Here is a 71,659-nt window from a genome sequence, read left to right as displayed (position 1 = left end):
ATTCCAAGCAAGGGCCAAGGTGGCAATAGCGGCTGGAAAGTGCTTTACACCGTTGATGCTGGTCTCAAGCATTGGGTGGACATCGTTCCGCTCAACTGGTGGTCGGGGACACACCCGGAAAGCACTCTGCGACGTCATTTGGTCGTCGGCCGTATGATGGAAAACGGTTCGTGGCTGCGTGTAAACGACAACAAACTGCGCCGGTGGTCGCGAGACGGTTGCCTTGAATCTGAAAAATTGTTGGAAGATGAATACGAGATTGTAAGAATTCTGAAGCGGGAGTTCGGCCTCAGTCTGAGCATTGAAGACGACGTGGAACGTTTGCTTTTGCGTATACGAGGAATTATAACCTCTTCTACGCACTGAACCTTATGCACGATGTACTTACAAACAACGTCTTACATTGCATTTATAATCGCTAACGTCTCAAACGTTTCAGTGTGACACATGTATCCTTCCCTTTATTCAGTGAGTTGATTGCAGTTACTACGTTAGAACGGTGGTTTGGGCTAGTTGGTGGTGCATACTGAAATTCGAAACAGCGCAAAAAAAAAAAAAAAAAACGGGACAAGGAAACGACGACACATCGTCGTTGTGTCGTCGTTTCCTTGTCCCGTTTTTCCGCGCTGTTTCGAATTTCGGTATGCAGTTACTATACCCGTACTGTTTTGTTGTTAATGCTGTTTCGTTGTTGTTGTTGGTGGTGGTTCTGCTACGTGTTTTTGGCTTCATCATTGTGCCCGTATTACTTTGAGACAATCTTTCTGCATCGATCAAGCTATACAACTAAGGTACCTACTAGAAATTCATACGAGCATTCTAACAGGAATGAGTCAGTGAAAAATTTACAACCCTATTGTATGTCCGACCGGTTAGACTAACGGTGCTTTCCATTTTAAGGATACTGATACTTTCGTATATTGTGTTGGTGTGGAAGGTCGCCGTCAGTTGGGTATCGGGAGTGTACGGATTGTCTATAGCTCGCCTGACGCCAATCTGGCAGCGTGTTATGCCTTGGACATTGGCAGTAAAAGGAACAAAATTTAAAATTCCCCCAAAGGGTCTACAAAAGAGCAAAATTCAAACAGACAGAGACTCAATTTTATTTCTCTCGTGCGGTCGTGCCTTCGTCCGGCGATGTCTGGGGCTTCGATTATACTCTATATTAGATGTTAGCTGCATGCCGTGATTTTCAATAGCTCCAAGTTAGAGGGACGACCACACAGCTTGACAAGAAATGGGGATGACCTTCTCTCGACAAAACATAACCGACTGTGAGCGGCACAGCACAGATCCAATCCGAATAAACAAATGATCGAAGCAGTCGACGCTGCCAAGCGAAAGAGTGGTCGAAAAAAACTGTGGTTAATCGTTGCAAAACAAAAGTGGTCAATTGTTGCAAAACGAAAGAATGATTGTTTGAGTGGGTACTCTAAGCCCTATTGCACAGTAATTTCATGCACACACTTGAATATTTAGTCTCTATTTCTAGCCTGCGTCAGGGGTACATTAAATATTTCACTAGTCTACGCTAAGGTTTAGATATTCTATCTATTCGTTATCCTCTACAGCGTGAAATGGCGAGTTGTTTGTTCAAGAAAAAATGTAAAAAATAAAACATATACTCCTTGCTTTTAATACCTCGGGTTCACAACGCTAATAGACCAGAAATTTTATTCGCATTTAATGACAGGTTGCTTTTTAAATCTTATGTTTCAAGGTGTTTTAGTACATATAATTCTCGTCTCTTTTCTATACCTTTCTAAATGTGTATCGGCGTTATTTTTAAACCTTTCTCGCTAACCCTGCTGTTATCTGACCCTGCTATGCATTTTTTTTTTCTGTTGGCCTGCTGTTACTTCACAATAAAGAAGGAATTCTCTAAACCTATGCTCTGATGAACTTTACAACACCAAGGGGTAGTTGGTCGAAGACAACATATCGAATTCTAGGGAAAGGCCGGAAGCCACCGAAGTGGGATGAGCCGTCCTCCTCCGCATGGAGCTCTCCGCCTCACTGCAACAATCACCTCCCGGTCTAAAAAGCACTCAACACAAAATCTGTCAACGTCCACTATTCCCCTCCTACCACGAAACATGTACTCCGTACACAACGGGCTGTGGCGAAAAACCAGAGCCATAGGGATTTACAAGATACACAGCCATTTGCAAAAGTTTACGGACCACGAAAATGGCTTTTTTGGGGTATTTCTCTTCACGCGTAACAGTCCACAAAATGTGATGTGCATGTGAGCTGTCGTATAATCACTAAAGTATTGCAAAAATACCGCTCATATTACCCTGGGCTGCCATGCCACATAGAAAGAATTTAAAATTGCTGCTTTTTACTCTTGACGGTACAAAAACGATCTGGACACTGCCTACGAGGATCCCGACAGAAGTCCCGACACACTGGCTGTGACGTATGGCAGTCATGATAAAATTAAAACCGTTCCATTTAATGTAAAAGCTGTCGGAAGTGCAGATCCCGGGCTACTACTGGCCGTGACCACCGTCCTAGGTGTAAAAATTTATAGCGCACCTGTAAGGATTTCTGTTAATGTTGCGAACGCTAAAGCATTAGCGTTTATTTGACAAACGCATATGCCGGTGCCATGTTGTATAGGGCTTGCCGTCCCCATGTTGTACGCTCCCATGTTGTATAGGGCATGCCGTCGTAAAATATTCAAGTCGCCTTTTACTGCTTGCGCGCCACCTGTTAATGCAGCGTCCTACGAGTGCAGCTATTTCGGAGGCCCTTTGACATCAAACATCTAGAGCGCTGGGAAACCCGCTGCACAGCTCCGATCCCCCTGATGCAGCTACGGCTTGTCGAGATGGCCGAACAACCGCCAGGAACGAAGATCTCCTGGCTGACTAACCCGGGAGCCCAAGCTCTCTACTAATGGGGGAATAAAGCTCTCTCTCTCTCTCTCTCTCTCTCTCTCTCTCTCTCTCTCTCTCTCTCTCTCTCTCTCTCTCTCTCTCTCTCCCTACCTCCTGGCTCTGCCTTGATGCCAACTTTGCTGCCCTGCTCTCGGTTGTTTTCGAGGAGGGGAAGGGGATGACCCATGGCCTGCAGAATTGCCTGTTGGTTTGGCTCTTCACCGCGTTCGCCGGTCCTCTTAATCGCTGTCTTACTGTGGGCTAGTGCAGTGAAAGACCGTTAGTTCGAGTTTCAATAATTCGAATTTATGTCTAATTCGGACTGCACCGTTTATTCCAGCCAGGCTCCGTAGAAGTCTGATGTTAACAATACATATTTACAAATATGCACACAACTCAACTTTCGCTTTCATCCATCAACATAAACGTTCTTCTTCAAACTGCATACCGAACCTCCGCCTGTTAAGACGTGGCTGGCATAATGGGAGCATTTTTATATCTTCTGTAAGTGGTCTCCTACGCAATGTACCAGAAAGAACTGCGCTATCACCGCAATCGGGGCGGTCAGCATTTCCTTCGGTTTCGTAGCGCGGGCGTTAGCTTTGGACGTTCGCTTGGAGAAAGGCTCGTCCGCGATTGGCTGTACCAAGTGATGACGTATGCTCTGTCATCAGGTGTTCTCCTAGTTAAGAGAAACGGCGCGCGGTTGGCGGTATTCAGTGTCCGAAATACCGATAAGATGGACAAACCCAAGAAAAGCCAAATTAAAGCGAGTGAAGACCACCAGCCTCGCGGTTTCCTCAGTCTAATCATTTCAGTTGCGAAGGTGGCCGAATTTTTTGTATTCGTAAGAGAAATCCACGCAAGCTTGGCACTCCGTGGAAGGATCCTGCAGATCGTCGACTACAGACCGAGCGCAGACGGACATGATCTTCAGCTTATAGAAGAAATTGACAAGAAATAAGAAAGATCCTATGTCCGCCGTATTTTGATAAGACAGGTTTTATTGTCTCACGAAAATGTCTTCCACACATGCTTTTATGTTAACAGGTGAAGCCGACTTTAAGGAGATCAATGTAAGCTGACTTTCCAATATTGTGCGTTGCTTAGTGAAGCGTGGCTATCTACGGAGTGAGTATAGTCCCATACCCACACCATACTCCTCTCCCCCGTCGTCCTTTCTTTTCGTGTCGAGCACACTCGTCGCCACGGACGACGTCTCCGTCTACCCTGACGCAGCGCAATGCCGCGAGCTCATCGGCGGTCAGCTGTGCGGCGCACTAGAAGTGTCATTGGGTCTACACACCAATCGTGTGTGTCCTTTGTCTGTGACGTAGATATCACGCCATTCTCCTTATACTTCAACATAGCAAATCACCAATACAGCTAAACCCCAACAGAGCAAATCTGACCAAAGCACCAGGTCAGTATTTTCCTTCTTCACAAGGTGGAAGGACTCTGTTTTTAAGGGCGATAGTCTTTCTCGGGCTACTCAAAGGGACACTGAAGTGATTTGTAATCATTGCGGGATTAGTAACGCAAGTTGTAGTCTGGAGCCTATGGCCATGTTTCGACCACTCTCGCTGCGTTTACGCGAATTTATTCGGTATAAAATCTATTCGAAAATGCTTTCCTCCTCTCTGCATTCTCCTTGCCGATTTCCTATGACATTTCGTATGGCGTCAAAACAAGGTGGCTTGGCTTGACTGTGCTACTGCACAGTTCGCCGACCCTCCGATAGAAACAGTCGCCCCAGCGATTGAGCAGTGGGAGGAAGTGCTGGCCAGCTCTAGCCTCGAAGAGCAGCTTCGGCTGATCCACCGAGCTGAGGCGGCTGGACGCTCCAACGGGGTCCTGAACTGAGGAAACCGCCCGCTTGACTCGTCTCATTAAATAAAGTTTATTCTCTCTCTCTCTCCAGCGTTTAGTCAGCCGGCCACCGGCGGGTTGCCGCAATTCGTTCGCTCAGTTGAAACTAAGCCACGGTTTATTAAGGCCTGGAAAAATGTGCCTTTAGTTTGTTAGTTTGTAGATTCTACCAAGCTCTAAGTCCAAGTCACTTCACACAAGCGGACATGCGAAGCTTCGCTGACTGGTACGCTATTAGAAAACTGTAAAGCCAATTGAAGACGGGAGAAGACTCAGCGAGGTTAATATACACTCTAAGAAAAAAGGGTAGAAAAAGGGAGGAAATCGGGGGTTTTCTCCCCCGGACCAGCGGGATTCTCCCTTTAGCTCGTTACACGTAGCGCCACCTGACGGCCTCTACGAAACACCGAAACGGGGGAGGAAATATTCTCCCCTGTCGTCTGCAATCGGCTGTCGGCGCCGACGGCGAAAACGAAACCGTTCATCGTTGCACTGTGGCTTTCGCCGATCGGGCGCATACGACGACTACGAGCAACACCGCCCCTGCGGTGTGCTGCTTGCTTGTTTTCTCGCCGTCTTATTGTTATTATTACCATCTGCTCGCTGCGCTAACGCACGGCTCGCCAGCTGTGTGTTTGAAGCACATTCTGTGGGCGCCGCTGCATGCTTCCTGTGTGCGACTCTCCTGCGCCCTGTTCAACGTTACCACTGCATTTGTGGACGTTTTATACTGACGCCCAAGGGTAAGAGAGGTCAGCGATGATAGTAAACTGCCACTTTTTTCGTCAACGAGCACGGACCGCAGCATATTGACGCATCAGTTACCAATAACAAGCCCCCATTCATTAACATTTTGGCTGAATGGTTGCCAGACCAGCGGTGCGCTCTACGCTAAAAGAGCGAAGGCGAGGCAATGAGTGTCATAACCCAAACATACCTGCCGTACTGTTTCGTGAAACGTTGTTTCTTCTTTGAGCTATTTTACTGCTTCTTACAAAACCTCAAATTAATACAAGTTTGCAATTGCACGGGTTACATTTGATGAAATAACAAAACCCACCTAAGGCTTACGCACTGCCGTGGGTTATCGAAACAAGCAACGATCTCACTGTTCCTACCTGCATTCTCCGCGATCAGGGTTATAAATACTTTGTCGCCGTTTCTATGTTTAGTTGTGGCTTGTGACCATGCAGACATGTTAGTGGTGGTGTGTACATATACGTGTATTATGCTTGTGATGTTGGGTGTTGCGTGTATTGTGCGTTGGCAGTGCCTTTAATGAAGTGTATGTCGCTGTGTTGTGCTATCTTTCTTCCCAATATATGCCTGCCCACATGCGGCCTCCGTGATGTTGGGTATAATAATATATAAGTTATCCATAAAGGAAACCAAGGAAGCGCCTTGAAGTAAGTGCCCACTGATGGTGATGCTTAGTAGCTGCCCCTCCCCACCCCTACTTTTTTTGCATCATCTATCGGTCATTTTAAAACGTTTACGATTGCTTTACTTCGAGCACGCTAGGGGGCGAGCATTGTCGAGGATGCGACAGCGACGGATACGTTTTTCGTGTCGCCTGCATTGCCTTTTCGCTGAGATTTACGATTGCAGACGATCCGCGTTTTGATGCATCGGTTGTAGCAAGGTAAGACGACTTAAAACAACTGGTTGTTCTCAAACGGCCGCATTGGATGCTTGTGATCTCGTGTGCGGTGAACGGCGGGGTTACGAGCCTTTCGGAAATAAAGGCGGCATTTTGAAAGCAATCGGTATGACTTCTGTGTTTACGGCGGCACGGTCGCTCTGAACGCGTAGGCGGGGCGGGGCGCGCAGCGAGACTAATGCAAGAAGTCGCGCATATACGATTGGCGACATCGCTTGCTAACCGCAGTTCTGGTGCACGGTAGGTAATTTCTTGGTTATTTTAGCGCATTTTAAGCGCACACAACCACAGTAACCTACTTATTTGTACTTCCTCGATCCTCAAACCGATCAGCCCGCAAGGCCTTTATCGCATGACAAGCCTTGCTTGGGTGACGCTGCCAGGGGAGGAACGCTCCTCTCCTCCATAGCTCACGAAAGGGGGAAAGCTTCCTCCACTCCTAGGGGTAGAAACGCGTTCTTCCCTCTTACAGGGAGAACCTTTCCACCTTTTAGGGAGCAATATATGATACATTCCTGTTTCACCCTTAAGGGAGAAACTACCACACCCTTTTTTCTTAGAGTGTTGGACTGTATGTGAGTTGCGCCAGGAGTAGACAAAAACAACGTAGCAGCCGGGAAAACGCAGCACCGAGGAACGTAAGAGCGGTATTCTACTGTAATTTGTTTCGGGATAGTTCGGGTAAAACAACAGTTACAGCTGTTTTTTGTAACCGTACTCTCTCCTTAGATGGCCACGTCTGATGTCCATGTAACAGCAGACTAATTCTGAAACGTTTACAACTTCGCTGTGAACTAACTAGGCAATTAAATGAACCTCGGCATAATGGTGGAATCGTCTTAGCGGCTAATTGTCATGCACTTGTTTTCGGTACACTTTCAAAAACACAATACTTAGAGCCATTTAGAGCCAGGTGGCTATTCTTCACTGTGAAACACACAATGTAGAAAAGCCAGCCTAGAAAGCTTACACCGTAAGCTCACAAAGCTTACATCAAAGCTTACACCGATTTTCTCAAAGTTTGCTTCACCTCTAAACACGAGTGCATTGTTGGGAATACATACTCAGGGGCAAATAAAGCCGTCGTATATCAAAATGCGAAGGTCCTAGGATCTTGTTTTTGTGTTTTTTTTTTTTTATACTGGAAACATGTTTCTTCGCGGCAGAAAAAACTTTCCCCTGAGAGAGCATGACACGACACCAGCAGAGACTGTCCTCAGGGCCAGCCCTAGGACAGATCCGCTGTTAAAGGGGCCCTGAAAGGCATTTTGAGCACACTAAATGAACTAGCGCAATCGCTAGATTGGGTCGCCAACGTCACCTGTGCCAAGTATTACTCTTTTACGCGCAGCGGAAAGCTCACACTTTTGTTGCAAAGTTTGTCGCTTTTTTCTCACCCTTTCCTTCGTGTTTTTGGACGCCGCCATCTTCACATGTCTACATCATCGATTCCCAGATGTTCGTCATGAGCTAGACATCCTGCTATTGGGCGGCTTTTTCACGCACTTCCGGCAAAGAGATGAGTCGTCTGCTCAGCGTCGGCTCGCCGGCTGATCTGCCAGCGGAGTGCCGGAGTGCTTTGACATTTTACGACAAACGAAACAAGTGTAAACAAACGCTTAACCGTTTGTATTGAATGCAACACGGCCATAACACGACGTGGATTTTATCTTACGTGAGTACGTACCATAAAGAAAGTCCCGTGGCACTTCTTTGGTGCAATCGCAGAGAACGCCCTGAGCCGAATGCCCGGGTTTGACGCGTACATTTTATTCAACTTCAAAACAATCCAGAGATGCGTTTCGAACGAACGCAACGTCACAACATGCGTTGCAAGTCTGAACCGCGATTGACAGACGATGAGTTGCCTCCTCCTGCCCGTCGTAAATACGGCACTCACCTCACACCCGGTTTGCGGGGACGAGCAGCAAGTCACAACTCTGGCGCGCAAGCGAGAAGGCTTTTAGCCAGGCACACTGCACATACCCCATGCGAGGTTGAGTGGTACGTCGTTCGAGAAAGATAATCCAGACCATGGGAAGCACTATCCACCCGCAGAAGTACAATGTCGCATTTCATCGCGAAACGAACGCGTCCACAACACACAGGAGGCGATGCACACACACACACACACACACACAGCTTCGGTCGCTGCATTGGCTTAGCTGCAAGCTTCGTTCGGACAATCAGCGATGCTACGACGATACAGAGCTGCGTGAGGACGACGTGCTAACCACTTCACGTATTTAAAAACACAGGGGCAAAGAACTAGGTTCATCGGAAGCAAAAAATCTTTCCTCCGTTATAGTGCCTGATATATACTGGCTAGTGTGCCGAGGGTGGGCTCCAGGCGGGCGCCGGGAGCGATGTACGCGGCCGTCTGCCGCTTGGGGCGCTGCCGTGCGGGAGTGTGCGCGTTCATCCGGCCCGAGCAGATCGCGCGGTTACCTCCGAGCTGCGTAGCAGACGGCAGCGGCAGAACTTTCCATTCCCGCTTGCGACGAAAGCGAGCGAAAGCGACGGGAATTCTGTCGCGCAACCAAAATTTGTCCCGACCATTCGACAAAAACGATCGTCGCGCGACAAAGCGACGGAATTCGAGCCGCTCTCACTCGCTTTCGTCGCAAGTGCGAGCGAGCCTTTATGCGCAATCTCCGCCCCACATAAAACAAGCTCTTGCTTGTCGCCTGAACATACGGTTGATATCTGACTACGTTACACTGTGCTTGCCAGTGTATTTAAACATGATGTCACTAGGTTTGAAACGTACGCGCTAGGCGTGCAGCTTTGTAAACGCAAGCGGTTTCACATACGCACGCTATTTTGCTGCTAATAGAGTTTTAGTACAGCGTTTGTGGCCTTTGCATACGCTAAATTTTTGCGTCCCGCTACGTGACACCGCGATGGGAGTTTTAGTAGAGCGTCTCATCAGTTTTGCGTAGCGACACACTAATGCATACGGCGCCATCTGTCAAATGTTTTCCGAAATGTCTCGCCGGCTGATCTGCTAGCGGAGTGCCGGAGTGTTTGGACATTTTACGACTATCCAAACAAGTGCAAACAAACGCTTTCCCGTCAGTGTTGAATGCAACACATGGGCGCAGCTTGTCAGAACACGGGTTCTCGCTGATCGAGTGCAGCGTTGGTTTGCTCTTCGCCTTCACGTTCATCGCCGCTGCTAAAGCGATCCGATCCGGCGCGTTTTGTGCACGGGTTCTGTGTCGGTTGAAAATGTCTTTTTTCATATGCCGCCGGTAGTAGGAATTACAACCACCGCAAAATAACACCCGGCACCAGCGGGGCCACATCTGAGACCGCGCTTTTTGGATAAACAGTGCGCGGTGCACCAAAGGGAACGAGCGCACGATTCTCCCCACGCGGCTGCGAGTTCGCCGCCGATACCAACTGCAGCCCTGCAGCTACGTACACCGCGAAAGGGCAAGGCCAGGCCGCACACATGCGGCCAGGTCATTCGTTCGCTTTTCCAGCCTGTGTCCATGGTGTCTACAGAGATGAAAAAGCCGAAAGAGCTGGCCCGTAGCAGACGGCAGTCTGTGGGAGCGCAATAGCGGAAGTACGTCACCGCTGAGGAGCGGAGCATCATGGGAGGGGAGGCCAACAGCGAAGAAACAGTTGAAAGGAGGAGGAAATACGGCGCGACGATAATTCGCAGTTTTTGATTTACGATTTCTCAGCTAATACTCATCGCTTTAACAAAATTCTTGCAGGAGGAGATTGCTAATACATTGCTTTATTTGGTTACATGTACATCCATGCATCGGCGGAAGGCATTTCAGGACCCCTTTAAAAGTGTGTACGTGCATATATTCTTAGGACTAACCCTCATCAACGGCCGTGCGCTAAAATGCTTTGCTGGTCATCCACCTTCATAGAGGGGTATGGCTCGGGATTTTTGTTCGCTCACGAATATTTTCTGCATACATATTTAAAAGTTAATATCTAGACGTCATGTTTTACCACTCCTGTCGTCAAGAGAAGAAGCTTTGCACGCCCGTGTCTACCTTTAGAATGACGGCGTCGAGCGGTTGCCCGGTAGAACGCAGTACCTTTCGCGTGTATTTTTTTTTTTAAGCGAAAGCTTTTTTAGCGGGAGCGATGGCGTCCTGTCAAAAAAATAATGCATTTACTCATAGACCAGTTGGTCGACCTAAAAGCTCTGATAATACATCTGGACACACGGCGCGTGAGTGAAACCGGGCTCGTTCCATTTTGTCAAAACGGTCCCCTGAAAATCACGAAAAAGGAACGGTACTAGATAAGACAATACACGCATCGTTCATGAAGAAGTGCAATACTATACCGTTATTTCATAAACCACGCATCGGTATGCATTTACATCGTTCGTAGATGCGTATACTTAGTGCGCGAAAAATCGTCGCATGAGTTCGTTTCTCGAAATTAAAGATGTTCATTCTCTCTCTCTCTCTCTCTCTCTCGTTTGCGATTTGTGTCATTGACGATTTGACGATTCAGTGGACGCTCTCTCAGAGAAGGTGGGATGCCGAGGTATCTCCCAACTTCCTTTCGAAAGGGAAGACAAAACTTTTTTTTTTCTATTACTCTTCGAAAAGACCAGTAACCTTGTTTGCCACCTCCGGTGCATCCTTCCGTTGTGTTCCTTTTTATAATATCCACTTTAGTTACTGTTACAGACGTACCCGTTACGTAACGCAGCTGTTCGCAGGCAATGGCAATCTTACCACCGAGTATGACAGAGACAATTCGCGTTAAGCAGCTAAAACGTGAAAGAACTCCCGATTGGCTCAGGCGATTTTACCACTAACCCAGATTTGAGAACACAACATGTAGTGGCAGGAATCTTTCGTCCCTAACTACCAGTTACGGGAGTACTAGTAAGCTGCAGACGGCAGATGTGTACGGGCCTTCTTGACTCGTGGGTGACGCTGTCTCCGTCTGCGCTTGGAGAGGCGGCAGGGACGCATGAGAGAGAGGAACCGGAACGCAGCGCGGCGACCATGGCACACTTTCGGACGGCTGCTCCGACACCCCGATAGAACAACCTTCACTGTAGTAAACGCCCGTGTCAGAGGCAACACGTGGCCTCGGAAAGCTTGCTTATTCGCGACGAAGGAGAGTCACCGCGCTGCGACACCGCCATCGTCGCCGACTAAACGGTGAGCGCACTACGATGATGAACAAGCTCGGTATTGTCTGCCTGCTTGGAGGCAAAAACGTAAAACCGCTACTTTATTTCTGTGAATTCGGCAGTAGTGCGAAGTAGTGCGAAAGACGATAGTCTTTCTTGGGCTACTTAAACCCAGAAATTTTGGTCTGTCTGTATGTCTGTCTGTCCGTCCGTCTGTCTGTCTGTGGCTCGATTCAGCCACCCGGCCAAAGTAAAACAATGCCTGCGCAATAGTCTTATATAGTCACAGCTAAATGTACCCGTCTCAGCCCGGTGTAATGTTCATACTTGTCAACATTGTTGAAGAAGAACAAGACATTACGCAAATATAAGACAAGAAATTAATACAGAAGGGATATTTGCAGTGTTCCTTTATAAACAAGCATACATGCTTGACTTTTGCGACATTAAATACTTCATCAACTGCAGAAAAAAAATGCACTCCGCCGTCGCCTGCTGTCGCCCGCGCCACTATAGCTTCTGGCGCCATTTTAAGAAATCAACCGGCAACAGTTACGAAAGGTTCCACTAGATTGGTTCCACGTTCTGCATGCAACGCACGTGGAGTAGGGAAACCGTACGGCAGCCTTGGCATCGGGACACCCGGTTTGGAGCAGTAGAACACGGGAAATTTGAAATGATTTAAGCAAACCTTTGGCGTCTTTACCTTGGGAGGAGCGCGACGCAAGCGGAACAACATGAGAGGTGAGCGGGAAAGCGAAGGGAGGCATTTACTTGACAAAAGTCGATAAAGACTTAGACTATCGTCTTTTGCCGACATTTGCAACGAAAGGAGCAGATACGCGGCCATATTTTTTTTCTGAGGGGGAAAATGAATTGAAAGAGCAGCAACTTGATGGTTTCATCTCAGCTCCACCAGCGTTTGTTTATTGAAAGGTCATCATCATCTTCATCAGTATCAGCAACAGCCCACTAAGCCCCCTGCAGAACGAGGGCCTCTCCCATCGACCTCCAACCGCTCCTGTCTCGCGCCACCACTCGAGTCCATTCTTCGCCTGCATGCGAAATTTCTTATTTCGTTTCTCCGTCGAGTAATCGGCCTTCCCCTTCCATACCCGTCCATCTGTAATCACACTGTCACTCACCACCGGTTGTCATTTCATTAACTACGTGGCCAGCCCAAGTACACTTCTTTTTTCTTTATTAGAACTATGATGTCGTCTACGCCAGTTTGTTCTCCGATCCAAGAAGCTCGTTTCGTCTCCCCCAACGTTACTCCTACCATTCAAAATCAATAAAATAACGATATGAGCTCTTCGTATCTTAGGTTGCCCATCGAAGTTGCATATTATTGAATGGAAGGCTTGTATGGGTAACAGAGGATCACCCTATTTTGTTTGTAATAGAGATTGTTCACTAGTCCGACCCTTTACATCCTATGATAGCGGTACTTTTCGTGTCCCGTTTCAAATTTATATTTGTACGTGACATTTTGATCCCAATTATGTAGATACGGGCATTTCCCTGATCTCCCTCAAGCTCAAAATTATTTATCGCCTTTTCGTTTTTATTTAATAGATGCATGAATAACTGGATCCTTAGCCTATTGGCTAGTAATGGATCCATTAAAACATATCACAAAGGAATCAGGGGTATGCTACCTACAATCACATGTTTGAAGGAAATGCAGTATGTAAATTGTCAACAAAAAGCATGGGTAGGAATAGAAAAGACAAGTTCAAGGTTGGTTACAGTGCTAAGAACAAACGCTCGGTTCTGTACAGACAAATGAAACTATGAATAAGACAGCTGTGGCTATCTTGCATTGCAATAACGCACACACAAGAGACTACACGTCAGGAATGAAGTAAATTGTCAGTGGTAAAAAGGTACGGATATGATTTTGTACCCAAGACAGCAGCAGCGAAAATCGTGTACAAAGCTTTCCAAGTCGATACTATTTTCAATTTTTTTTCTCACTTTTTGTTCATTGTTGTGCTGTATATTGTTTGATGCGAAAAAAAGCCTTTCAAAGCACCTTCTGTTTGGTTCAGAGATGCTTCTCTTGTGTCGACCGTTTGCGTCCTATTGTAGTGTTAACTCCCGCTCATGTACCTCTTAGGATTCACAGCTGTGCGTAAATTTTTAATCCCAAAAAGGTTGCATAACAGCACTCAGAAACCATGCCCCGACATCTCTTCATCGTTTTCGACGAAGAGCTCGTCGAAAATTTCACCTCGTCGAATTTTCGCCTCGTCACCTCGTGGGGCCGAGCTCGTCGAAAGAGCTCGGCCCCAATTTCACTTCTTCATATATTTGAAAGGGGGCAATCGCACAAAGCAAACCAATACCTCTTTCGTTGTTTCTCCCCTGATCATTCGTCTCACATGAAATATCCGCGCTTTGGGATGGCGTTAACACAAAACTACGGGGCGTGCTTAGAACTTTGAAAGCTTCAGAAGGCGAAACCCTAGTTGGACTTGCAGCCGCTAAATATGTTTTTCTAGTGGCTCTAGCTGGACCTTCTGTTGAGCTGCTGTTGAACTTCCCGTTGAACTTTGTGGCCGCGCACATCGCCACTTGACCGGCCGCCGGTTCATCACCCTCCAAAGCTCGTTCCGCTCGCTGCAGCCACCGCAGAGAAACCATATGTTCGTCCCCTGCGGTACCTGAATTTGTCAGGGCGGCTCATGTTTCACGCGCGGCAGCGGCCTACCCTCCCCCCCCCCCTTTGATGCAATCGTTTCCCTTTCCCTTTCTCAGAGCGCTCCTCTGACACTCCTCCCGAACTGCCGTTTCCCTTTCCCAGCGCGCAATCCCCGGCTCGCGCTCGCGCCGAACACACGTTGAACTTTCTCGTACCAACGATTTTAAGGCGAAGATTCTATGTCTCACATATGTCGCGTCGAAAACGCACGGCATGAAAGTAAACTTTTCATGTCGATGATGAACGTCATGCATTAGGTCGGTGTCCAATGGCCGGTATCCAACCTGGGTCCAAAGCGTTGTGAAGCCGGCGCCTATCCGACTGCGCCATCCGGCATGGTCGAAGCAGTTTGCACTTGGAAAGGGGTGCATGGATGTACAAAATTAAACGGAGAAATCACGTGGTCCTCCGTCTAACTACAGTCAAACCCGGCTATAACGGACCCGGATAGAGCGAATAATGCTATATATCAAACAAAAATATTTCAGTTACGGAAATACACGGGAAACATATTCCTTATAACGAAGCTCACATCGGATATATGGAATTCTGTGCGCCTAGAATGACCGCCAAAATGCATGGTCTCGAAGCGGCGATTGAGATGTATCGGCCGCGACCTCGGAGCAAGAGCCGCGACTTAGACATTTCGCGTCGCACGGAGCGACGGGACGACCAACACTTTCCGTAACTGTTTCCGACGCGCGGGACTCACGACGGAACCCGCGCAGTCAGCGAGTCCGGACCAAGACAGCAGCATCGGTGAACTGTGGGAAGAGCTCCCCCACATTCCCGATAATGTCGCGAGTGAAAGCCGTCCGACGCTTATAATGAAGCGCTTTCCGGAGTCGATGTGCTCCGCCAATGCTTCTTAGATTTTGGAGGACGCGGACTCGAACTGGTGCAAATAATGTTTCGTGTAGAGAATGCTATGCTAGTTGAAGCCGCCAAAACGAAAATGAAAACAAAAATCACCGCTTTTTTCTTTGCAAAGTAGACAGTTCAGGCGGAAAGTAGCTTTAATACTTGCAATAAATGGATGATTTTGGGTATGGTAACGGCTACTTTACTGTGTTCGTTTTTGCATGCGGGGATGGTGGAGTTGAGGAGGGGGAGGGGAGCTCCCGCGGATTGCGAACTTGTAACGACAAGTTCGTTATTGGCGGGTTCGGCTATATCGAACTATTGGATATATCGAACTAATCGCGGTGCATATTGCAATTCGCTATAAACGGGTTTGACTGTACGACTACGGTTTGAAAGCGAAGCTTTCTTCTGCGAAATAAAAGGGCGAAGGGCCAAAGTCGAAGCCGCTGCGATCAAAAGTCCAAACCGCTCGCGAGTCCAAGGCTAAACTCAGACAACCAAGGGATCCCTCGCGAGAAAGCATCGCGTTCCACCATCGCCATCGTTGGACCGAGGGGAGCATCATTTTCGTTACCTCACAACTCCTGTGCTCGAAACAAAAGAGAGTTATAGCAGAGTCGAAAACCGGTTTCGGTACGGTATACTTGGTAGGCAACCGGTGCCACTGCGCGTGCGCAGAGGCGACACAACTATACTCGGTCACAACTCAAGAACGGCACCACCTCATGTAGTGTATCACTCCGCCAAAGCGCCGGACCCGTGACGTCAGTGCGCGCGCGTTTTGAAAGGGGTTTGCTATGAATGAGTGACATCGTCTGCCTTGTCTCACGCAGTTTGTTTGTCGTCACTGGAGTCGTTTATAAGCATATTAAGTCCAAAAAATCACGGGAACGGCTCACGCCGTGTTCAAAATATTCCCAGTAACGCCCTACCTGCGCCGCGCGGAAAAAACATCCGGCTACGGTGATAAGACACAGCGGTAACTTCCGGTGCCGTTCTTAAGTTGTCACCGAGTGCGCATGCGCAGGTGTACCGGATACGGTACCGTGACCGGCTCTCCACTCTGCTAAAAAGGAGGCGTTCGCCCTAAAAAAAATCGCCATGGCGATTTCATGGCGTGGTATAGGCCTACCCGGAAGCGTATACGGAGAAGCGGAGGCGGATTGCACAGCGCTGTTTCTGGCGAAAATTCTGTTCAACCAGCGGAAAGGCATGATTTATGTAGCCGAAAGCTGTGTTTCCTTTTAATTTGTTAACATTCTTTGCCGAGTGCGCCAGAGCACCAAGCCTGTAACGCGTTGTATCTGCACAAAAATAACAACCGGCGAAGTTGATACATTTAATCGTTATAATAGTGTGAATGTACATTATTCGTAGAATTTAACTTTTAAGAGCCAAAACTAGGAATAACCTAGGTAAAAAATAATAAAAACAAACTAACACTGATGCTTCAATTTAAAACGCCTAGAAAACCAAACCTAAACACGGGGGAAAAAATGCGAAAAAGGCGAAGTTAACAGATTCAATCGTTGTAATTGTGTGAATAATGATTATTTGTCGAAATAAAAACTCAAGTTTAAAAGATGCAGCTTCGGAATGCTTACGCTGTAGCAACAATTCCCAAAATTTCTTTTTCTTTTACTTCTTTTGTGGCTATCCCAGTGTCTGGAAAGGCGCTCGTAATACACTTCGTGAGGGTGGTCTCCGACTGAATGCGGCCGCTTTCTTCCTTCGCACAACTGAAGAGAAAGCAAGTGCATCATCTTGCAAAAGAAGCCGGGGGCGAAATTTAGGAGCGGCTGCTGTAAAACTCCTTCCTGAGACGAATTGAAACTTTGTCTGGTCATAACCGACATAACCGTCATAACCGGCATAACTTCGAAAGAAAGCGGCAGCGCATGCGTAAACAAGCGAGAGTGCTTGTCCACCTGTACCGTCCCGATGAGCTGCCGCTTGCACTGAGCCTCGCCCGAAATACTTTCTCTCTCTCTCTCTCTCTCTCTCTCTCTCTCTCTCTCTCTCTCTCTCTCTCTCTCTCTCTCTCTCTCTCTCGCTCGCTCGCTCGCTCGCTTTCGTTCGATCTCCCTCCTCCTCCTCCTCCTCGGCGCTAGAGAGCCGCTTCGGATGGCGGCCTAGTGTGAATAAGTTCAATGCACTTTTCGAATCAGGCCGCCAGACTGCGTTGTACGACGAGGGCAGTGATAACGGCACTGCAGTCGCGTATATATTTCCCCATCGTGTAGATTCAGACGCTCTTTGCTATGCGCAGCCCTCGTGTTTTTAAGGCTGTTGCGCGACAATCCAGCGTTTCCCGGAAAAGAAAAGCAACGGAGACGAGAAGATTGGCAGAAAGATAACACATTTCTTCGACTGCCGCTCCACTTTCGACGCAACCTGATTGTCGGCCGCCTCTTTGCAGCTGATACTGCCCTGCTCCTTTTGAGGGACCCCTTATCTCACGCCTTGGGCTTCACTGTTCTTAAGGGCGAAAGGGCCATGGGCGAGAGCATTAGGTGCCCCGTTCTGCGAAACACCGTGGCTGTTTCCCGGTCAAGAAAACGGCCGCCGCACTAAAGAAGGATAAAAAAAGTGGCCGCGTATCTGTTTACTTTGCTGCAAATGTCGAAAGGCGATGGTGTTCTGCAGCCCCTGCCACGTAAATGCCTGTGTTTTCTTCCCCCCCCCCCTCCCGTAACTCTCTTCCACTCCATTTCGCTCCTCCCAATACAGACACGGTGGGTGTTTGCTGAAGTCAATTCAATTTTCGCGCGTTCCACAGCTGACGAACCATTTATTCGAACTTTTGGTTATTGTTGGATTTGGAATGCCACCACGTAGAGTAGGCTCGGCCGCCAGTGCCTTTTGTATTTTTAGTAAAAACACTAATTTCCGCGAGTACTTTTTTTTTATTTGCTAGCAAAATATCAAGCACACATGTATGTTTAATTGGAAGAACGCTACCGGTACCAGTTGTGCACTGATGTTTTTCTTCAAATATGCGTAACGTTTTCTTTTTGCTGAACAATGTTGGCAAGTATGAAGTGTGTTTCCAGATTTAGCAGTTAGGAAAGACACAGACAGACGGACAGACAGACAGACAGACAGACAGACAGACAGACAGACAGACAGAGAGGCAGACACAGACAGACAGACGGACAGACAGACAGACGGACGGACAGACGGACAGACGGACACACGGACAGACGGACAGACAGACAGGCAAACAGACAGACAGACAGATGGACAGACAGACAGACAGGCAGACACAGACAGACAGACAGACAGACAGAAGTAGTAGCCCAGGAAAGACTTCATTACAAACCCACATGAGATCCGATGCCGGGTCTGCGCAGCAGCCGCCCAATGGTCTACCATTGCTCTAATTGCGCACATTGATGATTATGATGATGATGATGATTCCTTCAATGTGCGCACGTTGCCCAGCGGTGAGTAACAGTTGTTGGTGTGGTTCTGCCCTTCTTTGAGGCACATACCCACTTGGGGGATTGGCCAGGAATTGGGAGCTTTGAGGGGCATGTGCAGGCTTCACAGAATTCACAAAGCCATAGACTGGAAACGTTAAAGGTGTAGAACAGTGCGTGCCGCCTGACAATTGATACCGGTGTCTTGTGAGTATATAGGGAGGTGGGCACCATGCGCGCAGAGCCCTCCTCCTCTAGAAAAGGTGTGGCGCATGCCACTCCGATTACTGACATAATTCACGTTGTAAGACGAAGAAATAAAAGCGAATAAACGTACGCAAGCACGGTGCAGCAGAAAAGGAGCCGGTGGAAGTTTTTCGCCAAGAGACATAGAAACGAAAACGAAGAAAGAGACGTGAATGCGATCTGTCACTAAAGAAGTTGTTAATAAGTATCACCATGCTCTCGTCTTCAAAGCACATAAGCAGTCTGCAGTGACCGAGGAATTCTTTTAATGTTCGTCATTTTACCAGTGTTAAAATGTCTATGTAGGTATAAGAGTGACGTGAATCGCTAAATCAGGGTTTGTATCGAGCAGTCATATTATCTCCACAAACGTCAGAATAATGGTCTCTCTGCGCGTAAAATCAAAGGGCTTCTGTGCTATGAAGGTTGCAGTTGTTTCGTGTCTGCTTCCTCCAATGATCCGGATCACGTAAAGCGAAGAAATGTATAGAAAGTGTTTTCCGTGAAATTTGCAAAAGTAAAATGTTGGGCATTAGGCCAGGTTCGGACGGCTGCGGACGTCGGCCCCTGTAAGTGGCCCTTCCGCCTTCTTAAACGTTGCCGATAAGCGCGTTTTAACAATTCACTTCATGGCTAGGACCACTGTGAGCACTGAAGTCGCCGCTATCACAGAATTCACTATGGGTTTTGCTCGACTCAGTATAGGAATTTTTTTTATTCAGTGCTTTGCCTTTCGCTGCAATTTCATTTGAAGTGACTGGCGAGTGCTTCAATTGTTGGAGCTGATAAGACGTCGACCAATAACGGCGATATACCTGCATGACGTCACACAAGCACGCCAAGGAATGGCCGGCACTTAAGAACGCCTGAAAAAAATTCAGAAGTTCAGAAGTCCGGGGGGGGGGGGGGGGGTGTATAAAGCGCCAAAGCTACACCTAAGCTGCGGAGTGGAGGGGGCTCCGGATTAATTGTGACAACCTTCAGGGGATCTTTCACGTGTGCCAAAATCTCGACACACAAGCGTTTTAACTTTTCGCCTCCATGTGAAAAGCGGTCACCGCGACCGGGATCGAACCATGACCAAGTAAAGTTGGTCGTGGATCGAACCCGTGACCTCTAGCTGAGCAGCGCAACTCCTCAGCCACTGAGCAACCGCGGAGGGTGAAGGCCAGAAAGCGAGAATACACACTTGAGCACCCCCCGATGTTACCCGATGTGTGCAGAGCAGAAATATTTACCTCGCGCATTTCGGACCCACCCAATTGAAGAAGTGAGCGAACTCTAAATCGCGTTTCAGAAGCTCACTGAAGTTAAAAATCGCCTGGCCTCTAATCGCAAATTTTGTCTGATTTCAGGTTGTGCCGGAGAAGCGTCGTGTTTGGACTGCCACGACCATGCAGCGGCGAGTCCTGTACAAGTACGTAGACGGCTGCTGCGTCAACGCGATTTTCCCCGACGACATCGTTCGGTCAGCTCTCAACTACAAGCCCAGGCCCGACGACGTGTTCATCGCGACATACCCGAAATGCGGAACAACCTGGGTTCAGTTCATCGTCCACGGCATCTTGAACCGGGGTTCCTTCCCCGAAAACTCTCTCGAGTTCATGCTCGCCTCGCCCTTCCTGGAGATGCTGGGAGCCGAAGCCGTCCTCAGAATGCCCCGTCCAGGGACCATTAAGACCCACATGCCGTTCGGCAAGGCTCCCTACTCGAAGGAGGCCAAGTACATCACCGTGACCAGGAACCCTTTCGACGTGTGCGTTTCCTTCTACTACCACACCAAGGAAAGGCCTTCGTACGGCGCCGACCAATTGACGTTCGAGGAGTACTTCGACAACTTTGTGCGTGGACAGGTGTCGTTTGGAGACTACTTCGACCACCTTCTCTCGTGGTACGAACACAGGAGATACCCCAACGTCCTGTTTCTCACGTACGAAGACTTGAAGAAAGACCTCAGGTGAGGTACCTAATGTTGAGCGGCTCTTGGAATTCCATGGTTAGAAAATACAGCCCGAAAAGGGGAAAAAAATTATGGTTGAACGCTAGTAAAGTAAGTTTGCCGAGCGATAGCGCGGTTTTCGCTCCGAGAGCGCGCAGTGAACGCGGACACAACTGCACCGCAACATAGAACAGACACTGCTCGGGGCGGTCGGCGCTGTAGGCGCGAACGCGCAGGGAGCTTGGCGAGAGAGAGAGAGAGAGAGAGAGAGAGAGAGCACATTTTCTTGAGCATTTCCTCAGGCCAGGGGAAACTTGTGCCCACAGGCATGAGCCACGGTACCTCGGGTGATCAGGGTGGTCAGCACGCCAGCGTCCGGGCTATGCAGTGCCTCCTCCCACTGCTCCTCGGATGCGATTAGAATAAAGTTATTTCGAGGGCGAACCCATATTATGTGAGGTAGATTGGCTGGGGTGCCTCATAGCATAGGGGGCAATCAGGGGTGGGGTATACTGACGGGCGAATGGGTGTTCGCCTTGCAGGGTTTAGGAAGGCGTTTGTTTGTAGAAGGCGCCAGGCATGTGCTTGCATGGCCTCGGAGATCAAACGCGCGGGAAGGGGAGGGGGGATCTCGAAAACTATGGTGCTGTCCACCTGAGGGTTGACCTGGCGGGAGAGGTAGTAATATTGTGTGATGTCATTGTAAGACAATAGTCTGTCCCTTGCAGATCTGGCTCCGTGGTTTGGATACAGGCTAGCTCCCGCCCGGATGGTGAGGCCTCGGGCCATGTCGTGAGCTGCCTCGTTTCCGCTGAAGCCAGAGTGCGTCAGTGTGCAGACCAGTTCTATGGTTTACAAAGAAGGATTTCGTTTCAAAATTTTTAGTGTTGCTTTGGAGATTACGCCGGCGGCGAAATTTTGAATTGCGGTTTTAGAATCTGACTTGACTGTGGTTGGGGTTGGTTGCAGTGAAAGTGCTATGGCTATTGCCGCCTCTTCGCTGTCTCAGGACTGAGGGTGTTGATAGTTGCGGTATCTAAAGGGGATCCTCCGGCGTTCACTGCGGTGATAGCGTGTCCCTCGTGACGTCTATATTCAGCTGCATCAACATAGGAAGTTAGCGCCGCCTTGTATCATCTACTGACGGCACGAGCCCTTACTTATTCCCCTCTTGGCAATTCTCCCCTCGGAACGAATGAGCGATTAGCCGTATTTTTCTGCGCAATCGAACGATGCGCTGGCCTGACCTTGTCTCACCTTTACTTAACGGCCTATTCTACGCCCGATTTTTCCTTTGCCCGGATTTGATTTAAATAACTTGTTTAAGCTCTGAGAATCACAATGGCGAGCTTCTAGGCCCGGTACCCTCATAGCACGTTGCGTTGAAATTATCCGCAGCAGAACATGTTTGCACCTCGCGGACTGTCGCCGAAACAAGTTCCGACTGGCCTGTGATGGAGAAGGGGGACTTGTCCCGTGGAGTTCGCGCTTCTACAGCGACTGGCAAGGCGCACTGCCGTGCGCAGGGATGCGTTGTCCGGGTGTTTCTCTGCTACACCGCCGCTCTGTACCGTTTCCGGCATCACATATTTTAAAACTAACCGCATAGGTAGCAGTATCCGCCATTTTAACACGAAGGTGTTTTATGTCGGGATCCACCAAGATCTGACTGACGTCATATCCGTCAAGTAAATGACATCGCCAGAAAAAGTTCCATTGACGCGGCTGCGCCATGATTCGAGCCGGGATCTTTGTCGCCGCAACGGGAGGTGCCAGACGCTTTACCCACTGCGCTATGAGCTGAAGCACTTACGGCTGTATATCCTTCGCGCTATATATCCCTATAACCACCTCCGTTAAGATGGTGCTGCCGTATAGGACAGGTGAAGCGAAGTAGTGCATCACGATGCTAATGTGCGCTGACAGTTGGCGCCCACTGAGCCCGTCGCAACGCAACCGTTTGCCCTATATATACACTCCACGGAGCAGGAACGCAGTGGCCGCACATTTGCCAAAGCGACGCGTCAGCAGGTCGTCGCTCGCCAAGCACACCCACAAGACAGCCCCGCAGATCACGCTCTTTCGCTACAGCGGACCGTGAGTTCACCAAACGATTCGCTGGCAACCCGTTGGGATTCTTTCGCATGGTTTGCAAGCCCTTGTGGTTTCATTCGGGTTTACGCAGTGCTACGGCACGTGCAATGCAGTGTCTAATGTTGATAAGTGTGACGGTGCCATACCGACGAAATATAAATAGCGATGCGCAAGTTCATATCGATGCAGAATGAACCTTCAACTGATCCTGTGAAGGCACATCTCACTTTCGTGTTTTACCAATTCCCATGAAAGAGCGATGAACCAATTTTTCCCAATGCAATAAAGGACGTTAGAAGCCCACAGACTATAGGCGCACTTGCGATGCTTCTGTAGTTAGCAAATATTTTTATTTATAAAATAATATTTTTACTCATAAAACATCGCGAAGCGAACACTTGCTTTCGTTTTATCAATCCTATCGCATCTGTCCAAGAAAAATGATCATTTATGAATCATGTACCACTTGTACTTCCTCGTGCAATATTTGAATTTAGACAAAAATGCAGATTGGCGCAAGTTCTACCGGTAATTGGCATAATAGCGTAAATAGTAATAATTGGCGGAACAGAATTCAGAAAAACCAAAAAGCCGCCCGCATCTTCCCACGGGGGGAACTCGAGTAAATGCGTCGCATCTACTCGAGTCAAGCAAAGCGTCACGTCAAGCGTAAGCCATGCAAAGACGCCCTTGACTGAATTCCGAACGCGCGCTCCGCCGCTTATATACGTTGAGGGGACTGCGTAAGCCGGTCCCAGTCGACGACGTTGGCGTACTTGTAAAGCGGCGTGGACTGTAGGTGTTTGAGCCAACCGCGGATGTTGCTTGGCCGGAGAACGGCACACCGGTTATATGCGCAGCGCGCCCGAAGGAGAGGAAACCGCGGAAGAGAGAGTACTGCACATGCGCCGGCCCAAGCGCGTCTGCCGCGGCTATGACGCAACGTGCCGCGGCTATGACGCAACACAATCCACTTTAATCCAATCCAATCCATTCCAAATCCAATCCAAGCCAAGCCAAGCTGATCCAATCCAATCCAAGCCAATCCAATCGAATCCAATCTAATGCCCCTCGCGAGAGAGTGTTCGAATCCAATCCAATGCCCCTCGCGAGAGATGTGTTCGCTTTCGCCTTGACTCGACGCGCATGCGCAGTGAGCGTGCGGACTACGGACGCCAACGCGGGTGACATCGTGAGTTACTGAAATGCTCTGCATTTAAAAAACATTTAGCTGTAAAGAACTCACACTCTACACAAGCGGCAGACGCATTAGTATAAACAATTCTCTGAATTCCTGCAGTTTTGTTTTTCTTTACCTATGAAAAGTGTAAAAATGTCCTGCAGATGTTCCTTTTTGATGCAAATATCTCGCTTTTCTTTGAATGCTTCCAGGGCGCAAATTCTCAAGATCGCTGACTTCCTCGGCAGTGAGTACGGAACGCTACTTCGGGAGGATGAAGGCCTTCTAGCGAAGCTTCAAGAAGGGACGCAGTTTACGAAGATGCAAGCTACAATCGACAGCGGAGGCAGCGTTCTTATTCAACTCTTAAACCTGCCACCTGAGAGGGCGCTGCCGTCTCTCGAGCCCTACCGAGCTGTACTGGAGAAAACGTCGGCAGCAAAGAATCACGGCAGGTTTCTCAGGAAGGGCGTTGTCGGCGACTGGAGGAACCACTTCACGGAAGCCCAGGTGAACAAGATGAAAGAGAGAATCGCCGAAAAGTGCGGCCACACGGACGTCATGAAGCTGTGGGAAGGCTTGGACCTCCCGCTCCCATGACGTGGGAGGCGGAGGAGGAGGAGGAGGAGGAGGAGGAGGAGGAGGAGGAGGAGGAGGAAGAATGGAATGGAATGGATGACTTTGTTATAGGAGGAGGCCAATAGGCCCTGTTGTGGGACATTGGAAAAAGGGAGGGGAAGATGGTTCATATAAAGTCTTTTCACTGCACTGTGAGCGTTCCCTTAGCACGGTATGTACAGTTGAAGTTGTGGCGAGGATACTCTAATACGACCATCATCGGGGTATCCAAAAGGAGCCGTTCAGGAGCCACAAAGGGTGTTTTGGGGGGGCCATCTAGAGAGTGGGTGAACGATCCGCCATCATAGTACTTTATAGAGACCTGCTTTGAGACCGGATTCTGTAATTTGCTGTAAAATTTGGGGTTGTTTCGGACATGTTGGACATGTTCTTCAGAAGTCGTCGGGCGTACTTGTCGTAAGGAACTGGTCGCGGTCAGTTGAGTAAGCTAACAAGCCCAGATGAGGTGGAAAGGGTTCGGTGTATTGTTGCTGCCGCAGTAGGGGCACCGAGGACTAGCAAGGCGCCTATGCGTTGTTCATTTGGAGATGACGTCCGGAGTGTAGGCCGAGTCAGCGTAGACTTTATTGGCAAAAATTTCTCCTGTTCTTGGCAGGGACTGCAGAGGAGCAAGAAAACCAGGTGGTGAGGTTTCGGCAAGCCGTTACCGGCTGAGGTTCTTAATTCGACGGTATTTTTGCTGCCAGTCCAATTCGCATCCCTGTTGGTGGTCAGGTCGTTCCTGGATGGACGCGGGAACCATGGGAGGATTGTGTACACATTCCCGGGCAGCATTATGCGCCGAATGCTTTCCGTCCGCTCCGTGTGTGTGAGCAGGAGTGCAGGCCAGGCGTATCTTGAACCCTTCGTGAGTGAGGTCTCGAATTTTGCAAAGAATGTTGGTCGCCGTAGAATTGGGCTAGAAGGACCTGTTCAGTTCCCGTAGAGCTACATGGGAGTCAGTGATGACACGGAACTTGTTGGTGGTGATAAATGAGGTCGCACTTTGTGTGGTCTGAACGGCGCAGAGGATTCCGAAAAGTTCGACTTCATCAGTGAGACCGTACGTGTTTGTTATGTTGCGAGAGCCATTAAGCTGGGGGATGTCAGTGCAGGTCCAGGCCACCGCTGCACTTGTGCCGTTCATGGCTGCGTCAGTAAAAATGTATATTTCATCGGAAGCTCTGTCGTTGGCGAGAGTGCGAACATGATAGAGAGTTTTAGCATAGCGACTAGCGGAGGCTCACGCTATGGCGGCGGGATAGCGGGACCCTACTGCGCATGCGCGCGCGGGGAGGGTGAGGAGGTTGAGGAGGGTGAGGAGGAATGCACGGGCATGGCGAAGGCTGGCTCGCGTAACTAATCCCCCCTACCGGAACGAATTTGCGCCAGCCCAGTTGGGCTCCGCTGGGCTCGGACGGAGCCCGCCATGCTAAAACTCTCTATTGTTCCCGTACGGTGACGTTACGGCGAGAAATGGGTTGGCGTCTGAGGTGGCCCAGGGTGGGTCGCTCCCAGGGTGGGTCGCTCCCAGGGTGAAATATCAGCTGCAAAAGTGTCAGCATTAAAACTACTAAGAAGAAACTTTGTTTAATGAGCAAAACAGGTGTGGGAATGGAATAGTGGTGAGCCTCTTAACCCTTTGAGGCCCAATGGTGCTCAGGAGCAACAACTCAAATAATATTTGTTTCTCTCGCACTTTGTGCTTTTTTAGACATGTAACACCATCTATTGACGGACAAAGGTTCCCGGACCTTCGAAAATTTAAAAAGAGAGGAAAGCACGTACTTCTGTGTGCTAAGAAAAAATTCTGTTTTGTATTTGTTAACTCTCATCGAGCCCGGGGGCTCAATGGGCTAGTGACAGGTAAGCGAAATTGTGCAATTTAGTTGTTAATACAAATGATAGCAATACAAGCTTTATGATATAGTCTTCACTTGAGCCATAAATCGTGCTGATCAAGGTAGCTTTCTTGTTCAACTGATGTGTGGCCAGTCAGTGCCCAGTGTTTCCCAGTCTTAGTGGGTCATTGCGTCCGTCCTAATGAACCATTTTTTTTCTGACTTCCTATTTGTAATGTCGGAAGTTCTTTTAGATCATCAAAACGTTTTCACAATCATAAGCAAAAAAAAATTAGTTTTGCGCTTCAAAGGGCTAAGTCCACAAAACTGCGGGCCAGCGCTCCGTCGTTGTCGCTCCGGTGCCGAGCTGGTCAGCGCAGACTCCCACTAGGGGAAGTGGGGGTGATGGGATTGGGGAAAATAAATGGAGGGAAAAAATGGAAGCTAAAACGTCGTTAGAGATGTACAGGGCTGAGAAGATGAGCATCAGAAAGGAAAATTTCTACGATAATTCCCAGGGCAGTGGTTTGCTTTTTGAGGCTAGAGCAGGTTGCCTGCGAACTAAGAGTTTTGTGGGGAAGTATTCACAAAATGATGGGGTATGCGTGGTGTGCGGAAAAGAAACAGAAACTATGCGGCGCATCGTGTTAGAATGTGAGGGTATCCATCCAAATCTACATGAAGGGAATATTGGGCTTTCAGAAGCCCTATGATTTAAGTGTATCACAGAGGAAGTTAACTTCAAGGCTGTCGAGGGGACGAAAAGAAGATTAGAATGCTGGTGGACGAAAAGCAGAGAGGGGAATATTGCCTAGGACAGTTACCACCTGTAACAGGAAAAAAAAAGTATTTTGTGCCTAATAAGCTTTTTGTGCCTGCCCTAAGCAGCGCTAGTATTGAATCAAAAGTGTAAAACATAGGTATATTAGTCCTTTTTGGTCAGATGGCATGTCATCACCCCGATACAAAGGGGAAACCAATAGAAATCATCATCATCATCATCATCATGGGTTGTTGGGGCACGGGTAGACTAGGTGGCATGTAATGAGGGGAGCGCCACAGCGCGGACAGTTATTGGGGAATTGTGGATGGGGGAATAAAAGATAAAGTGCGTGGTTGTAGAAGGGCTCCGTTTGAAGACTGCGATAGATGAATGCTTGGTAGTCGGTTAGTGTGTGATTGGATCATAAATGATTTTTGCCACTTGACTCGTGTGTGCCTGACATAAATAACTGCATTTTTGGATGTGTTGAATGTGTAAGCTTGAAAATATGTTCATGTGAGCCCTCTACGCCGGTATTGTCAGAGATAGTGCTAGAAAATCTTTGAACATTAAAGATTTGTGGTGCGCACGCAGATGGTGGTATTACATAACTGAGGACGACAACCACTACTTTGCACACTTCTTTCGCCCAGTGCCTCGGCAGGGGGTCACGCTTCATGATTTGATGTCCTTATAAAAATTATAACAGATGTACGGGCTTTATTCATTCACGTTGACACGAGCAGCGTGCTGAAAATAGTAAAGCGGCCGAATGGTTCGCCCAGGAACAAAATAACATGATTATCAATACATTGGTGTGAGACCTACCGTTCGGAGGTGATAAAAAGGCTTCACACAAATATTTTATAGAAAGTATGCCCCTGAATATTCAGTGGTACCATGCGAAAAAGAATAACAAAAGGTATGTGGAAATTTAGTTGTTAGATAAAAAGTGCTGGCATCTGTACGAAAGATTTGGCATGTTTATTGTTAGATAAGGAAAGTTTTTTTTTTCCTTTTCGAAGGTTAGGTCCAAGTGTTTAAAGGGGCACTGACACAAAAATTTTGCATCTTGTTTTTTTTGTTGCGATAAGTAGCTAGTGACCTACTTATAACCTGTAGAAACCTCATTTGCTTCAGCGTGCGACGGTTGTTTAATTAGAGGCATTTTCAATGCGGCCAGTCGCAGTTTCGGTTTCAGCGAGTGCCGCGAAACGATGGATTTTGTGGATTTTGTGTGAACAAAGCTGACCACGTGACCGTCGGAGGGATATCACAGAGCAGAGCCGCCATAGCACTGTCGAATCCGCATCGACGGCAGTTTCTGCGAATGCCCCCACGTACTGATCTCGTGAGGCGCTTAATTAAAAAGCGACCGTGGATGTGACGCAGGCGCTGCGAGTGCAAATGCTACCGCGGCTAAAGAACGACGCGCGACGCTCGAGACGGTGGGTGGCAAGGCGCGCGCTGGGAGCAGCCGGCCGGTCTGCCTACAGGTCCGCCTACAGATGTGTTCGGCTCAGCACTGCGGCGGATATTCGAGTGCCGCTCTCGTAATCGGTGCAGATGACAATTTTTAATGCAACCAGCCATCGCATCATTAACTCCTTTCTCATGTAAGCCACCATGGTCGGGACTTGGGGACAATTTCGTGCAGCGGTAACAAGCTATCACTCGAGGTACTTGCGCCGGCCTGGGCCACTTCGCGGCCATCGCGGCCGTGGCCGCCGCCTGCACAGCGACCGTGCGGCTAGATCAGTGAGCTTTTCGTGCCTCCGGCGCGTTTTCGCATCCAATGGTAATAAACAGTAATAGAAACAGAGTGCCTGGAATCGCTGTAGAACTTTGGTCGCGGCCAGCTGCCCGATTAGCTGACGAAATCACGGCGCCTCCGCCGCCAACGATCGGGTCGTTCGTTCTCGAGAGCAGAAGCTCCGCCCTCCGGCCCTCCGATTGGAGCGGCGAGCCAGGCGAGCCGGCAAAAAACGCCGGTAGTGCGGAAGCGGCAAACACAAACTCGTGACGTGTTTGGATGTTGTTTATTTACAATTGCGCGTGGTCCTCTGCTGCCTGCTCGGTTGCGTTTCGCACACTTCAAAATTGATTTTAAATATGTTCTAGGCTGTATTCGCCGCTGATATTTTGCAGATGATGTATATGTGTTCCCACCAATCTATCTCCGAAGTTATCTCGCCTTCAAAATTTTGTGTCAGTGCCCCTTTAAGGCTTTGACATATTTAGCAGCATAGTAGATCATTGCAACAAAACCGTAAGCTCGTCACGCTAACAAACGTGGTGGTAACTTAGTTTCAGACATTTATATTGATTCCTGTTTAATGGTATAGCTTCTTCATAAAAGGCTGTTCGTGTGGGATAGTTCAGATCGCACTAATTGCTAAAAAGTGGCCTTGAAAACAGGTAAGAATGTCGAAGCACACGTGGCAGGAGCGGAATAACACAGGAGTGACCAATCAGTCACGGCCTACAAAGAACTGCCGCTGTAGAGCGCTGGGACTGTTACTGATATATCTTCAGCTTTTGAGAGTATTATAAGGAACATAGGCGCGATGTTGTCACCAAGAGTGAAGATTTCGACTTGAAGAGTGGAGAGTGAAGATTTAGGGACCTGGAGGGTCCGAGCCGTCGTCGCCAAGCCGCGCCTGACCACCCCTCGGATGTCGCCCGGCGAGCTGCTTCTCTGGACGAAGGCCGAGTGCGGATACTGAGGAAAAGCGAGCCGTTTGGCTCGGAAAATGCCGGAAGCGGGACCACAACCGTAGACAAGGGCAGGCTTTGGACGAACCGTATAAAACAATGCACCCCTCCGTCTAACGACGACGATGCTTGAACGCGAAGCTTTCTCGTGGTGGATTCTCTGGTTGGCCAATCCCACACTGCGAGTATGTGCTCCTCTGGAAGTACGCACGCACCACTTTTCTAGAACACTCACAGCAACTCTCCGGTGTGCACTCCGTACACTCTAATCCTGGTAACCCATAATGTAACTTCTAAACGGAAGTAACCTATAAAATAAAGGTTACAATGGATTCATTTTGATGTTTTCTTTATCCCAGTCCGTTCTAAGGGTTACAAGCGTGAGGTTAAAAGCGATTTATAGGTTACAATAATGATTTATAGGTTACATCAACAAAATCTGACATGTAACCTCTACGTTGTAACCTATAAAACGCCCTGTAACCTCTAAGAGATGCTCGTCGCGCCTTCTCTCCCGGCGGCCGTTGATTTCTCCGTTGCATGACGGGATATAGAGAAATGGCGGCGCCGGCAGGCCCGGTGGCCGCGTTTTCGCGCCACTCGAGCCTTTTAACCGCTGTGATACCCCTACGATGAAGCGAGGATTGCTGTTACAAGACTCATTTGTCGGCGTGAGTCGCGGAGGCTGCGGCGAGCCCATTTGTGACTGGCAGCGCTTCACGGCCCGTTCTTCTACGACCAGCATCAAGTTCGCATGTTGGACCAATGCCCCGGCGCCAGTGAAAGCAAACTCGGTGAGTATATTCCCTTAACGGTTTCCGTGCTTTCATTGGATGTATCTTTTCGCTGGGGACTTTTCAATTTGAAATTGCAGCATTCGAGAGGGATTTTCGTTACCTGACTGGTTGCTTCGCTGGACGTTTTCTGTTGTCCGCGACGGCATTTGAATGAACTCACGGGATTGCGTTCGTTGCGTCAGACTAGAGCGGACGATCGGGAAAGCACAGATAACGGCGCCCGTGACCTGCTTTCTGCTCTGTTTGCGCGCCTTCGTCATGTGTTGAGCGCTTTGTTTACGCTGTTCGCTGCATCGGGCGCACTTGACGAGTTATTGGCCCATGTAATTGTGAGGTAGCTCTGTTTGAATAATTGAATTTTTTCCCATTAAAGCCTTATATTATCGCGCTATTCTCTGGGTATTATCATTTTGTTTCAGCCGTCGGGAAATGTTCATTTTTCTCGGTGCATATATTCGGAATGGTGTCTAGTTTATTGGTCTTGTAGTAATATATCCGGATAAACAAAAGGTGTGTGCTACAGAAAAGTAGTCCACTTAATGCTGCCCGAAATTTCTAAACTCACTTTTGTCCAGCACAAGCCTCTTTTTTGTGAAAGTTTGCCTTACGGCACAATAAAACGTTTTCGTATGTACAACACTCCGCATTTTTTTCATTCTTTTCCTTGAGTGGGTAAATTTGGTGTTAGACATTTTGAGACAGCGGGCCATTTCCACCATGTTAAGTGGTTTATTATTCTCATCCGCACAAATCAGTCGTTTATTTATTCGCGTGGTATTGCAGGGCAAATGATTGTCTCGCGTGATCCTAGTGTAGTGCAGTAAAGCGACTTTACAGAATGGTGGTATGTATGAGCCAGCATGCAAGGAGGATGTTTAAGTACAGCCAAAAATGTGACGCAGGTGGCGTCAGCATCGTGAAAGCACGTGCGACGTTCGCTCTGTTGCGTGTACTAGTGATTCCACATGAAGGCGCGGAAACGTTTTTGTTTTCTCTTTTGCAAATGTATGTCAGTTTATCTCGTAGCCCAAAGTTTCTGCCTGTTCTGGGTGAGCATGCAGAAACATTTCGCGAGATAAACTGGAACACGGCACGATTAAAATTCGGGAAGGTTGGCCGGTATGACTATAGTGGCTTCGCGTTGTTCTGAACAATGCGGCCAAATTGCTCTGTGTAACGATTACTGAAATGATGTGAAATTATTAGGAAAGGCCGTAAATCACTCCTCTGGTGTGGCCTTTCATTTCATGCTCTGGTCTCCGTCTTCATTTTCGTGCAATATATTTTTCGTACTTCACATGCCTGTGGTTTGGTGTGAGGGGATTATGGTTGCACTGGATTTTGTTCTTTTTCTGAAATTTTCTGTAGATGGCTCTTCAAGGTGGGGAAATCCAAGTGACGGCCCCTCACATATATACCTCCATCTGCGGCAGCAGGGAACAAGATGACCGCGGGAAATCTTCAGCGTGCCCTGATTTTGTGCCTGCTTGTGTACTACGTAAATTGCGAAGCTTATCTCTGAATTTTTCCAGGCGCCTTTTTTCGTGCAGGAAATTATAGATACCATTTAAAGTTTGTCCAAAAGACAGATTGCAATCGGCCTAGAAACTTGTTAGTGCTGCATAAAAAACGATAACTTGGCGTGGGAATCACAACTCAGGTGGAACTGTAAAGAGGAACCTAAGAGGGAAGTGTAAAGATGGATTCGTAAAGGCGAGTGAATTCCAATTGTAATATTAGACTGAGTGAAACGGAGAATGTAGGGAACATAGCCATAAACAGTGCTTTGTATGAAAAAGTGAATTTGTAATAAATGTTTTTTCTACTTTCCCACATTCTGCGTTTTTTCTGTGGGGAACCATGACAACAACACTGTACTGGGAAAGTGCACCCCTGAGAACCATCTTATAAATGTAGCTCAAACTCGAATTCGTCTGAAATTGTTCAATCGCAGTATCCAAACAATTCGGAATGCTTTGCATACATCCGTGCAAATATTGAGGTAAAGAATTTGTATATTTGGCCATGTTTACGAAGCTGTTCACGCAACATTTATTAAATAGGTTTAATAAGGATATATGAATAAACCGAATTTTACCTGGAATTCTAAAGCAATATAGGAAACACCAATTCGCCCAGGGATCCGCACTCGTCCAATACTCATTAAGGAACGATAATAACGTTGGGGTGGTTCGCAGCTTCGCTTTTTAATAAATAGCCCACAGGTGTTTCATAATAATAAATGTGAATGTTCAAAACTACCGATGCGAAACTTCTGGAAATGTGCTCCTGTTAAATGCGCAAATATGTGTGCATGTACTGCAATTCTCTTTTGATAATCATGGCCTAGGTTGTCAGACAAGAATTTTTGGCTTAAGGCTATGTTATCATAACTTTGGCGTCCTTCTGAAGTATGCTATCAAGTGCATCTTTCCACTCAAGCTTGGTTTCACTAAAGCCTAATGTTGTTTAACTAAAGCTCAATATAGCAAAAGACCTATCATGCATGTTTGATACCGGTTTCTTAAACGGCACAAAGCTGATGCAAACATCAAATTTAGTTATGCCTGTTTATAGGACTTAAGCGTTGCCAATACTCACGAAGATTTTTGGGTGACAACCTGGGTAACGATTATCGAACAGGTAATGCAATGCATATATATTAAGAGAACATTTTCAAGCTTTTTGGCACTGCTGTTTTAGGAATTATAAAAGTAATTTCTCTTTTAGCCCCAGCCGTGTGGCCGGCAGTTTATTCAAGGGACGAAGAAAAGACACCCGACGCAAAAGTTTAGACGGCGCAATGGGCAGCATGGTCGCACATATCTTCCACTAACGCAATGTTTGTTTACCACGCGGGAAAGGTGCCTTGGGGGTGTCGCCACAGCGGCGCCGGCGAAAGCGCGCCTGGCGCGCAACATCACACCTTCCAATTTGTGTGGCCTTGGACGGCGGTAGATGTAACTTATATGAAGGTATACATGCTGAAAGCTGCAAAGTAACCCATAACTGCGTAACCCTTACGTGTATACGTATATAAAGGTTACGAAGATATAGGTTACATTTGTACCTTATAAATTATAGGTTACAAAAATTCGAAAATGTATACCTCTATTAAGGGTTACCCAGCTTAGAGTGTAGGCCTAACGTTTGGGTTTGGGGCGTGCGGCACGAATGTGCCGCACGCCCCAAACCGCACGCCCGCACGCCCCTGCTGCTCGGCTTTCGCTTCGACCACGTCGAAATAGAGCCATCGTATAAGATGCCGGCTTCATAATACGAAGGACCCAGGTTCGATTCCGGGCACGCGAAGCGTTTTTTTCGTTCAGTTCACCCACGATCATTCATCAACATCACCAGAGAAAGCTAACTTCCCTGCAGGCCATGGATATTAGCGTAAAACGGCATCAGTGAAGACACTAAAGCTTCTTCGCTTAAATAACTACACCTAAACAATTGCGAGACCAAGACCAGGCTACACCAAGCTTTTGCTTTGCATATCCAGGGTAAGCTGAGCTAAGGCCCGCTGTGGACGGTCGATAAACGACGGCGGATTTTCCGACTCGCGGGAGGGTGCTAATAATGCTTGCGCATTAACAAAATCCAATGGTGAGCTTTAGTCTGCACTTTCCCGCGTGTGCTGCTCTGTAAGTATGCGGAAGTATTGTAATTTGCGGACAGGAAACCCTGGCCAGCGGGCACCTGTACGACCAGCGCAAGCTGATCGACAGGAAGTGGAACGGGGCAAGCGCCACAGATTCCTTCAGCAGCTGGAATCTCCCTAACTTCTCCCTATAATCACCGTATCCCCCCCCCCCCCCCCAACCCCTTCTCAATAAAGTGTATGATGACGAAGATCGCACGAAACTAAACTCCCGGGTATAAGCGCTGGTCGATAAACCTCTCCGCGTATGTGCCCACCGTCTTTGTATAAGGCTTACCGTTAGGGAACCCAAAGGCTAAGGGATGCCTAGCAACGTCAAACTCGTAACTTCTGACCAACACCTTCCCGCACAAGTCCAGGGGGGAACGGAGGCTCCAGATGAAACGACTATTCCAATCGTTTCCCGTAGTACATAGAACTGCCCCATCATTTGGCATACACAGAACAGCGTACACTCCTCACCGGAAATTTCAGAAGCAGCGCTCAGGACAGCCATGCTCTACAGGATCAATTAGAATTGATCTGTAGAACCAAGGACGGAGCTGTTGCCTCCGGGGTTTTGGACTTGGGACTCCGCTGATTATTTCATCCCTCTATCTTTCTCCCCTTGTTCACCATAAAGCTTATGATGATAACGATGATGACGGCGACGACGAGGTTAAGCTGCTGCGGTTAGCAGTGAATTGCGTTAGACGTCGACGCTGTGTGTTAGGCTTAACGCTAGGCCGTCACACTCACATACCCCCGCCCCCTCTCCCCCCCCCCTCTCCATCTGCGACTGCGGCGCAAGCACAACGCTAAAAATTCGCGGGAGTAAGAGTTGGCCAATACACCCCTGTAAGCCGCAGTGGCGTAGCCAGAAATATTTTTTTCGGAAGGTTTTACACGCCGCCGGTAAAAAAAAAAAGAAAGGTCCCGTGCCCCAACAAAATTTTGGACATTTTTCAGCTTTAATAAGTCGACACCCTTCTCATTTTTATTTTTTATTGTAGTATGCCCATTTGGTGTGTAAATAACAGGTCAAAAAATGGCTCAAGGAAGGGGGAGGGAGGGATTCGGCGCTCAGAAAATCACGGGGGGTGTTCTGACGCCGAAACCCCCTTCCCATTCTGCCCCCCCCCCCCTTCCTCCCCCCTCCCCCCCCCCCCCCCGAGGCTACGCCCGTGCCTGCGTCTGCAGACCCTGGCGACGCTTTTTCCGAACCCCCAGGAGGAGGAAGACGGAACCCTATAATGAACCGGTGAGGTCAGCCAGAGCAGACGATAGATGGAGCAAAAGTGACATGAAAATTTCGCTTACAATCACGTAAATACACAAACACACACGCGACACGCACACACACAATCAGGCAAAATAAAAACTGATATGATCAATTATATGCAATGTTCTGTCGATTCTATGTCATGAAGCAATGTTAACACTGCTTTTTCTACGGTACGTGCCATTCCTGAAGTTGACCACGGGCCAGCAAGTTCCCGTAAGGAGGTCTGGCTGGATAGATCTGGGCGCAGGGTAAAATACCTGCGCTATTTGGTACCTGCTAAGCCATTCGTGTGCGCGGTCATCGCTGGTCCTTACGGAGGAAGGAGAGGAGGAAATGTGAGGGCGAGTGAAGAAAAGGGCATACGAGAGAGGGAGGTGGTTCGGACTTGTTTGATTTTGATTGGATTGGATTGGTCACATCGCCCAACCACTACGATACAAGCGTCAGGAGGTGTTTCGCAATGAATTAAAGTATAATGTCGAATTGCCTGTTGAGCGATCCGTAAAATCGACCGTCGTCATTGCGAAATTGCGCGCTCTTGGTTGCTTTCAACACAATGCAACGCCCACAACCGTAATTTCCCAGATTTTACCACGCCCCTGATTTCTTCTTGTTCGCCGCAAACTTGAAAATCCGATCCCTCGGCGCAAAATTTTGGTGCAGCGAGGGGGGGGGGGGTTAAGAGAATTTATTATAACCCCATATCAGGTCGCAGCGACTAGTGATAACAGCGCTGCCCTAAGAACAGAAAATTATCCAATCAGTTTTCTTGTAACATGGTCATTCGACACACTTCACAAAAATGATTCGGCCGGGCAACAAGCTACTACAAATCAAGTCACACAAAGTTCCCCAGCGTTCAGAGAAACAGTTCATAAACTATACTGAACTCAGTACGGCACTAGAGAAACGCTCAGGATGTTGCTCCTGACCACTATAAAGCATAAAGCGCGTAGACCAACGCAAAAGGAAGGCTTCTTCCCCTCGAGCTGCCAACTCATGCTCCAAATGACTCATGAGAATCGACCGGACACGCCACAGCAGTGGGCACATTGCCCGTTGCGGCCAGGCTCAAAGACGTGCAGCACCACGATTTCTCCACAAAACGAAAGCACCAGCGCACATCAGGAAATTCATCGACACATCATTTGAACGAGTGTTCATTCGAAGTGTGAGTCCGCACATCCTGCTTAATACAGTTCAAAACGTTGCCGCTACACGAAAGTGAAACAAGGCATGTTCTAATGTTTCAGTGTGGCCGCAGTGCGGACACCGTGCGGAGCGCACAACGCCGAATCTCGCCAGATGGTCACACGTCGGGAGAACTTCCCAGCCACGCAACCATCCGAAATCCCGAACATCAGCCGGAAGTGCCGCCGAAGTCAGCTGATGCCAATGGACAGTGCGCGACTTTACTATCTGTTGGCTGTCTAATTGGGCTATGGCCAATTTTTCGCACACTTCGTGAAGAAGAGAAGAGAATTTATTATGAAACCACATATCAGCACGCAGCGACTAGTGGTAACAGCGCTGCCCGAAAAACACACACAAAAAACAATCAGTTTCCAAGTACTCCGGGCAGCCTACACTTTGCACAACAATTCTCTGAGGTGATGAAACAATTAAGCTAATCTGAAATCAATGCACACAAAGTTCACATGTGTTCAAAGAAACAGTTAAGAAACTCGTTGAAAGTCAGTACGGCACAATAGTGATGTTCAGAATGTTATTCCTGACCGCTATGAAACGCGTGGACCAGCGTAACAGGAAGGCTTCTTCACCTAGAACTGCCAACTCATTGTCTAAGTGATTCATAAGCATTGACCGCACACGCCACAGCAATGGAGAGAGAGAAAACATTTTTATTGAGCTTCATGTGGCTCAGGGGACGGTTGTGGCCGCTGGCTTGTGCCGGGCGGCGACATCGTCAGCTCTGGTGACCAAGCAGGTTTGCACCTCTAGGTCTGAGCTCCCCAGCGCCTCCTCCCACTGCTCATCAGAGGAAATTAGGGGAAAGGGATCTTTGGGACACCCCCAAAAGATGTGGGGAAGGGTGGCGAGGGCTCCACATGCAGGGCATTCTGGGGAAGGGTATAATGAAGGGTGGATTCGGTGGAGTATAGCGGGATTGGGGAACGTGTTCGTCTGAAGGAGACGCCACGTGTGTTCTTCGGAATTAGTTAGCTTGACGTGAGCCGGGGGGTACCTACGGCGGTCGAGGCGGTAATGCACGGTTATTTCTGTGTACGTGAGAAGTCTGTCTATGGCGGATCTGGCCCCGTGATAGGGTTCAAGGAGCCCTCGAGCCGTATTGTGGGCAGCCTCATTACCCGCGAGGCCAGCGTGCGCCGGAGTCCAGACAATTTCTACCGGGGAGTCGGGTGGGTGGCGTCTGAGAATTTTGGATGCCTGTGGCGAAACGTGGCCGTTGGCGAAATTTTGAATGGCCGCTTTGGAATCGGAGATTACTATCGAGGGGGTCGGCCTTTGGGAGAGGGCTAAAGCTATTGCCGCCTCCTCCGCCGTGGCGGGATGGGATGTATTTAAGGTTAGGGAGTCGAGAGGGGGATTGTCAGGGTCGTTAATAACTGCAATGGCGAATGCGGCGCGGTGCCTGTATTCTGCAGCATCCACATAGACCACGTCGGATCGAGCGGAGAGTCGTTTTTGGAGAGCACGTGCTCTCTGATCCCTGCGGCTCGCGTGGTGTATGGGATGCATGTTGCGGGGTATTGGTTTAATTACAAGCTTTGCATGGGTTTCAGAAGAGAGGGGAATTTTAGCCTCAGGGCAGTCAATATGACCTATACCTAGCCGCCTTAGGATATGATTACCGGTGGGAGTTTTAGACAGACGGACGACCTGATTGGAAAGGTGGGCTTCTATAAGCTCCTGTGCCGTATTGTGCACGCCAAGGCCTTCGAATCTGGCAGTGGGTGTGTTAAGGGGGAGGTGGAGGGCAGATTTGTATGTTTTTCGGATGAGCCGATTAACCTTATCTAATTCAGTTGCAGACGGGTTCAGGTAAGGTAGGGAGTACATGATCCTACTGATAATGAACGGAAACATCGCCCGTTGCGGTCGGGCGCGAAGACACGCGGCACCACGATTTCGCCATAATACAAATGCACCAGCACACATAAGGAAGTTCACCAACGTGTCATTTGAACGTGTGCTCACTTCGTTTGCCATGCACGCCATCACTGCCTACAATCCAATACAGTTATGTACTCTAGAAAAATCCTGCCCTTGTGCTGAGAATAACAGTTTTGACCAAGTGTACGGGCAGACCAAATTGAGAAATAAATTAACTGTTTTCGAAATAAAAGCGTTTATTTTGCATTATTATTTATATTTTGTACTTATATTTACATTTTTTTATTTATATTTACGTACGGCACACTGTACGTATCAAAAGACGATAATTGTGATTTCACCACGGCTTCACATCACATGTCGTGAAGGTGGCGGCGCCGGCACACATCCTTCCCCTGGAGTACCCAAGTGCCAAAGCACGAGAAGAAGTAAAAGGAGGTAATTATACACTGCATCAAGGAAATTATTATTCTGCACGATATTCAGCGAAAGAACGCCGATCGATGCAAGATTTCGCAAGCGGAACCGGTTCAAAAGCGCACAGCGCACGTCCATACATTTTTCACATCGTACGCCACAGCGTCGTCGGCGCCGTGGCTTAGTTGGTTAAAGCGCCTGTCTAGTAAACAGGAGATCGTGAGTTCGAATCTCACCGGTGCCTTGCTGGTGTTTTTATGACTTTTTTTAATCGCCGCACCCTTAATGATGATCATTGTGGCCAGGAACCCTTTGTATCGGTTGGACACCGAAGTGTCCAAGCCGGGTAAAAAAATACATATAAAAGAAAAAAAATAAAATAAAAAATGTGGCTGAATGTCTGAAGTCACTGCACCTTCTCCACCGACGAGAATACTGAAGGGAGGAGTTGTCATGCAATCTTGTGCATATGGTACACTGCATGTGTATGCACGTCCACTACACTGTCACCATTCACTGCTATAGTTCACTCGCCCGTTCAGCGCACCGTCATTACAGCCGCACCCAGCCAAACTGATCGCTGCCAGACTTGCAGTCGCTCCTCGAACCCTAGCGCCTGTTGTACAGTGGCGTTGACTCTGACGGGTGGGAGCAGCTTGTGTCAGTGCAGCACCAGAACTTGTTGGCCCGTGGTCAACTTCAGGAATGGCACGTACCGCAGAAAAAGCAGTGTTAACGTTGCTTCATGACACTAGACTCGACAGAACATTGCAAATTGTTGATCATATCCGGAGGCAACAGCACCGTCCTTAGTTCTACAGATCAATTCGAATTGATCCTGTAGAGCATGGCTGGCCTGAGCGCTGCCTCAAATTTCCGATGAGGAGTGTACGCTGTTTTGTGTATGCCAAATGATGGGGCAGTTCTATGTATTACGGGAAACGATTGGAATAGTGCTCGATGCTTCCTTCGTGGTCGCCGCATGCCCTGCACTGTGCTGCTTGTACCTCCGGCGTTTCGTCGTAGCGCCGACAGTACAGCATCGTGTGCAGTGCTCCAGGCATGGGCCTCGAAGAGGAGCGCGCTGCCGAGTTAACTGTTGTAGACACGCATCCAGCCTATATCATGACTGTGGGTGCAGTATAGTTCCAGGGTAGACTTTTGGTGCGTTGCGGTCCTCCAGTGAGTGTTTTCCTCCCCTTTGACTCTGGAGCGCACCTTCTCGGTGATCTTGGTGGGCCGCCTCAACCGGGCTAGTATTTAAGCCGAATTTCGGACGGAGGTGGTAGAGGCGGTGGCACCGCTGTGTGCGTGCACCCTTGAGAGCCATGCCTCAAATCATCACAATGGTGCCCCACCACCCGGCGCCGATAGCGGAGCTCCACCGAGCGCTCCCGCGTCAAGGCCTTCGCAGCGCCGGCATGGAAGACCTTCCGTTCCCGAAGGTGCCTGCGCGGCAACCCAACAGGAAGTGTTCGCCCATCTGCCTGGAGACGACCGGCCTCACGCAGCAGGTGCAGCCCGGACTGCAGTGCTACTGACTGCTGTGCCCGGGCTGAATCCGCCCTATCAATCTTTCTCATCTCTTGCTCTTTTTCTATAACCCTCTACTTTATCCTTTCTTCCCCCTCTACTTCCCTTCCCTGCACTTGGTTGTATGCAGGCGAACTCCCTGCCGGGCTCAAAAATATTCCCAGAGCACTTCTTTTTTTCTCGTTCTTTCCCACAAACCTTTGCACAGAGTGGCGGCGACTCCAGATGAGCAAGTATACCCCCATCCCACCCGCCACCAACTCGTATTACCCACCCAAAACCCTTCCCTCTGACGTTTCTCTCCCCTGTCTGACACCCTATAGGAGGGGTCGGCAACTTGCGGCCCGCGTGGCAGTATTATGAGGCCCCGGCATGACGTCAGAACACCCCCTCCCCCTTTCTCCTCCTCTTTTCACCTCCTAAACTAAAGGCTGACATGGCAGTTTTGACTTCAAATGGTGTTTGAACGGAACAATGAATGATCTGTTCCTGTTGGCATTGCCTTCCGTCTTCACACACAGCCAGAAAACGTGTTCATTTCTTTTTCTTTGCTCGGGGTCAAAAAAGGGATCAAACTTCTAACCCCGATTTTTTCTCTTTGCCTGCTGAGCTCCCCCCCCCCCCCAACCCCTTCACACCCCCGGCTGGCCCCTTGGCCACCCCAAAGAGGCCTGGCACAAGGCTTTCGCCTTCGCGTCTCCCAGGCAATGCATGGCTAAGGACACCCGGGGATTTCTTCAAACAACAAGCTGCTAGAGAAGTGCGGTGGCCACAGTGGCCGTGTTTTCTCCTATCCTGCATTCTACACCAATCTGATGCACAGGACTGCGCTCTCCCAGGTGCAGAGGCCACCTAATATGTCGCATTTGGTGTTACCTCTCCACGGCAGCTTACAGAGTATGAACTTCCGCCTGGCTGAATTGAAAACAAACTTGTGCCCCAAGTGTAAGTTACAAGCGTCAAAACTAGCTAGGTGTATGAACTTGAAAGAAAATGTTTTATACCTCTAACCAGCCAAGGAAATTTTCGCGCCCTTGTCAGTAGAAAACTCCCTGGCTACTACAGGCTACAGAAATAAACTGCTGGCACCGCAAAGGATGGAACCTGGGCCCGCGTAGAGAAGAGGAGCGAGAGCCCGCCGTCTTGCCGACTAAGCTACGCCCAGAGGAGGAGACACACTGACAGATTATGATTCAGCGCTAAGGGAAGGGGAGGGCGCTCTTCGGCGGCTACGCATGAAACAAGAGTGAGGGGGAGAGAGAGAGAGAACAAGACTTTACTGAGAATATCCGGCGTGCGGGTGCGGATCAGGCCACGCAGGGCTTCTCCGCACACTATCTAGCTCGTGGCTATGTATACAGACCTCGAGGGTGGGCCTGCGTCGCGACGTCGGCTACTAGGTGAGTCCGCTCCCGCGGGAGGGTCCCCCGTTCGCTCTTGCCGGGCCAGAGCGTCCTCGAGCCGCTGGATGGCGAGCAGCTGCGCCGCAGAGTCGGGCGAGCTGATGTAGTCCACAATGTCTGGCGGTAGTGAGTCCGGCTCGGCACCGTCTTGCTGCACTTCACAGCCCCACATGATGTGGGCTAGAGTTGCTGGTTCACGCGCACAAACACTGCACTGCACTTGCACATAGTATCCGGGGCACACGTGTCGGGCGAGGGCCGGCGTGAGCACCGTGCGGGTCTGTAGTTGTCGGAGAAGGACGCCTTCGCGTCTGCCCAGCCTCGGGTGAGGCGGAGGCAGCGCTCGGCGCCCCTCTCGGTACCACGACAGGATGTCGCCGTACGTGGTCAGCGGTTCCGCTTGGAGGCCGACGTCTCCCGCGGTCGAGGCGCAGGGGGGCGCCGCACGGTGCGCGAGCTCGCGTGCGACGGCGTCTGCTGTCTCATTGCGGGGAAGCAGTGAGAGATATGACGCCACAAAGACGCGGTGTCGCAAAGACACCTAGAGGAAATTCTTTCCTCCTCGCGCTTCGAAAGACGGTAAAAGTGGCTGCCAGAAACGGCGCGTTCCAAACTGCGCAGTAAAGTGCCGGACATGCGACATGAAAGCAAGCAAGAAAAGAACACCCGCTCGCGCTTTTCAGGCAGGGGCAGCGCGAGCATTGCGAAGGTAAAAAATCAAGAATTGCAATGTAAAAACCTGAAATATACATTTCAGACTGGTCTGCATCCTGGCCCTGCTCGCATGGGCAACATGCCCACACACGCACAAACACCCAAGTACCTTTACCAGGCCTGCCCATGTTCAGGTCAATCCTGCACCACCCACCTATAGTTCACTGCTCTCTTAGACGCCCACTGTCTTCCAGGCACCCTGTACCCACCCACAGTCCCCATCTCACTTGTGAAGCTGCGTGCAACACTTGGCAGGCCCAAACCTCTTCCCTCACCTCCCCTCACAATCTTCCCCGTATCTTTGTGCCCTAGCAACACCTCTCCCACTCGTTCTTCCACTTCATTTGTTCCTCAGTCTTGATATAGGGAATGCACCCCACCCTGTGTTGCCCAATCCTACACCTAGATCAAATCCCTGGAGCTCTGGCTACCTCCCGTGCCGACAGCAAATGTCAAATGTCCAGGCTGCATAGGAAATAAGTGAACATTGGATCCTCACATCTATACTGCGTGGACACTGTGGATTGAGCACCACCACTACTAGAACCTAGTCCTTGGACCTAGGTCGTAAGGACAACGAAGCTGGTTGCCTCAAAAGAACAGTACAGGAGAGTTTGTTATATCAATAAAACATTTATTCGTGTGCTCCAAAGGCAAGCCGATGACAATTTTCTGCCACACTAAAATAGAATACAAACGTTTTAGTCATCGACATCACCACAGGGAGAGGGTGAAATGACATCTTCCATGGGCACCTGTCCTCACATATGTACACGACTGGTTACACACGTTTGATTTGTGTAGAACTCTGTTCTCGTAGTCACAACACATTTACCTGAAGTGCTACGAGCTCTAACCACAACCCCCCCCCCCAAACATTTTAATAACCGGTTAACTTGGTCTGCACCATACAATTTCTGAAGCCAACACGCGCTATGTCACGAGGAGGAAAACTATAGCTGGGCAGTCTATTCAAATCACTCGGTTGGAGTTTGCTTGTTGGAGTGACACTTGTGCCAGCTTCAACGCAATCCTCCGACTGGGGTGAAGTGTATTTTGTCTTCATGGTCCCCTTAATCTCCAACCCATCACCCTGGCCCCTGAAGAAGCACCAGGACAGGGCGCCAGTGTGAAGCCCCTGGCCGACCCCTCCGTCCAGGCATACTTTCAGGGCCGATGAGGGCATGGACCAGGACAGGCAGCCAGGCAAAGAGCACGGCTCCATTTTCCACAATCGCACGGAACCACTTCTGGCCCTTGCCGTCGCAGTCCTCAGAGTGGCCACTGGGGGCAGCAGCCTGGGCCTCCAGTGACGCCTTCAGAATGAGGACGCCGCTGCCGCCACCGTTCGTGCAGATGGAAACGGGAACCCGTGGGAGCCGCACTTCGTTCCTGCAAAGATGGAGGGCAACAAAACTGCTTTGTCTACTAGATGCACTCTTAAAACCAATTGCCAGCACACTGTACATTTCACAAGCGGGTAAGACTTGAAAATTGCTCGACTGACTAATGTCAATGTACCTTGCAGAAAGAGAGTGCAGATGGGCTTTGTGGACACTGCAGGAACTTGATGCTTAAGCACTAGAGTGCTGCGTGGCTGTACACTCAATACACTGACTGATATCATGGGAAGCTGATAAAGTATTACGTGCACCCACTCCGAAATAAACGTCTCACGACCGCTTTTACGAAAGTAGATCATGCCAGTAGATTCTAGTAGAGTAAGCTCACATGTATGCTGCAAGGTTAAGGAGTATATTACACTATTTCGGAAAATTAAAAAAAAAACTCACATGTATGCTGCAAGGATAAGAAGTATATAACACTACCTCAGAAAATTAAAAAAAAACCGAAAAGCTTTCACTATTCATAGTTAATTTGAGCATTGATATCTTTGAAATCAAATATAGAATCGAAATATACATGCAGTCATTTTCATATTCAGAATATCTGGTTCCATGTTCACCCACTCCCAATTTTTAAGAAGCTGAATCTGGATATAACCAGATTGCATTCCTTCACGAACTTTGTCCTAGTATAGGAAACTGCAATACTGTACCGATGTTTTGGTGCTTCAGCTGTTTGAACAATTTTTGGGGCACCTAGCAAAGTTGCAGTGCTTCCCAATAGTGAGGCCCAAATACGCGTCACAGCATTGCAAATGAAGACCAACTGTCGTTTTTTGCCAGACAAACGAGGAAAAGGGGAGGGGACATTACAGCCAGCCAGAAACAATGTAGAGTTAGGAATCGAGTGGGCGCGGTAGGCGGATTCACTTACGGCCACCTGCGAAAAGACTAATTCAACGCGTTTCAGATCATCCATTTCTTCAAAACCGCAAAACATCCGCGAAAAGGGGTTTATAAGTCAGTGCAACCATTAATGCTTCACTGCGAGCAGCTGTCTGGTAAAAGATATCATGGTGAAGGTAAGGCCTAGGAAATAGACACACAGACAGCAGTGTGGAGCACTATAAATGGGCGCTCACACAGTGTATATTGGCTGTGCTGACCTAACCACCCTGCGTCTGAGAGAGAAAAAGACAAAAGAAACCAACAAGCTACTGCGGATGGAAAGCACCGACACATGCCAACTAGCAGTGATGAATTCAGGTTCACCGCGTGTTATCAAATTAAAAATGCAGAATTTACAATTTTTATGTTTCACGGGCAGTGGTACTTTAATTACCAAAGTGGCCGTGTATGTAGTAATGACACCCGCCTATATACACACAGTCGCACAGTGACGAAAGCTCTAAAGCTGGCATACTGAAATCCTCACCCTACCTGACACTCAATGTTCGCAACCTGCTTTTTAAACAAATATAGCAGCTTTTTCCTTTCCTTTTACACAATGTTAGTAAACGCAGCTACATTTAAAAAAGATTTTTTGACGAAGTGGTTCGAAGTGAAGCAACTCCAATACTCGTTCGTCCCAACTTGGACCGGTTGAGCTATAAGAGCCTATCGTGTTGCATGCTCATAGAGTGAGCTGGCCACGCACGCACAGTGCACTGCACGACTGTCGTACACATTCTGTGCAACGATCAGCCACGACAACAGCACATCTTCGCGTGTCGGCCGTACTCTTGCCTCGCATAGAGACGACCGAAAGCCTGCTGCCACCACTGCGACCACAAAGTACGGTGTCGTGCAATGCTGGATTCCTTCAAGCACGTTTTCAAGCGGTTTTAATAAAAGTACTGTGCCCATGTGAAGTTGACAATAACGTCACGAGAGACTTCACAGCGTAGACCGCACGCTGAAACAGAATTCGGCAAGGTAAATTTTCGTTGCAGTTGGCATTGCAGTATCTAAAATCTATCCTGTTACCTCAGAGTATGCAAAATAAGCATAATCTGGTAAACAACGTAGAGTTTGGAGAGCTATTTGGTCCGGTAGAAAACACCTCTGCTATCAGCGAAGCTGTTCTACACAGGTGCAACCATGCAAGGCTCCCTGGCACAAAAACAGCCAGCTCCCACCAGAACCCTGTTGGGCCACACTGGTGCAGTATTTGGGCAAAACGTCCCATGTGCAACAACAACCGAATGCAAGGCGCTCAGTCCCCAGCGGTTGTAAAGCGCCTGAACACAGCAGCAGTCAGGTCTGTGATACAGCAAGGGACGCCAAGAATCTCTGGGTCAAAACAGGTCACCACTTCAATTTGAATTTGGCAATGCTTGAAGGTTCCACAAATGGAAATTCTCCCTATAAGCTACATTCCAGCCACAGAGGGCACTTTCTTTAGCCGAAAAAAACTCTAAAATTGATGTAATATGGTCACACATGACATTTTTGGCCAGCTGTAAGAACATTTTTATCGTTTTAATGGGGCGTTCGCAACCGCCGCGGTGGCTCAGTAGTTAAGGCGTTGCGCTGCTGAGCACGAGGTCTCGAGTTCAAATTCCGGCCGCGGCGGCCACTTTTCTGATGGAAGCGAAAAGCAAAAACACCCCTGTGAATGAGATTTCAGCGCACGGTAAAGATCACCAGGTGGTCAAAATTAATCCGGAGCCCTCCAACACGACGCGCCTCATCGCCTGCATTGTAAACCTCACAATCAATCAATCAACCTCACAATCAATCAATCAAGCATTCAACTGATACAATAATACAGAACTGGAGTCTTTACTACAATCGCGCAGTTTGTAATCGAACCAACAAGTTTCTTTGATGACAGAGGAATTTCCAAAAAGTGATTTTCTTTATTATCTGAATTATTTGAAGTCTGCAATAGAATTGGTACTGTTAAGCCTTTATACTCATAATTGCAGCAGCGATGACATTATCATCATCAGTGCCCGTCATGACTCGTGAGCAGCCCTCGCTCCAGCTGCTTCATCTTCGCCATATCGCCATTTTGTAAATAGAATCACCACCGTGTCGACGGACGTCGCGGCCCTTGGTCTATCCTCTCATTTTACAGGTACTAATGTTACCTGACAAAGCAGCCTTTTGAATGAACCAAACATGTTTTGTCTTCACGGCTCGTTTTTCCCCTCTCTTGTCTTGCGATTTACTGCTTAGCTGATAAAGCATTGCAGTTCCTTCAATGATTTAAAGAAGTTGGCCAGTGTCAGGTTAACACAAAAATTCAGTGTCCTTCCCCTCTAGCTGTGAAGAAGGGAGACCAGCAAAGCCGCGGTGCAAATAAGCTTCAACGTGAGCAACAATCTGGATTGACCGGGTCGTAGTCCAGCGAGTGCACAAACTGAAACACACGTTTATTTGTAATTGCTATTGAGAGTACTTCCTGGCTAAGTATATCAGAGGAACTGACCAACTAGAGTTTTATTCCAGGGGACAAACAAGGCTGTCCACTGCCCTCCCGGGAGTAAGAGCCCATGCATTGACAACCAATGTGTGCCCTTTTGAAAAGTAAAAAAGAAAAAAGCACCGAAATATTAGAGTCCTTTTGATGGCTACTTGTCATAATTTTGTTCCGTTATAGTTCAAATACCACAACTGTCAGAGCCACTTGCTGTAATAATACCCCGTCCAAAGGTGGACATGCTTCACTGTGCAACACTCAATGTGGGAAAGCCATCTTACGAAAACAAAGCTTATACAACGATCTCCTTAAAGTCGGCTTCCCGTCTAAGCACAAATGCATTGCTGGGAAGATATCCTCCCAGGGTGTATATAAGCCGTCTTAAATTACCGAAATTTTCCCGGAGCTTTCAAACTTTCACTTCTTTCCTTACGCTGAAGGTGCAGCTCGCAATTTCACAATCCTGATGATTTGAGCAGGTGCTCCAACGTGACGCTACACTCGCAAGCGATTATTGTTTACATCGCTCTGTTGCCGGAGTAGCTGACACAGTTGGTTATTTTAACCAGGAAATAAAATCTTTAATTCAAAGCAGCTCAGTAAATTTAAACGAAACTATCTATTTGGAAATATCGGTACGCAATACACAAGGAACACAAGCTATTAACAATGCCCACAGGCTTCGCATACTTCCGGCAGCCCACACAGATGGCTGTGATGTGCTTGAAAGACTGGGCCCAGCTGCTGAAACAGGGTCCACTGTTTCACAATAAACTGGGGCACCAGTGTCATTCCAGCGTTGCCTCAGCAGGCATCAAGAGACCCAATCACATCGCAAAGGGGCCATATTACGAAGCATTTTCCCTCTCCTCTCTCTCAAACAAAAGAACCAAACTTTACCAATGCATTTCCCACTACAGAAATTGCGATCGTACGTACAGCATCTGAGAGCATGAGGGCAACTAGAGGACAAAGCCTCGCCGATTGCAAAGCTACACAGAAATCGAGAAAAGCACGGTAAACGACACAAAAAATGCCCCCACCTCCTTGCGGAAGTTTGGGATGTAGTTCCGGACCGCTCCTCCACTGCTTCTGCAGTGGTCCCTGTCCGGCTTGTAGTCCACATCTGAGCCGTCGCTGCTGTCCGAGGACGCCAAACTGCTGCTCTGGCTGACAACTGCAGAAGCAGAGAGGTAGAAGAACACAGGACGCACCGGTCTTGTTCAGTGACAAAGTAGGTGCAACAAGCCTGCTCTGTTAGGGGGTAGGACTACAAGAGTGGCTGCGGTCATCCCAGATTCCGATTCGCCCACTTAATTTCTCTACTGGAAAGGCTCATCAAAATTTTTACCTCAGTAGTCGTAATGCCCAAGTAGTTCACAACCAAAGTGTAGGGGCTCGGAGTACACTGCGTTGTCCCTCACCACCAGCAAGATCGCTCAAACAGCCCCATGAAAGGCAATGTATCCAAGGGGCCTTTTAAAAGTAAATACACTAAATATTTCCCCCTGTACATGCATCTCAAATACATTCCATGGGGGAACTGTGTTCCCAGTTGAGTATCTTGGCAAGTCTATTATGCTTCCCGCCGATACGCTTCCCCTGACAACCTAGGAATGAACTTATTTAGTTAAAGAGCCACACGCTTCCTTTTGCTAACATTGTCAGTGGCATGAAGTGGCCACTGATACAGTATGGCGACTCACTGAACATCACAATGTGCGATACATACGCTACAATACCGATTGCAGACAATCAACAATTCTGAACAACTTCAGCCCACACCTCTCTCGTTGCCTTTAAAATTTTATTTCACAGGTGTGTTAAAAAGAACATAAAAATAAAAGAATGCATTACCGACATACTCGTACTGGGCTGTACTTTGAAGACACTACTCAAACCTCCGCCGTCAGATAATCTGCACCGTTATTACACACAGACTGGCTGAATTACTTGCATTTGGAAACACCGACTATGAATAAGCAATAAATGGCTCTTGTCTGGAAACTGCAGATCATGGTCAGCTCTGGAGGGCCACACAACTGGGAGCCGAAATTCCCAGCACTGTGCATGCAAAAGACAAAATATCACTTCTCGAATTACAGTGCAGTTTTATTGACAATTCATCAATTGACCCAGATAAATCTGGACACAGCCGAGGCTGCTCCACATTTTGCACACACCAAGTACCAAGAGTATAGAAAAGTAGAACACTACTTCGTTAAGCCCTACCTGGCAAAGTTCCCGGAATGCTACAGAGTGGTATATGTACCAGTTTCATTCCAACAGATATGTTACAACCGAGCACTCTTCGTAACTCTACATGTGGTATCCCAAACGTACTTGGTAGCCGTGCTTTCCAGCGCAAAACTGAACCCTCAGAAACTGAGTGCAGTTTGTTGCCAAGGGTAGCTAAAAAGCATCACTGCCCATATGTACAGGGCGGTCAACTACGAAGGGGGCAAGCCCAAATAGTTTGCTAGTGGACAAGGCAAAAAAAAGATTAGCACAACCCATTACACAGAAGGTAAACGCTCCTCGAAGACGCCTTTTAGTGCAGATGGCACGTTGGCTCAAAAGCTATGCTACTGGCATGACATAAGGCTCTCATTGCACAAGCATATTTGCTTCACAAAAGGAGGCATCCTTACAGTGCCACCCACACGGTCCTTTTCACACTAGAACCACCCTCCCCATAGGGATTGAAGAATATATCACTGATAGTAGGGGGAATGAGGGTGAACAAGAGGGAGAGCGAGATTAATGGCCGACAGGATAAAGATCGTTTCCTGCCCTGTTCATTCCACAAGTCTCAGCTAGTGGAGTGAACATGTTCCATCCTGGCCCCATCCTCCTGTCGGGAATTCCTACCTGCCTAATGGAGCTTTCAAAGATGTGGGCCCGTGATAAGCATGTCTGTGGCTTAACAGTGCGATGAGACGAAGGACGAAGGGAAGGCGGAGGCACACCAGTGCTGGTCTGGCCGCCCACCTACGGCCAAGAAAATGTCCCTTCTCTTGTCGCACTGTTAAGCCACGAACACAGCCCACGGGCCTCCTCCGATCCTCCTTGCAGAAGGCGCAGATGGCCACAGTGCGCCTGGAAGGCTGAGGCCCCACACTGGTGCAGTGCATGGCGCCCTGGCTGATGTAGTGTTTCAGGGTGCACTGGGGCACCACCAGGGGTGCTCTGGGGCTGTACATGGCGGCAGGGGGCACCTCTGCTGGCATCATGTCGAGCATGGGCAACGACCTGCAAGGACAACAGCCAATGCCTTTTCCTTCGCTTGCGCCACTGCTTTTAAAGGCACATCATTAATTAAAGCACGAACAGAGGGTAAATAAAGAGAACTGACTTTTTCTAGATCATGCGCTGATAAAATGCCTGCCAGTAGATTAATAAAAAAGTTGGATTCCCTAACCCCTTCATATGTGGAATAAGTCTTGGGACGCTCTTCCACATTGACCTCACTTTGCGGAGCACGCCCGAAGATACCAGATATTCGATAAAGTAAATTTGCGTAGCCATCATTAGGAAAACAGAATGCAGTTGCTTCGTTATAATGGTGCCTTTTTTTATTGACGACCAAGTCTTAGTTGTTTTCGCGATCTTACTTCTCTCACCACGGTGACCTCACGCATTTTTTTATGAGGGGAAAAAAAGTGCACAAACTACCAAACTGAGCAGCACTTCACACTTCTTGTTTTCAGTAGTAGGGCAAATGCATCAAAATGAATTTTTTGCGCATCCCGCAGCAACGGGATCCAAGAACACGTGGGATTTTTCGAACGCAGCGGAACGACGCTGGTAACCGCTCTGAAAGCAGGAGTTTCGTTTTTAACAAATTAATGAAACATCACTAGAAAAACAAATGCCCTTGACCGGATTTGCACAGAACGCTGGAAAGGCGTTGGGCTAGAATCGAAGAAAATATACGAACGCCGTACGAGGGAAAAAAACGATGTGTCACAAATGAACAATCTTGCAACGCTTGCTTTATATGGTAGCAGCGAGTTTCTTAAATGAAAAGTCTAACGGAGAGCGGTACGAAAGCGCAGAACATAGGCACGTGCCGGGATCCCGTCAACTAAACATTTTAAAATGACCTACTTACCCCAAACGTCAAAAATCACTACAACGCACTGCGGTAACAAATGCAGAAGGAAATTGAAACACAATATTTTATGCGTTCGATCAATTACGCACCAGATTACAATGGATTGTGTTAGGCAACAGACATACCTTGCAGGCGAGCCACAGCACCAGCTTCGAAGAGACGCAAGGCTAGGGCGGTTCCAACTCGAACGCTGACTTCGCACCTCACGCTGCCTTGTAGAAAGAAACCAATGAAACGGAGGTGACGGGTGACGGAGGGCTATGACGGAGGGAACGCAGGTTGCGCGCGCATGTCGTATTTATGCGCACAACATCGACGACTTGAGCACACCTAGCGGCATGTAGTGAAATTAATTAATTACTTTGGCAGCTTCTCTGTGCCAACGTTTTTCTGTGATGTGTTTGTGGTAACATCTTCATTCGATCTATTATTACTTAAAAGAAACTTATGCATGCATGTGCATTGAAGAGCTACTGAAAGCTGTAAGCAAGTAGCTTTCACGATAAAAACTTTCATGCCTAGCATAAATCATACAATCATACAATACTTTCATACAATCTCTTCGGCCCGGCTGAAGAGATTGTATCATTTATAGTTTAGTATTACAGTGTACACCAATAGTCATAAAGAAAGAAAGGAAAACAAACAGCCTTTTGTTTTAAGACGGACTGCAGCGCGACGACATATATTTTCGTGACACTGGTTTCGGTTTCGGTGTGTGGTTATTTTTAATCCCGTTAGCTGCTCTGGGTGGCGCCACATATGAAAGGAGTACTAACACGAAATTGCAAAGCTGAGATAACTATGTAAAATGCTCCCTGTTTATCAGGAGATATCTCCCAGCAAGTTTCAACAGCAACCGTTCGGCGTAACATAGAATCTGCGCTGTGACATTTCGCGGAAGCGGTGGAGCGCCGAGCGACGGCATGTTTGAGCATTGAGCGCGCGCGATCAAAAACGCACGTGAGCGTTCGAGCATCTAGGTACCATCAAGTGGTTGGGCTCGCTCGCTCAGGTGCTGCGCCGGCTGCGCCCATCTAGGGTAGCTGGTAACGAGAGTGTTCTCCTCATCGTTGCTATGTGTGAACACGGCATCGCTCCTGCTCACCAGCCAATGCAGTGTCGGTATGGTTGCTATGCGCTGGGCTCCCTCGTCCGGTATGGGCGCGCGCGTGCGCTCGCTCGCGCACGCGCGCGTCCAGAGCGGTAGCGGTGCGGCAAGAATGGTGACGTCACGTGATACCTCCTGTCAAGGCGGCCGCTCGGCGTTCGTTTTGTCGAAACCGAAACTGGCACGAATAAACAACGCCGTAAATGAATGTTTACGCTGCGCTCGACCGTCCAATGTGTCATTCTATGATTAGTGGGCTGGTAGGCACACATCGCAGCGAAAAAACGTAACATGAAAATTTCGTGTCCGTACTCCTTGAATGGGCTAGACAGGGCTCCAAAGAAACAGATTCCGAAGTCAGCGGTTTTTCACGAGTAACCAGCGCCGTTACATGGGGATTCAATCTGTAACAGTTGTACAAAATGGCTGCAGCGTTTTTCGAAGCGAAAGCGCTTGCCCACCGTGAGGTAGAGAGGGCTTTTCTTGCTGTTTTTTCTGCGGACGCGGCATTTGATTGTTCATCATGTCAGCTGCCACTGGTCGGCAAAACTTACCCACAGTCACCGCCACATCTCCTCCCCTAATTACGCAGCAAGAGACTCGCCTCAAGCATTGACAGGGCAGTGTCTGGAGCTGAACTTGAACTTTAGAACCATTTTATTTTCATGTTTTGCGATGAATTCGATGACCATAAATTCAAGGTCGTTGTATCTCAGCGCAGCAGACCAAAAGCACTGAGAGAGTTTCGAGATTTTAGAGGTTCCAAAAGAAAAGGTGGTAGGGACCAGCCGATTCATGGTAAAATTCCCAGCTTGGCCCACTTGTCCCAGTTAGCCCCAATTGGGTAGAGCTGTGAATTTAACCATGAATCAGCTGGTCCCAACCACCATTTTCGCGTGGGTGGTGTAGCACCAGTCACCATTGCCACAACGCTGTGGTGGTGTAGAGATTCGATTCTTCAGTATTCCCGGAGGAACGGGCTGATCGATAAGCGCGATAGAAATGTATTGTTGGGAATGTGGTTTACGTCATGTTTGCTCAATTTAAGAATTCGCCAAATACAGCAGTGCAGGCCCGGGCATATTCACCAAATACTGGTTAACCACGAGTGACCAAAAGGTGACCTACTTGCTGTTCATATCACACCAGTGGGTCGGAGGAAACTAGGCCGACAGCACGCTGAAATTGTCGACACCAAGATTATACGCAGCTCCAGCAGCAACTGGGGGCCTTATGGGTTTCTTTCCTGGTTTTGAACGACGATGAAGCATCAATTAAATTACCACTAGTCCGAATACGATCTATTCAACCAACACGCGTGCATAAATGCGTCTTACAGCGCAGACGGCTCATCATGATCATCGTCATCTCGTTATAATTCTTTGTCCCAGCCACCACTCCAGCCTACTCAGATCCACTGCAGAACGAAGGCCTCTCCCATCAACCACCAACCACTCCGGTCCTGCGCTGCTCGAGTCCGTTCGTTTGCCCGAATTTCCTTATTCCATCGATCCATTGAGTTCCCCTTCTTTTGTTAACCCACCTCTCGGTATCCGCTTTATTACACTGGTGATCCACCGGTTGCTCTTTCGTCTCACTGCATATCATCAACTCGAACTTGTTCCCTGATCCAGCAAGCTCGTTTTCTGTCCATAAGTGTTACTCCTACATTATTAGTTCCATGGCCAGTTGAGCCGACCTAAGTTTATTTTCCAGTTCCGCGGAACTGCCGCAAACTACAGGTCCGTGAAAGAACAGGACGGCTAAGAAGGGTTTGGAGGAGTGGGAATCACTTAGGAATTTTATTGTACAAATATGCCGCGTTGTATGTAGCAAGTTACACCATGGACTCCGCTGAATGCCGTAATAAAGGCTGCTTATTTATATTAACAGCAGCCAAGTGGCCTCAAAGTTGGACCAGTCGCTCGCTGATCCATAGCATACGCATTTTTTCCTACTGTAGCGGGACGGAGGGAAACCCTCGCAAACCAAAATACACTAACTTCTTAAGTACAGAAAATAGCCACGTACGGAGTGGCTAATACGTGAGAACCATGTACTACCAACGCACCCGAACCTTTTTCTCTCCTGAAGAGCTATTACATTTTACCTTAATTACAAGCAAAAAAAAAGGAAGTATATAAAATTCACTGAAAACAGCTGCGAACAGATACTAATTCAGTGACGTTCTGCATTGTTTGCCCCAATTACCATTGTCAATAAATTATTCATCAAATTCCAGACATACATACATAGAGCCGGTGTCAAGAAATACTTATCTTGCCGAAGAATGACAGATTACGCTTAAATTTCATGCCGTTATAGTGATACGAAATTTCGTTCAACGCATGCATTTTCTGTGATTATTTACCTTCTCAATCACCTTTGGCTCTGTGGATTTTTATGAGGAATTAATTGCGTGGCCTCACACGAGCAGTGAGAGTGAGCTGACCAGCTTTTGCCCCGAATAACCTGGCCAGACCGAAGACCCCGACCATGTACTTCCTCACTTTACCTCTCAATAAAGTAGTCTCTCTCTCTCTCTCTCTCTCTCTCTCTCTCTCTCTCTCTCTCTCTCTCTCTCTCTCTCTCTCTCTCTCTCTCTCTCTTGATTAGGTGTCCCTTTGAGCGAAAAATCGCCGAGTTAAAAATACTGCAAGAAATTCAGGGAATGCCTGCACTTACGCGCAAGGCTTGAATGGCGAGGCTGTTGCAGGTGAGTATATCCGGACACATATATAGTTAAGTTTCAGTATCATCGTTTATTTGCATAGTTTCGGGGCTATAGTAATCGTCGTCATATTTCTCGAAAAGGTGTTCGTCTTTTTCGCTCCGAGTGGGGGATACAGTCATCCTCAGCATTGTATGGCTTCCATCAGTTCAACTGGCGAAGCTTGCACCAAGTCGCGCAAGGCTTGAACCATAGTGAAGATGCAGGGTTTCTTTCTGTGCGAGCACTGAAAGACACATCACCACACATTTGTACAAGTTTGAAATTGTTTATTTACATGTTCTGACGTCGTTGCTTTGCACTGGGCTAGTAGTAGTCACCGTCATATGCATCGATATCATCGTGTCCCTCATGCCAAGCATTACACGCGCGGTAGCGCTCGACGACAGCGCTGGGGTTTTTTTCTTCTTTTTTTTTTTTTTTTTTTGCTAGAGCCGCTGCGCGTGCCGGGACCCCTCGGCGGTGGCCGCGACGTACACCGTTCCAAGCGCTCGGCATTTTTTTGGTATAATTACCTGCAACACCGAACCAACTCGCCCACATTAATGCATTGGCAAGTCCTAAAAGAAAAAATACCCAGTTGTCGTTGACGAGGTCCCGTGCGGGGACTGCGAATGCGTGTACGTCGGTGAAACTGCAATGCTGCCGAGAAGCCTCAACGAACTCCACGGTGATGTATACAAAAGAACGACTCCGCGAATTAACTTGCCAAACGCGTGGAAGCACAGTCGCCAAATTGACGGGGACAGTGCCGCAATCGTAGCGAAAGAGCAGGCTCCTCGTGGTATCGCCAGTGATACAAGCCACACCAAATACGATCAAAAGAACAGAGGGCAACTTTCCTGGTAATCTACGCTCGGTCACAACGTACGTCACATCATGAGAGCATATAAACAACGACGACGGTTCGCCTAACTTCGTTGTGAACAAGGATCTTGTATGGGATCCGAAACGTCAAAATTGTGCATTTGATTTGGCCGGAGACAGCAACTCGGTTATAAACACCCAACCTGACCAAATGGACTTTCGTAGAACCCTGGACTACATGTACGCAAGTCAGGGTTGTGTGCACAGCTCTATAGTGCAAAAAAGCAACCCAAAGGAGGCTTGCTGTGCGAGGAAGCTTGAAAGTTTGCGCGGAGTGTGCGGTACAGTCACCTTTTCATTGTTCTACTTTGCATCGCAGGGATTTACTTCATCTACCATAGAACTCGACCACATCCCAGATCTTCATATGCTTTCTATGCCGATGACATCACTCTGCGGACAACTCAAGGGTCAGCTGGAGCCCAACCAGACACCCTACAGCAATCCATGAACACCATCAATACGTGTTTCATACCACGAGGGATACGCTGCCAAGCCGAGAAGTCTGAAGTACTGATGCTTCGCTCGCGCACCCGATCTAGACCTCCTCAATCCCATTGCGTCCTAATCTGAACATCCAAAACACTCCTATCCCACAAGTGCCTACTTCACGTATTCTTGGCTTTTCTTTCCATCACGATGGCTCTGGCGCTGCCCTTATTCCTCAACTGAACAAAACATGCGCCAGGCCACCAACACGCAGGGCTAAGGGAGAATGAGCACTGCAAGCTCATACAAGCCCTGCTACTTAGTCGCATTACCTATGGGACGCCGTATGTATCCCTCAAACCTGCCGAAGTGAGAAAACGTGACCTATGAGTACGGGATATATGCACTGCTTGTAGATTTTTTGTTCTTTTATGCAGCAGAGGTAGCGTACGCTTCATTATTTGGGAGAGCTTGTCGAGTGCTCCCCAACACATATCTATTCTGCGCCGGATTTCTCTCCCCTGGTTGGGCTTGGCACCTGTCCGAGGTAGTTATAGTCTTCTACTTCTTCTAGCGCTTCGTTTCCTAAGGTCAAGAGAGCTCTTTCCTTCCCATAAACCCTCCTGAGCCGCACTGTTCCTTCACGAACCTGTATATGGCAGAAACTCCAGGCGTCTCCCATGTAAGATGTATATTCATGCAAGCGTGCTGGTTGAAGAGATCGTATATACTCATGGTATAATGAAGGCTTCATCCTTCAAGTGAAGGAATGAAACCCGTGTTGCTGCAGGAGCTGCATATAATCTTGGGGTCGACAATTTCAGCGTGCTGTCGGCCCAGTTTCTTCTGACCCACTGCTGCGATATGACCCGCCAGTAGGTCGCTTTTCGGTCACTGGTCGTTAACCAGTATTTGGTGTATGCACAGGACCTGCACTGCGCTACGCCTCGCCAATCCGTGAATCAAGCAAACCTGACGTAAGCCACATTCCCAAGAATATTTTGATGGCGCTTATCGAACAGCCCGTTCCTCCGGGAATACTGATCGAAGAATCGAATCTCTACACCACGAGAGCGTTGTGGCAATGGTGACCGCTGCTACACCACCCACGCGAAAATGGTGGTTGGGACCAGCTGATTCATGGTTAAAGTCACAACTGGACCCAACTGGGACTAACTGGGACAAGTTGGCCAAGCTGGGAATTCTACCATGAATCAGCTGGTCCCAGTTACCTTTTCTTTCGGCAACGTTAGAAATCTTTGAACTCTCTTCTCGGTGCTTTTGGTCTGTTGCGCTGAGATACACCGACCTTGTATTTATGGTCATTGCATTCACCGCAAAATAACAACAAAAAGAATGGTTCTAATTTTGAAATTCAGTTTTAGAAACTGCCCTGTCAATGCTAGAGGTGAGTCTTTTGCGGCATAATACGCAAGGCGATGTGGTGGTGACTGTGGGTGACTTTTGCCGAACAGCGGCAGCTAACACGATGAGCAAAACAGATGCCATGTCCGCAAAAAATCGCAAAAAAGAGCCCTCACTACTCCACAGTGGGCAGGCGCTTTCCCTTCAAAAAACGCCGCAGCAATTTGTGCAGCAGTTCCAGAGTGAATCCCCATGGAACGGCGCTGGTTACTCGTAAAAAAGCGCCGATTTCGTATCCTGTTCCTTCGGAGCCCTGTCTAGCACGTTCATATGGGGCTCCCCAGAGCAGCTAACGGGATTGAAAATAAACACACACCGAAACCGAAACCAATTGCACGAAAATATTTGTAGTCGCGCTGCACTCCGCCTTAAAAAGAAAGGCTGTTTGTTTTCCTTCCTTTATCTCTGATTATTGGTGCACGATATAGTCTATTCAGCCGGCCCAGCATTTATGGTATGCATGAAAGATTTTGATCGTGCAAGCTACCTGCTTAAACCTTTCAGTAGCTTCTTCAATGCACCTGCATGCATAAGCTTCTTTTATGTAATAATACATTATATGAAGGTATTTCCACGAACACAGCCCAAATAAACGTTGGCACAGAGGAAGCTGCCAAATTAATTATTTATATTCACTAAATGTCGCTATATCGAATAGGTGTGCTCAAGCCGAAGTCGACATGCGCGCGCAACCTCCGTTACTTCCGTCGCATAACTCGCATTCTGCAGGGCTGTGTTTAGTTGTGGTCGGCGTTCGAATCGAACTTGAATCAGAGCTCTAGCATTTCGTTGTCTGGAAGCGTGGTGCTGTAGCTTGCCTTCAAGGTATGTCTGTTGCCTGACATAAGCCATTGTAATCTGGTACCTAAATTCATTGACTGCATAAAATATCTTCTTTCAATTCTTTCTGCACTTGTTACCGAATGCTGTTGCTGGTTTTTTTTACGTTTGGAGTAAGTAGGGTCATTTTAAAATGTTGCGTCGACAGGATCCTGTCACGGGCTTATCTTCTGCGCTTTCGTGCCACTTTTCTGCACGCTTTTCATTTGAGAAACTTTCTGCTACCGTATAAAGCATATGCTTCCGTTGCAGGATTATTATAATTTGTGTCACTTCATTTTTTTTCGCCTACGGTTCTCGTGTCTTGTCTTCGCCTCGAGCCGAGCGCCTTCCCAGAGCTCTGTGCAAATCTGGTCAAGCGCGCTTGTTTTTCTAGTAATGTTTCATTAGTTTGTTGAAAACGAAATTCCTACTTCCCGAGCGGCTATACCAGCGTCCTCCTGCTGTGTTCGAGAAATCCCACGTGGTATTGGATTCCGTTGCGGGATGCGCGAGAAAATTAATTTATTTTGATGTATTTGCCGTACTACTGAAAACAAGAAGTGTGAAGTGCCGTTCAGTTTTGTAGTCTGTGCACTTATTTTTTTTTTCCTGATATAAAAACGCGTGATATGCCACCGGGGTGAGAGAAGTAAGATTGCGAAAAAAACTGTCTTCGTCGTCAATAAAAGAAGGCGCCATTATATTGAACAACTACCTTCTGTTTTCCTAATGATGGCAGCGCACATTTTGTTTGTCAAATCTTTGTATCTGCGTACGCGCTCTGTAAGCTGAGGTGAACGTGGCAGGGCGTCCCAAGACTTATTCCACATTGGAAGGGGGGGTAGGGAACCCCATTTTTTCTTCATTAATCCACTGGCAGGTGTTTCATCAGCGTATGATATACAAAAACTCCCCCCACCTCCCCGAAGGGGATCGTGCGGAAATGCGAATGCATTGGGTGCACCGATGAGTGCGCTGCGGTAAGCAGTCACGGAGAGATGCGCGCGCTCCACTGCTTTATATTGGCGGTGAGCGCGACCACAGGCGGCGCTGCGAAGCGCGCCTCCGTGACGTCGGCTTAGGGATTCTCGCATTTGTCGTCTGCTTCACTCAGGCTCGCTCTCCCTGCTGTTTCTTTGCGCTCGGTTGACGTGTGATGCTTGTCCGCAGCAAATTTTGCGTGTGCGTAACTTTTTATCGTAATAATAGGCTTCAAATCGCATACACTAGCTCAAGGCGTGATTTGAAGTAAATTTTTGAGTACCGCTGCGGAAGAAACATTGCCGGCGTCGCCCCATTCCTTGCGAAACCGGTCCTGCGCGGAGCGCGAAGAGTCGGAGCTAGGCGTCATCCTTTGTATTCAACAATCTTTGGAACAAAGGGGACAGCCAGCTGCTAATAACCGACCACAGCTAAAATGCAAGACCAGAACAAATTCCAGCCCTTCGGGGCTATCGGCTTTGACAGAAGGAATTTGATCGCACGTAAAGTAAAATAGTTTTCGTAACCTTGCCGATAGCTCGAAAGTATTGTATCACATCACTTTATGTTGTCACTGCATGAAAGTATGCCGACATGCATTATGGGCCGCAAAAATGGTAGTTTGAGTTCCAAATAATCCACTTTGTGAATAAGCGCGCGCTTTTTTTATATCAGGCTTCTAACCAGTGTGAAGGTTTTTTGAGCCAAACGAGTCACGTCTACGGTAAAAATACAGTGACACAATGTTTGTTCAGACCTGGAGGGATATTTCGGTACATTTCCCACAGCCATATCTTCCCAATATTCAGATATGCGTTACAGGAAAACTGCACTCGAGAGGGGGAGTACCAGGAGGAGGAGAAAACTTTATTCAACAGTAAAATCGAGCTGATTAGTGGGCCGTATCCTCAGTCCATATCAAGAGAGTAATTTTTTCCAATTCATAGAACGACATCCCGAGTATTCCAGGATTTGTTCTTTAAGCCTGAAAGTGTTGGAAAACAACGAAGAGCTGCTTGGAAATATTCATCCGTTCTTGTTATACTGGAAACCAGCATGTATACTATTCATTGTATTCGTTAGCGAGTATATCAACCCTCCCACACCGCAATCATGCCATAACTGTTCTAGTTGTGAGTCAGTTCGTCATGATAACGATGGTTACGATAGAAATTGGGATCCCAAACGCCGCCTTCGAGTACTCTGGACAACGTTGTCTAAGGCGCGATCGCTATGGCGTAGCACAAACCTTCTCACTGCGTTTGCATGTAAATAAACAACGCACACTTTAGATGCGCACATTCTATCACGCAGCCATAACATAAGCGAATTTGTGAAGAAGTAATGTATGCCATACAGCCTGAAGAAAATATCACATGAACTCTGTGAACCTCCCAAACATCCCCAAACCTCCTAATAACACGTTTTTCACGATGAAGAAAATAATGTGTTGGGAACAGAAAGACATCCATCTGATACAAGTCAACAACAGCGAAAAAAATAGAGGAGAGCCGCTTTATTTCCTGTTGTGCGATGCGCGTGTTGGGGCTTGCTGCTTGGTAGCATTATACTCTTGAGTCTTTATGAGAGAATCTCAAAAAATACTTCAGCGAAGCCTACGCATTTTGAACGCTTATCGAGGAGCCCTGAGCTCTACACCTCGCAAATAAGATAGAAAGGACGAGTTACACACGATCTTCTGACCGATGCTCTGAAGAAAGTTGTTCTCTCTTTCCTCGTGTCTGGAAACCTTGTGCGAGATACAGTTTGAAATTATTCAGAGCTGGCAGAAGCTAGCAAAACAACTGAATTACTAGAAATGCGCTTTTTAATGCACCAAAAGCAACAAAGCGGGCGATTTCAGCACAGGCATTGCTGCCCCTCACAAGCGGAGTGTAGCAGACGACAGCGGACCGAGTCCCTAAGCTGACGTCAGAGCCAGAGGGCGATTTTTCCGAGCGCAGCGAGCGGAGAGAGGGTACGCGGAGAAGAGAGAGAGACCCGCGCAACACGCCCGCCCCGCGCGCGAGCTCTCTCCGCCGAGCTCCGCGATGCGAGCGCCCTCACACGCCGAGCGCGCTCCTCCTCTCCCCTTGCCCTCCTCTACTCCCGCCCGAGCTACGACGTGCTCCGGTTGCTAGGCGCGCCACAGCTGTTGCTAGGCGCACGCCGGCCAACGCACGACAACCCCCGACTAAGAAATGCATTCGCATTTAAAAGTCAATTTTCTTTATCTACCCCCCGTTATTGTTTTCATTCATGATGAGCCTTTAAAGGGGCCCTGAAAGGCGTTTTGAGCACACTAAATGAAGTAGCGCAATCGTTAGATTGGGTCGTCAACATCATCTGTGCCAAGTATTACTCTTTTACGCGCAGCGGAAAGCTCACACTTTTGTTGCAAAGTTTGTCGTTTTTTTCTCACCCTTTCCTTCGTGTTTTTGGACGCCGCGATCTTCACATGTCTACATCATCGATTCCCAGATGTTCGTCATGAGCTAGACATCCTGCTATTGGGCGGCTTTTTCACGCACTTCCGGAAACGAGATGAGTCGTCTGCTCAGCGGCGGCTCGCCGGCTGCTCCGCCAGCGGAGTGCCGGAGTGCTTCGACATTGTACAACAAACGAAACAAGTGTAAACAAACGCTTAACCGTTTGTATTGAATGCAACACGGCTTTAACACGACATGGATATTCTCTTACTTGAGTACGTTCCATAAAGAAAGCGTTGAAGCCCCGTGGTACTTCTTTCTTGCAATCGCAGAGAACGCCCTGAGCCGAATGCCCGGGTTTGACGCATACATTTTATTCAACTTCAAAACAATCCAGAGATGTGTTTCGAACAAACACAACGTCACAACATGCGTTGCAAGTCCGAACCGCGACTGACAGACGATGGGTTGCCTCCTCCTGCCCCTCGTAAATTCGGCACTCACCTCGCGCGCGGTTTGCGGGGACGAACAGCAAGTCACTTAACTCTGGCGCACAAGCCGAGATGGCTTTTAGACACGCACACTGCACATACCCCATGCGAGGTTGAGTCGTACGCCGCTCGAGAAAGATAATCCAGACCATGGGAAGCACTATCCACCCGCAGAAGCACAACGTCGCATTTCATCGCGAAACAAAGGCGTCCACAACACACACACCATCGCCTCCTGTAATGCCAAACGCATCTCGCACTTCCAAGCTTCCAAATGGGAGTGAGTAGTATGCCTGCAGTGCCCATATGCCGCGAGGTGGGGCCCCAAGCTGAACCGGGATCACGCAACCGTAACTGACTTCTAGAGCGGTTTGTGCCTTGTTGCCAGGGCAACCGCTGTTTGATATTGTCAAAGAAATGGTGCTCGCTCCAGCGCTAGAAAGCTCAGAGGCCGGAGCATGTTTTGCCAACGTTGCCGCTCTCCACCACGCGTCGCCCCAAGATGAACTGGCGTTTTGTGCAGGGGTTCTGTATCGGTTTAAAATGTCTTTTTCACATGCCGCCGGCAGGAATTATCACCGCCACAAAATAAGACCCGGCACCAGCGGGGCCACATCTGATACGGCGCTTTTTGGATAAACAGTGCGCTGTGCATCCAAGGGAGCGAGCGCAGGATCCTCCCCGTGCGGCTGCGAGTTCGCCGCCGATAGGGGGCCATGTTGGCGCGCGGAGCTGCAAGACGTGCCTCACATCGGCTCCGTGGAAAAGACCAGCAAAAGCGTTTCATCGATCCCAGGTGAATTCATTTGTGCTTAGTCCGTTGCAGCTTAGCTAGCGGCACAGTTTGATACCGATTTTAGGGTGATAGGCCCCATTTTCGAGGACTTACGTGACTTTTTGTGGGCCGGGCGGAGCGAACTCCGTTAAGCCTAACGCCGGCCGACGAGCTCGGCCGGCGAAGGTGCGCCATGGACCCATCTGCGGCACCAGCGGGAGCCCCTGAGGGCTTCGTGGACTGCGGAGGGGAAGTAGAAGTGTTCCGAACGGCGTCTCCAAGCGTGGATACCTCGAATAACACCTGCGGCAACGACATGGGCTCGACGGGGGCCTGCCCCCCGCTAAGCCTAGGCGTGGTTGGAGCCGGAACGCCCAGAGACCGGGCGGAATCCGGCTTCCCCGAAGTCGGAGCCCACTCGATGGTTCCCGGCGGTGCCTGCGACACCACCGGGGACGAAGAAATGCCAGGTGAAGAAACTCTCGACGAGTGCGGGGACTGGGATCCCGAATGTTTGTGTGCCGGTTGGACCCTTGTTGGCCCCAGACGGCGAAGAAAACAACGAGCGGGAACGGACGGCCCGTCGCAGCGGGGCAGCCCCACCGCAGGTAAGCCGTTACAACATACGGCTAACAACGCTAAGCTCATTGAAGAGAGACGTAAGGAAGCCAAGGCTCAGCACATAGCCAGGATTAACAACAAGATGGCGAGGGACGCCAGAATGCCGCAATTCGGTGGCAAAGACGACCACAAAGTAGTAATCAGACCCCGAGGGGGCTTTGTGGCCAAGAATGCGGATCCGATGCTTCTTCGGAAAGCAATTATCGCAGCGGCGAAAGTTGGAGCGGAGGAGGCGGCTGCCGACAAAATAGCCGTCAACGTGGCTCAGAACGTGCTGGTCGTCAGTACCCCCAGCGAGAGCAGATCATTCCGCTACGGGGCCCTTAGATACCTGACGGTCGGGGACTGCACATACGAGGCGTTCGCATATAAAAGCGCGCCAAGTAACACGATGCGAGGCGTCATTAAGGGCGTAGGCCTGGACGACTCAGCGGAGGAGATAACCAGAGCCCTGGTTAACGACGACAATCCGAGTATCCTAGCAGCGCACAGACTTGGCCAGACAGGTTCTGTGGTAATCCTATTCGACGGTAATAGGGTCCCCTTCCACGTCTACTACGAGGGGGTACTCATGAAATGCACGCTATATCGTCAACATAAAGAGGTGTGTTCCACATGTGGACAAGTGGGGCACAGGAGGGACGTGTGCCCGACCCCCCTCGTAAAGATTTGTTTTGCGTGCGGGCGTAAAAACCCAGACGCTGAGCACAAGAAGTTTTGCAAGCCGCGATGCCGTCTATGCGGCGGCAGCCATACCACCAGGGCAGGGAGCTGCAAAAATAAATTCAAGACGCCATTGCTCATTAGACAAAGGCAGATGGAAAAACGTGAAAGCGCGAGACCGCCGAGAAACAACAACAGATGGCCGGAAAACAGCCCGGCGGAACAGGTGCGCACACCACCTGGCGCGGGAGCCGGCAGACAGGCAAGGATAGACAAGAACAAAGGAGAAGGCGGCTCGAACCCGTCTATAACAAAGGAACGTAGTAGGAGCAAGAGCGAAGGCAGGAAGCATGGACTCTCCTGGGCTGACATCACATCCGAAACTGGGAGGCGCAGAGAGCGCTCACAATCGCGTTATAGGTCAAAATCAAGAGAGCGCTCGCAGTCACGCAAACGTACGACCCCGGGCGAGGAACGCGTCACCGGCCAAGGCGAGGAAACGCGAACAACAAGGAAGATCGACGAGGCTCTCCCAAATATGAAACCGGGAATACCTCAAAGGATACAAGGAAAGAAGAGCAAAACTGAAGACCCGGCGGAGTACATCTGCGCCAAGGAGCGGGAGCTTAGAAACGTCAAGGCGCAACTTCAGAAATCGGAAGCGGAGACCCAAAGACTGGCGACGCTAGTAGAGTCTCTGCAGAAGACTGTTAAGCAGATGCGGCAAGAACGCCTAAGGGACAGCGGATGCCTGGAAAGCATGGGATGCTCCCAGCCAAAAGAGGATGCTGAAGAACGAAGCGAAAGGATGAACACCGACAACGAAGCTGAGGAACCGCCGCCGCGGGTGCACCGCAGGAAAAGGCCGACTAAGCCCACGGCAGAAGCGCAACAGCAGTCGCAAAACATGGAGCACCAGCATTCGGATACGGAGCACGCATATACGAACGCGACCCCGGAAGGGGATGAACGACCTCTATCAGGAGAGGAAGAAAACCGACAGTACAGAACACCGGGATACGCAGGCCTGCAAGCAAGGCTCACGCGACTGGAAAACATTTATAAGAAGTGGGACAGAAATCTGGAGGAGATGGAGAAACGGATCATCAACAAAACTATGCACCATATGCAGCAGATGCTCAATCAGGCTCTAGAACAGCATACAGAGAGAATTAGCGCCATGCTACAAGAACGTCTACACGATTTCCGCAACAGCATTCGCGATGGATCGAAACAAGAGTGTTAAAATTTGGCAGTGGAATATAAACGGATACAGGAACAGAAAGGCTGTCCTGCAACAGCTCCTCAGAACTATAAAGAAAGAAGAATGGCCAGAAGCTATTGTCATTCAAGAAACGCATCTGGAAGATTCGGAGAAAATAACACTAACAGGTTACAGGGCCTACCCCAGGCCCCCAAGTGCACGCACAGGGGGCAAGGGGACGGCGCAAGGTATTTGCACCTTCGTACGAAAAGGGGTAACAAGTATCGACGGTACAGAGAAACTACGCATGAACGACTCTGCCATAGAAGCCAACATGGTAGAGATCGTGATCAAGGGAAGACGGGAGAATGGTAGGGCAAGAAAGACCACATCCATTTACATCACCAATGTATACAGCAATCCACAGCACGGCAATCAAAGATTCCGACACCTAATCCAGGCAGCGGGCAACACTGCCAAAGGCGAAGGATCGGAGGCCATCATATGCGGAGATTTTAACGCCCCTCATGAAGAACTGGGCTATACACGCTCGACTGTCAAGGGACGAAGACTTCTCGAAGACGCAGCGGAAGCCGGTTTCGTATTGATTTCTGACCCGGCACAACCCTCAAGAATTGGGACATCCACCGTGAGGGACACCACCCCGGACCTCGCATTCGTGTTCCTACACCATAAGGGAACGGCGAAATGGAGGAACACGGGGTGGAACCTCGGGAGTGACCACTTCATTCTGGAGACCTTGATACCGACTCCCCACGGAACTGACACAAGGAGACCAAAGGTGGCAAGGAACATCACAAATTGGCATAAATTTCGCGAAGCGGACCTTGGCGAGATAGAAGACGTCGACAGATGGTCAAGAAAGCTAGTGGAAGAGACCAAAAAGGCCACGGATACGGTCGAAGCGGATAACGAGGACATGGTCGTCGACTCCCGCCTAGCTCACCTGCTGGAAGCCCGAAGATCCATGCAGAAGAGGTGGAGGAGGCAGAGGAACAACAAGACACTTAGGAAGAGAGTGGCAATCCTGGGAAAAGAAATAGAGAAATACAGCAGACACCTCTGTATGCAACAGTGGTTCGAGGCCTGTAATATGGCGGACGGGCAATTACATAGGGGAGGCACATGGGCCCTGCTCAGAAGCCTAATGGACAACACTAAGAGCAAGGAGCATCAAAGGCACAGGATGTCCCAAATCATTCACAAGGCGACCACACAAATGGGCGCCGAAAATGTACGCCGGGTTATGAACGAGAAGTACATACCGTCCACGGAGAAGGTTCAACACCCGGAATACACAGGAACGCCGAATCCAATACTGGACAGAAAGATCGAAGAATGGGAGGTACGCCGAGCGACAGGTGCCCTCAACTGCCGCTCTGCACCCGGCCCCGACGGGGTCACAAACAAAGCCCTCAGGAACCTCAGTGACAGCGCGATAGCGGCCCTCACGAGGTTCTACAACAAATGCTGGGAGAAAGGGGATATCCCCGGACAGTGGAAAACAGCCAAAACGGTTCTCCTCCCGAAGCCTAATAAGCCCCCGGGGATAGAAAACCTACGTCCGATCTCCCTCACCTCCTGCGTGGGGAAGGTCCTCGAACACGTACTAAACGACAGATGGCAAAGATTCCTGGAAACCCAGGGCCACTACAGCGACTCCATGCTGGGCTTCCGATCCCATCTGGGAACACAAGACGCCCTATTGCTGCTACAGAGAGAGGTGCTGGACCCGGTCGGAGGCATCCCACAGAAGGACAACAGAGCGGTCCTGGGACTAGACTTACAGAGCGCCTTCGACAGGGTCACACACTCAGCCATCCTCTCTAGCATGGTGGCGCTCGGCATGGGCGAAAGATCATATAACTACGTGCGATCCTTCCTCACGGGCCGCACGGCCTGCTTGGAGGTGGAGGGAGAGAGATGGGAGAAAAGAGAGGGAGGCAGTGTGGGCACCCCACAGGGGTCCGTGATTTCCCCTCTACTCTTTAACTTAATAATGATAGACGTCACCCGAGAGTTAGACAAGCTCGGCCCGAAAATCCGTCACTGCATATACGCAGACGATATTACAATATGGGCCACGGGCGGCAGCGACGGCGATATAGAAGCCGGCCTGCAGCAAGCTGTAAATACTATCGAGAAGACACTGGAGGGCACCGGACTGAAATGCGCTCCGCAGAAATCCCAACTTATGATCATCCCCCCACCGGGAAGACAACGAAAAAAAGCCGCTGCAGAAGCGGAACGAAACATTACAATCAGCACAGGGGACGGCATGCCCATCCCTCACGTGGACAAGATCCGGGTGTTGGGGATGCACATTGACGCCCACCGCACCAACGGCACAGCAGCCAACCAAGTGGTAACAAAGATTGGCATCGCCACGAGGCTAGTAAGAAGAATTGCGACTAGAGCTCGTGGCGCCAGAGAGGCTAGCCTCGTACGACTGCTGCAGGCTTTCGCCATCAGCCACGCGGCGTACGTAGGCGCCTTCCACAAGTGGACTGCCAGAGAAGAGGCGCGCATCGATGCGGCCATCCGGAAGGCATACACCGGAGCCCTGGGCCTCCTCAATGGCACGAAGACGTCGGCCTTGCTATCTCTGGGAGTTCATAATACGCTCTCGGAGATCAGCGAGGCCCAACGCACAGCCCAGCTAACGCGCCTAGGAGACACGGCTGCTGGGAGAAGAATATTAGAGCGAGTCGGCCTAAAGTCCCCGAGGGATGGCGACTACACCACGACACCAATAGACGAGCAAACATTGAGAAAGCTGATCGTGTACCCGTTACCCCGTAACATGGACCCGACGAACGATGAACCCAGAAGAGCAGCGAGAGCCAGGGCGCTGCTCAAACTGCACGGAAGCGAGGACGGGACGGTCTTCGTGGACACCGCCAGGACCCCGGGGGAGAAGGCGTTCGTCGCAGTGGTGGTTTCGGCGACAAGAAAGACGGTGATCAACGCGTGCAGTGTCCGCGCCGTTGATGCGGGCCAGGGCGAAGAGGTCGCGATAGCTCTGGCCCTGAAAACCGGGGGAGTCAGGACGATACTGAGTGACAGTAAGAACGCGATACGAAATTTCGGGCGCGGAGCCGTGTGCGGGGCGGCTGCGAGTTTATTAAGGGACTCAGTGCCAGCATCATCTGTGACACTGAAATGGTTCCCAGCCCATGCGGGATGGGACGTGTACGAACATACAGTGAACTGCAACGAGGTGGCAAACGCCGCGGCCCGTGATCTCGCAAAGTGCCGGGAAGTGGCGAACTATGCCGCCGGTGTTGCAAGGGAGACGACTACGAGCCTGGAAGACGAAAACCAGCAACTCACCAGCTACAGGGAAATCCTCGAATGGTATCGCGAACGCCGCCGGGTATTCCCCCCACCACACCGAGATCTCACTCGGCGGGAGGGGGTACTACTCAGGCAGCTACAAACTGAAAACGTTCTCACCCCCGCGTTGGCAAAACACATGTGTCCGGAACTCTATGAAAACGACACGTGTAGCCTGTGCAACCTGGACAGGGCCACGCTGGCCCATGTGCTGTGGGGGTGTGGCAAAAGGGGGGCGACGGACAGCGTGCTGCCGCCGCCTGTGAAACACTGTGTGGGGTCGGGGCATCCCGAAGAACAATTACGGGCCGTCCGGCAGCTCGAGGCTGCGCTGGCCCTCCAAAAGCGAAAGGGGGACACTCCGAGTAGCAATAGGAGGCCGGCAACCTAGCCCCGAGGTCTAGGCCCGGGTGCCACCGAGGTAAAGGTGGTTGCTAGATAGGGTGAACCCCGCGCCCTGCGCGGCCGGTGGGAATCCCGCATGCTGGAACGAAATAAAGGTTATTCTCTCTCTCTCTCTCGCCGCCGATAAAAAGTCGCGTGCCGCCTATAGCAAAGTTCTGCAGCAACGTACACCGCGAAAGGGCAAGGCCAGGCCGCCGCACACATGGGGCCAGATTTTTCGTTCGCTTGAGCTGAGTGCGGGATTCACGGTGTCAACAAATCTTGCCCGTAGCAGACGGCTGTGTGAGCAGCGCAATAGCGGAAGTACGTCACCGCGGAGGAGCGCAGCATCATGGGCCGCTCGCCGTCAACAGCGGAGAGTAAGTTGAAAGGAGGAGGAAACGCGGCGCGACGATAATGCGCGGTTTTTGATTTACGATTTCTCAGCTAATACTCATCGCTTCAACAAAATTCTTGCGGGAGGAGATTGCTAATACATTGCTTTATTTGGTTACATGTACATCAACACATCGGCGGAAGGTATTTCAGGACCCCTTTAAAAGCGGTGGCACAAGAGAAGGTAAGGCATTGGCTGTTGTCCTTGCAGGTCCTGCTCCTGCTAGAGTTGATGCCAGCAGAGGTGCCCCATGCCGCCATGGACTGCACCAAGACAACCCTGGGGGTGCACCAGTGCACCCTGAAACACCGCATCAGCCAGGGCGCCATGCACTGCACCAGTGTGGGGCCCCAGCCTTCCAGGTGCACCGTGACCATCAGTGTGGCCTGCAAGAAGGATCTTGGGAAGCTCGTGGGCTGTGTTCGTGGCTTAACAGGGCGACATGACAGGACACTTTTCTGGGCGAAGGAGGGTGGCCAGACCAGCACTGGTGTGCCTCCGCCTTCCCTTTGTCCTTCGTCTGCTTGCGCTGTTAAGCCACGGACATGCTTGGCACAGGCCCGCCTCCTTCAAAGCTCCAGTGGGCAGGTAGGCAAACTCGACAGGATGACAGGGCTAGAATGGAATATATGTTACTGCACAAGCTGAGACTTGTGGAATGAACAGAGCAGAAAAAGATCGTTTTTCCTGTCTGTCATTAATCACTCCCCCTCATTCCTCCTACTATCAGTGACATATTCAATCCCTATGGGTAGGGTAATTCTAGTGTGAAAGGGACCGTGTGGGTGGCACTCTAAGGTTGCCTCCTACTTTCAAGCGAATATGCTGGTGCAAGGAGAGCCTTTGGTTGTACCAAGTTTTTGAGGCAACGTGTCCTCCGCTAGGCGATTTCGAAAAGTGCTGACCTTGTGCAGAATGGGTTGCACTAATCCTATTTTTTCGCATATCCACTAGTAGACTGTTTTGTACTATCCCTCTTAGAAGTTGACTGCCCTGTACATGTGGGCAGTGATGCTTCTTCAGCTGCCGTTGGCAACAAACTGCACTCGGTTTCTGGGGGTTCAGTTTTACTGTGGAATGCACGACTACCACTCGGGTACGTTGGGGACAGCATCAGTCAATCCAGTGGTGATGCGGTTGGCTAGAGTTGCAAAGAGTGTTCGGTTGTAGCGTAGCTGTTGGAATGAAACTGGTTAATGGGCCACTCTAGGCATCTGGGCACCTTATCAGGTAGGGTTTAGCAAAGTTGCATTCCACTTTTCT

General features: G+C 49.2%; 2 protein-coding genes and 1 non-coding gene across 3 annotated transcripts; 2 read left to right on the top strand and 1 right to left on the bottom strand.

The window, feature by feature from the left end:
• Window positions 1–11,406: 11,406 nt before the first annotated feature.
• Window positions 11,407–24,609, top strand: LOC144148710 (sulfotransferase 1C2-like). The gene is made up of 3 exons (XM_077680228.1): window positions 11,407–11,570; window positions 20,137–20,738; window positions 24,207–24,609. Exons 2-3 carry the CDS (start codon window positions 20,176–20,178, stop codon window positions 24,592–24,594), a joined length of 951 nt encoding a protein of 316 aa, XP_077536354.1. The 5' UTR covers window positions 11,407–11,570; window positions 20,137–20,175; the 3' UTR covers window positions 24,595–24,609.
• Window positions 24,610–39,339: 14,730 nt separating this feature from the next.
• Window positions 39,340–39,413, top strand: Trnat-agu (transfer RNA threonine (anticodon AGU)). The gene has a single exon. It is a non-coding gene; the product is annotated as a tRNA-Thr (tRNA).
• A 2,589-nt stretch (window positions 39,414–42,002) lies between these two features.
• On the bottom strand, window positions 42,003–51,991 carry LOC144149041 (uncharacterized). Its single transcript, XM_077680590.1, has 4 exons — window positions 51,835–51,991; window positions 50,464–50,844; window positions 48,636–48,769; window positions 42,003–44,211 (listed from the first exon to the last, which is right to left on the bottom strand). The coding sequence occupies exons 2-4, from the start codon at window positions 50,832–50,834 to the stop codon at window positions 44,138–44,140; spliced, it is 579 nt and encodes a 192-aa protein (XP_077536716.1). The 5' UTR covers window positions 50,835–50,844; window positions 51,835–51,991; the 3' UTR covers window positions 42,003–44,137.
• Between the last annotated feature and the right edge of the window lie 19,668 nt (window positions 51,992–71,659).

This window comes from Haemaphysalis longicornis, unplaced genomic scaffold, assembly GCF_048455015.1.
Source record: "Haemaphysalis longicornis isolate Haplotype H1 unplaced genomic scaffold, Haemaphysalis longicornis Haplotype H1 scaffold_8, whole genome shotgun sequence".
Classification (NCBI taxonomy): domain Eukaryota; kingdom Metazoa; phylum Arthropoda; class Arachnida; order Ixodida; family Ixodidae; genus Haemaphysalis; species Haemaphysalis longicornis.
This window is presented reverse-complemented; position numbering and strand designations above follow the sequence as displayed.

Coding starts and splice junctions, on each gene's coding strand:
- LOC144148710 (XM_077680228.1), top strand. CDS start 20,176: ATGCAGCGGCGAGTCCTGTACAAGTACGTAGACGGCTGCTGCGTCAAC. Junction 20,739..24,206: donor GACTTGAAGAAAGACCTCAG/GTGAGGTACCTA, acceptor GAATGCTTCCAG/GGCGCAAATTCTCAAGATCG.
- LOC144149041 (XM_077680590.1), bottom strand. CDS start 50,834: ATGCTCGACATGATGCCAGCAGAGGTGCCCCCTGCCGCCATGTACAGC. Junction 48,770..50,463: donor TTGAAAGCTCCATTAGGCAG/GTAGGAATTCCC, acceptor CTGCTTCTGCAG/TTGTCAGCCAGAGCAGCAGT. Junction 44,212..48,635: donor TCCCAAACTTCCGCAAGGAG/GTGGGGGCATTT, acceptor CCATCTTTGCAG/GAACGAAGTGCGGCTCCCAC.